Below are 72,089 nucleotides of genomic sequence, written 5' to 3'. Positions count from 1 at the left end.
TTGAAATATTTCAAACGTTATCCGAAAAATCGTAATCCAACAAAAATACGATTGTCACACTTTATTTATTTATTTATTACGATTTTTTGGATAACGTTACAAATTTAAATATTTCAAGTACTAATCGATATGGAAACAAAGAAATCTAGTTTTACTCGACATTTTTTCCGAATTTTTTTTATATTACTAGTAAAACTAGATTTGTTTGTTTTCATTTCGATTAGTACTTGAAATATTTAAAATTGTAACGTTATCCGAAAAATCGTAATCCAACAAAATTACGATTGTCACACTTTATTTATTTATTTATTACGATTTTTTGGATAACGTTACAAATTTAAATATTTCAAGTACTAATCGATATGGAAACAAAGAAATCTAGTTTTACTCGACATTTTTTCCGAATTTTTTTTATATTACTAGTAAAACTAGATTTGTTTGTTTTCATTTCGATTAGTACTTGAAATATTTAAAACGTTATCCGAAAAATCGTAATCCAACAAAATTACGATTGTCACATTTTATTTATTTATTACGATTTTTTTGGATAACGTTACAATTCTAAATATTTCAAGTACTAATCGATATGGAAACAAAGAAATCTAGTTTTACTCGACATTTTTTCGGAATTTTTTTTTATATTACTAGTAAAACTAGATTTTTTTGTTTTCATTTCGATTAGTACTTGAAATATTTAAAACGTTATCCGAAAAATCGTAATCCAACAAAAATACGATTGTCACACTTTATTTATTTATTACAATTTTTTGGATAACGTTACAATTCTAAATATTTCAAGTACTAATCGATATGGAAACAAAGAAATCTAGTTTTACTCGACATTTTTTCGGAATTTTTTTTAATATTATTAGTAAAACTAGATTTTTTTGTTTTCATTTCGATTAGTACTTGAAATATTTAAAACGTTATCCGAAAAATCGTAATCCAACAAAAATACGATTGTCACACTTTATTTATTTATTACGATTGTTTGGATAACGTTACAATTCTAAATATTTCAAGTACTAATCGATATGGAAACAAAGAAATCTAGTTTTACTCGGAATTTTTTTTTTATATTACTAGTAAAACTAGATTTTTTTGTTTTCATTTCGATTAGTACTTGAAATATTTAAAACGTTATCCGAAAAATCGTAATCCAACAAAATTACGATTGTCACACTTTATTTATTTATTACGATTCTTTGGATAACGTTACAATTCTAAATATTTCAAGTACTAATCGATATGGAAACAAAGAAATCTAGTTTTACTCGACATTTTTGCCGAATTTTTTTTATATTACTAGTAAAACTACATTTGTTTGTTTTCATTTCGATTAGTACTTGAAATATTTAAAACGTTATCCGAAAAATCGTAATCCAACAAAAATACGATTGTCACACTTTATTTATTTATTTATTACGATTTTTTGGATAACGTTACAAATTTAAATATTTCAAGTACTAATCGATATGGAAACAAAGAAATCTAGTTTTACTCGACATTTTTTCCGAAATTTTTTTATATTACTAGTAAAACTAGATTTTTTTGTTTTCATTTCGATTAGTACTTGAAATATTTCAAACGTTATCCGAAAAATCGTAATCCAACAAAAATACGATTGTCACACTTTATTTATTTATTTATTACGATTTTTTGGATAACGTTACAAATTTAAATATTTCAAGTACTAATCGATATGGAAACAAAGAAATCTAGTTTTACTCGACATTTTTTCCGAATTTTTTTTATATTACTAGTAAAACTAGATTTGTTTGTTTTCATTTCGATTAGTACTTGAAATATTTAAAATTGTAACGTTATCCGAAAAATCGTAATCCAACAAAATTACGATTGTCACACTTTATTTATTTATTTATTACGATTTTTTGGATAACGTTACAAATTTAAATATTTCAAGTACTAATCGATATGGAAACAAAGAAATCTAGTTTTACTCGACATTTTTTCCGAATTTTTTTTATATTACTAGTAAAACTAGATTTGTTTGTTTTCATTTCGATTAGTACTTGAAATATTTAAAACGTTATCCGAAAAATCGTAATCCAACAAAATTACGATTGTCACATTTTATTTATTTATTACGATTTTTTTGGATAACGTTACAATTCTAAATATTTCAAGTACTAATCGATATGGAAACAAAGAAATCTAGTTTTACTCGACATTTTTTCGGAATTTTTTTTTATATTACTAGTAAAACTAGATTTTTTTGTTTTCATTTCGATTAGTACTTGAAATATTTAAAACGTTATCCGAAAAATCGTAATCCAACAAAAATACGATTGTCACACTTTATTTATTTATTACGATTTTTTGGATAACGTTACAATTCTAAATATTTCAAGTACTAATCGATATGGAAACAAAGAAATCTAGTTTTACTCGACATTTTTTCGGAATTTTTTTTTATATTACTAGTAAAACTAGATTTGTTTGTTTTCATTTCGATTAGCACTTGAAATATTTAAAACGTTATCCGAAAAATCGTAATCCAACAAAAATACGATTGTCACACTTTATTTATTACGATTTTTTTGGATAACGTTACAATTCTAAACATTTCAAGTACTAATCGATATGGAAACAAAGAAATCTAGTTTTACTCGACATTTTTTTGGAATTTTTTTTAATATTACTAGTAAAACTAGATTTTTTTGTTTTCATTTCGATTAGCACTTGAAATATTTAAAACGTTATCCGAAAAATCGTAATCCAACAAAAATACGATTGTCACACTTTATTTATTTATTACGATTTTTTTGGATAACGTTACAATTCTAAACATTTCAAGTACTAATCGATATGGAAACAAAGAAATCTAGTTTTACTCGACATTTTTTTGGAATTTTTTTTTATATTACTAGTAAAACTAGATTTTTTTGTTTTCATTTCGATTAGTACTTGAAATATTTAAAACGTTATCCGAAAAATCGTAATCCAACAAAAATACGATTGTCACACTTTATTTATTTATTACGATTTTTTGGATAACGTTATAATTCTAAATATTTCAAGTACTAATTGATATGGAAACAAAGAAATCTAGTTTTACTCGACATTTTTTCGGAATTTTTTTTTATATTACTAGTAAAACTAGATTTTTTTGTTTTCATTTCGATTAGTACTTGAAATATTTAAAACGTTATCCGAAAAATCGTAATCCAACAAAAATACGATTGTCACACTTTATTTATTTATTTATTACGATTTTTTGGATAACGTTACAAATTTAAATATTTCAAGTACTAATCGATATGGAAACAAAGAAATCTAGTTTTACTCGACATTTTTTCCGAAATTTTTTTATATTACTAGTAAAACTAGATTTGTTTGTTTTCATTTCGATTAGTACTTGAAATATTTAAAACGTTATCCGAAAAATCGTAATCCAACAAAAATACGATTGTCACACTTTATTTATTTATTACGATTCTTTGGATAACGTTACAATTCTAAATATTTCAAGTACTAATCGATATGGAAACAAAGAAATCTAGTTTTACTCGACATTTTTTCCGAAATTTTTTTATATTACTAGTAAAACTAGATTTGTTTGTTTTCATTTCGATTAGTACTTGAAATATTTAAAACGTTATCCGAAAAATCGTAATCCAACAAAATTACGATTGTCACACTTTATTTATTTATTACGATTTTTTGGATAACGTTACAATTCTAAATATTTCAAGTACTAATCGATATGGAAACAAAGAAATCTAGTTTTACTCGACATTTTTTCGGAATTTTTTTTTATATTACTAGTAAAACTAGATTTTTTTGTTTTCATTTCGATTAGTACTTGAAATATTTAAAACGTTATCCGAAAAATCGTAATCCAACAAAAATACGATTGTCACACTTTATTTATTTATTACGATTCTTTGGATAACGTTACAATTCTAAATATTTCAAGTACTAATCGATATGGAAACAAAGAAATCTAGTTTTACTCGACATTTTTTCGGAATTATTTTTTTATATTACTAGTAAAACTAGATTTTTTTGTTTTCATTTCGATTAGTACTTGAAATATTTAAAACGTTATCTGAAAAATCGTAATCCAACAAAATTACGATTGTCACACTTTATTTATTACGATTTTTTGGATAACGTTACAATTCTAAATATTTCAAGTACCGGTACTAATCGATATGGAAACAAAGAAATCTAGTTTTACTCGACATTTTTTCGGAATTTTTTTTAATATTACTAGTAAAACTAGATTTTTTTGTTTTCATTTCGATTAGTACTTGAAATATTTAAAACGTTATCCGAAAAATCGTAATCAACAAAATTACGATTGTCACACTTTATTTATTTATTACGATTTTTTGGATAACGTTACAAATTTAAATATTTCAAGTACTAATCGATATGGAAACAAAGAAATCTAGTTTTACTCGACATTTTTTCCGAAATTTTTTTATATTACTAGTAAAACTGGATTTGTTTGTTTTCATTTCGATTAGTACTTGAAATATTTAAAACGTTACCTGAAAAATCGTAATCCAACAAAATTACGATTGTCACACTTTATTTATTTATTTATTACGATTTTTTGGATAACGTTACAAATTTAAATATTTCAAGTACTAATCAATATGGAAACAAAGAAATCTAGTTTTACTCGACATTTTTTCCGAATTTTTTTTATATTACTAGTAAAACTAGATTTGTTTGTTTTCATTTCGATTAGTACTTGAAATATTTAAAACGTTATCCGAAAAATCGTAATCCAACAAAAATACGATTGTCACACTTTATTTATTTATTACGATTTTTTGGATAACGTTACAATTCTAAATATTTCAAGTACTAATCGATATGGAAACAAAGAAATCTAGTTTTACTCGACATTTTTTCGGATTTTTTTTTTTATATTACTAGTAAAACTAGATTTTTTTGTTTTCATTTCGATTAGTACTTGAAATATTTAAAACGTTATCTGAAAAATCGTAATCCAACAAAAATACGATTGTCACACTTTATTTATTTATTACAATTTTTTGGATAACGTTACAATTCTAAATATTTCAAGTACTAATCGATATGGAAACAAAGAAATCTAGTTTTACTCGACATTTTTGCCGAAATTTTTTTATATTACTAGTAAAACTACATTTGTTTGTTTTCATTTCGATTAGTACTTGAAATATTTAAAACGTTATCCGAAAAATCGTAATCCAACAAAATTACGATTGTCACACTTTATTTATTTATTTATTACGATTTTTTGGATAACGTTACAAATTTAAATATTTCAAGTACTAATCGATATGGAAACAAAGAAATCTAGTTTTACTCGACATTTTTTCCGAATTTTTTTTATATTACTAGTAAAACTGGATTTGTTTGTTTTCATTTCGATTAGTACTTGAAATATTTAAAACGTTATCCGAAAAATCGTAATCCAACAAAATTGCGATTGTCACACTTTATTTATTTATTACGATTTTTTTGGATAACGTTACAATTCTAAATATTTCAAGTACTAATCGATATGGAAACAAAGAAATCTAGTTTTACTCGACATTTTTTCCGAATTTTTTTTTATATTACTAGTAAAACTAGATTTGTTTGTTTTCATTTCGATTAGCACTTGAAATATTTAAAACGTTATCCGAAAAATCGTAATCCAACAAAAATACGATTGTCACACTTTATTTATTTATTACGATTTTTTTGGATAACGTTACAATTCTAAACATTTCAAGTACTAATCGATATGGAAACAAAGAAATCTAGTTTTACTCGACATTTTTTTGGAATTTTTTTTTATATTACTAGTAAAACTAGATTTTTTTTGTTTTCATTTCGATTAGTACTTGAAATATTTAAAACGTTATCCGAAAAATCGTAATCCAACAAAAATACGATTGTCACACTTTATTTATTTATTACGATTTTTTGGATAACGTTATAATTCTAAATATTTCAAGTACTAATTGATATGGAAACAAAGAAATCTAGTTTTACTCGACATTTTTTCGGAATTTTTTTTTATATTACTAGTAAAACTAGATTTTTTTGTTTTCATTTCGATTAGTACTTGAAATATTTAAAACGTTATCCGAAAAATCGTAATCCAACAAAAATACGATTGTCACACTTTATTTATTTATTTATTACGATTTTTTGGATAACGTTACAAATTTAAATATTTCAAGTACTAATCGATATGGAAACAAAGAAATCTAGTTTTACTCGACATTTTTTCCGAAATTTTTTTATATTACTAGTAAAACTAGATTTGTTTGTTTTCATTTCGATTAGTACTTGAAATATTTAAAACGTTATCCGAAAAATCGTAATCCAACAAAAATACGATTGTCACACTTTATTTATTTATTACGATTCTTTGGATAACGTTACAATTCTAAATATTTCAAGTACTAATCGATATGGAAACAAAGAAATCTAGTTTTACTCGACATTTTTTCCGAAATTTTTTTATATTACTAGTAAAACTAGATTTGTTTGTTTTCATTTCGATTAGTACTTGAAATATTTAAAACGTTATCCGAAAAATCGTAATCCAACAAAATTACGATTGTCACACTTTATTTATTTATTACGATTTTTTGGATAACGTTACAATTCTAAATATTTCAAGTACTAATCGATATGGAAACAAAGAAATCTAGTTTTACTCGACATTTTTTCGGAATTTTTTTTTATATTACTAGTAAAACTAGATTTTTTTGTTTTCATTTCGATTAGTACTTGAAATATTTAAAACGTTATCCGAAAAATCGTAATCCAACAAAAATACGATTGTCACACTTTATTTATTTATTACGATTCTTTGGATAACGTTACAATTCTAAATATTTCAAGTACTAATCGATATGGAAACAAAGAAATCTAGTTTTACTCGACATTTTTTCGGAATTGTTTTTTTATATTACTAGTAAAACTAGATTTTTTTGTTTTCATTTCGATTAGTACTTGAAATATTTAAAACGTTATCTGAAAAATCGTAATCCAACAAAATTACGATTGTCACACTTTATTTATTACGATTTTTTGGATAACGTTACAATTCTAAATATTTCAAGTACCGGTACTAATCGATATGGAAACAAAGAAATCTAGTTTTACTCGACATTTTTTCGGAATTTTTTTTAATATTACTAGTAAAACTAGATTTTTTTGTTTTCATTTCGATTAGTACTTGAAATATTTAAAACGTTATCCGAAAAATCGTAATCAACAAAATTACGATTGTCACACTTTATTTATTTATTACGATTTTTTGGATAACGTTACAAATTTAAATATTTCAAGTACTAATCGATATGGAAACAAAGAAATCTAGTTTTACTCGACATTTTTTCCGAAATTTTTTTATATTACTAGTAAAACTGGATTTGTTTGTTTTCATTTCGATTAGTACTTGAAATATTTAAAACGTTACCTGAAAAATCGTAATCCAACAAAATTACGATTGTCACACTTTATTTATTTATTTATTACGATTTTTTGGATAACGTTACAAATTTAAATATTTCAAGTACTAATCAATATGGAAACAAAGAAATCTAGTTTTACTCGACATTTTTTCCGAATTTTTTTTATATTACTAGTAAAACTAGATTTGTTTGTTTTCATTTCGATTAGTACTTGAAATATTTAAAACGTTATCCGAAAAATCGTAATCCAACAAAAATACGATTGTCACACTTTATTTATTTATTACGATTTTTTGGATAACGTTACAATTCTAAATATTTCAAGTACTAATCGATATGGAAACAAAGAAATCTAGTTTTACTCGACATTTTTTCGGATTTTTTTTTTTATATTACTAGTAAAACTAGATTTTTTTGTTTTCATTTCGATTAGTACTTGAAATATTTAAAACGTTATCTGAAAAATCGTAATCCAACAAAAATACGATTGTCACACTTTATTTATTTATTACAATTTTTTGGATAACGTTACAATTCTAAATATTTCAAGTACTAATCGATATGGAAACAAAGAAATCTAGTTTTACTCGACATTTTTGCCGAAATTTTTTTATGTTACTAGTAAAACTACATTTGTTTGTTTTCATTTCGATTAGTACTTGAAATATTTAAAACGTTATCCGAAAAATCGTAATCCAACAAAATTACGATTGTCACACTTTATTTATTTATTTATTACGATTTTTTGGATAACGTTACAAATTTAAATATTTCAAGTACTAATCGATATGGAAACAAAGAAATCTAGTTTTACTCGACATTTTTTCCGAATTTTTTTTATATTACTAGTAAAACTGGATTTGTTTGTTTTCATTTCGATTAGTACTTGAAATATTTAAAACGTTATCCGAAAAATCGTAATCCAACAAAATTGCGATTGTCACACTTTATTTATTTATTACGATTTTTTTGGATAACGTTACAATTCTAAATATTTCAAGTACTAATCGATATGGAAACAAAGAAATCTAGTTTTACTCGACATTTTTTCCGAATTTTTTTTTATATTACTAGTAAAACTAGATTTGTTTGTTTTCATTTCGATTAGCACTTGAAATATTTAAAACGTTATCCGAAAAATCGTAATCCAACAAAAATACGATTGTCACACTTTATTTATTTATTACGATTTTTTTGGATAACGTTACAATTCTAAACATTTCAAGTACTAATCGATATGGAAACAAAGAAATCTAGTTTTACTCGACATTTTTTTGGAATTTTTTTTTATATTACTAGTAAAACTAGATTTTTTTGTTTTCATTTCGATTAGTACTTGAAATATTTAAAACGTTATCCGAAAAATCGTAATCCAACAAAAATACGATTGTCACACTTTATTTATTTATTACGATTTTTTGGATAACGTTATAATTCTAAATATTTCAAGTACTAATTGATATGGAAACAAAGAAATCTAGTTTTACTCGACATTTTTTCGGAATTTTTTTTTATATTACTAGTAAAACTAGATTTTTTTGTTTTCATTTCGATTAGTACTTGAAATATTTAAAACGTTATCCGAAAAATCGTAATCCAACAAAAATACGATTGTCACACTTTATTTATTTATTTATTACGATTTTTTGGATAACGTTACAAATTTAAATATTTCAAGTACTAATCGATATGGAAACAAAGAAATCTAGTTTTACTCGACATTTTTTCCGAAATTTTTTTATATTACTAGTAAAACTAGATTTGTTTGTTTTCATTTCGATTAGTACTTGAAATATTTAAAACGTTATCCGAAAAATCGTAATCCAACAAAAATACGATTGTCACACTTTATTTATTTATTACGATTCTTTGGATAACGTTACAATTCTAAATATTTCAAGTACTAATCGATATGGAAACAAAGAAATCTAGTTTTACTCGACATTTTTTCCGAAATTTTTTTATATTACTAGTAAAACTAGATTTGTTTGTTTTCATTTCGATTAGTACTTGAAATATTTAAAACGTTATCCGAAAAATCGTAATCCAACAAAATTACGATTGTCACACTTTATTTATTTATTACGATTTTTTGGATAACGTTACAATTCTAAATATTTCAAGTACTAATCGATATGGAAACAAAGAAATCTAGTTTTACTCGACATTTTTTCGGAATTTTTTTTTATATTACTAGTAAAACTAGATTTTTTTGTTTTCATTTCGATTAGTACTTGAAATATTTAAAACGTTATCCGAAAAATCGTAATCCAACAAAAATACGATTGTCACACTTTATTTATTTATTACGATTCTTTGGATAACGTTACAATTCTAAATATTTCAAGTACTAATCGATATGGAAACAAAGAAATCTAGTTTTACTCGACATTTTTTCGGAATTGTTTTTTTATATTACTAGTAAAACTAGATTTTTTTGTTTTCATTTCGATTAGTACTTGAAATATTTAAAACGTTATCTGAAAAATCGTAATCCAACAAAATTACGATTGTCACACTTTATTTATTACGATTTTTTGGATAACGTTACAATTCTAAATATTTCAAGTACCGGTACTAATCGATATGGAAACAAAGAAATCTAGTTTTACTCGACATTTTTTCGGAATTTTTTTTAATATTACTAGTAAAACTAGATTTTTTTGTTTTCATTTCGATTAGTACTTGAAATATTTAAAACGTTATCCGAAAAATCGTAATCAACAAAATTACGATTGTCACACTTTATTTATTTATTACGATTTTTTGGATAACGTTACAAATTTAAATATTTCAAGTACTAATCGATATGGAAACAAAGAAATCTAGTTTTACTCGACATTTTTTCCGAAATTTTTTTATATTACTAGTAAAACTGGATTTGTTTGTTTTCATTTCGATTAGTACTTGAAATATTTAAAACGTTACCTGAAAAATCGTAATCCAACAAAATTACGATTGTCACACTTTATTTATTTATTTATTACGATTTTTTGGATAACGTTACAAATTTAAATATTTCAAGTACTAATCAATATGGAAACAAAGAAATCTAGTTTTACTCGACATTTTTTCCGAATTTTTTTTATATTACTAGTAAAACTAGATTTGTTTGTTTTCATTTCGATTAGTACTTGAAATATTTAAAACGTTATCCGAAAAATCGTAATCCAACAAAAATACGATTGTCACACTTTATTTATTTATTACGATTTTTTGGATAACGTTACAATTCTAAATATTTCAAGTACTAATCGATATGGAAACAAAGAAATCTAGTTTTACTCGACATTTTTTCGGATTTTTTTTTTTATATTACTAGTAAAACTAGATTTTTTTGTTTTCATTTCGATTAGTACTTGAAATATTTAAAACGTTATCTGAAAAATCGTAATCCAACAAAAATACGATTGTCACACTTTATTTATTTATTACAATTTTTTGGATAACGTTACAATTCTAAATATTTCAAGTACTAATCGATATGGAAACAAAGAAATCTAGTTTTACTCGACATTTTTGCCGAAATTTTTTTATATTACTAGTAAAACTACATTTGTTTGTTTTCATTTCGATTAGTACTTGAAATATTTAAAACGTTATCCGAAAAATCGTAATCCAACAAAATTACGATTGTCACACTTTATTTATTTATTTATTACGATTTTTTGGATAACGTTACAAATTTAAATATTTCAAGTACTAATCGATATGGAAACAAAGAAATCTAGTTTTACTCGACATTTTTTCCGAATTTTTTTTATATTACTAGTAAAACTGGATTTGTTTGTTTTCATTTCGATTAGTACTTGAAATATTTAAAACGTTATCCGAAAAATCGTAATCCAACAAAATTGCGATTGTCACACTTTATTTATTTATTACGATTTTTTTGGATAACGTTACAATTCTAAATATTTCAAGTACTAATCGATATGGAAACAAAGAAATCTAGTTTTACTCGACATTTTTTCCGAATTTTTTTTTATATTACTAGTAAAACTAGATTTGTTTGTTTTCATTTCGATTAGTACTTGAAATATTTAAAACGTTATCCGAAAAATCGTAATCCAACAAAAATACGATTGTCACACTTTATTTATTTATTACGATTCTTTGGATAACGTTACAATTCTAAATATTTCAAGTACTAATCGATATGGAAACAAAGAAATCTAGTTTTACTCGACATTTTTTCGGAATTTTTTTTTATATTACTAGTAAAACTAGATTTTTTTGTTTTCATTTCGATTAGCACTTGAAATATTTAAAACGTTATCCGAAAAATCGTAATCCAACAAAATTACGATTGTCACACTTTATTTATTTATTACGATTTTTTGGATAACGTTACAATTCTAAATATTTCAAGTACTAATCGATATGGAAACAAAGAAATCTAGTTTTACTCGACATTTTTTCGGAATTTTTTTTATATAACTAGTAAAACTAGATTTGTTTGTTTTCATTTCGATTAGTACTTGAAATATTTAAAACGTTATCGGAAAAATCGTAATCCAACAAAAATACGATTGTCACACTTTATTTATTTATTACGATTCTTTGGATAACGTTACAATTCTAAATATTTCAAGTACTAATCGATATGGAAACAAAAAAATCTAGTTTTACTCGACATTTTTTTGGATTTTTTTTTTATATTACTAGTAAAACTAGATTTTTTTGTTTTCATTTCGATTAGTACTTGAAATATTTAAAACGTTATCCGAAAAATCGTAATCAACAAAATTACGATTGTCACACTTTATTTATTTATTTATTACGATTTTTTGGATAACGTTACAAATTTAAATATTTCAAGTACTAATCGATATGGAAACAAAGAAATCTAGTTTTACTCGACATTTTTTCGGAATTTTTTTTATATTACTAGTAAAACTAGATTTGTTTGTTTTCATTTCGATTAGTACTTGAAATATTTAAAACGTTATCCGAAAAATCGTAATCAACAAAATTACGATTGTCACACTTTATTTATTTATTACGATTCTTTGGATAACGTTACAATTCTAAATATTTCAAGTACTAATCGATATGGAAACAAAGAAATCTAGTTTTACTCGACATTTTTTTGGAATTTTTTTTTATATTAGTAGTAAAACTAGATTTTTTTGTTTTCATTTCGATTAGCACTTGAAATATTTAAAACGCTATCCGAAAATTCGTAATCCAACAAAATTACGATTGTCACACTTTATTTATTACGATTTTTTGGATAACGTTACAAATTTAAATATTTCAAGTACTAATCGAAATGAAAACAAAAAAATCTAGTTTTACTCGACATTTTTTCGGAATTTTAGTAAAACTAGATTTGTTTGTTTTCATTTCGATTAGTACTTGAAATATTTAAAATTGTAACGTTACCCGAAAACTCGTAATGCAACCATAATACAATTGTCACACTTTATTTTACAAATTAATTTTTTGAGAAAAATCTGTTGAAATGTTTTTATATTCTAATATCTACAAAAAACTGACAGATAAGTCATAAACAGATGAAATTTGTTAAATAGCTTCTTTTTTTTTTTTTTTTACAAATTTATTTTTGAGAAAAATGAAGTCATATTATAAAAATGTACTTTTTTATTTGCAGAATATTTCTTACATTTAAAACAGTTAGAATATTTTACAAATATTTGAACAATTCTTGCAAATGTCATTTTCAAGAAAAACTTAATTGATATTTCATGCTTTAATTTAGAGATACATTAAATGTATTATTTTGAGAAAAACTTACTGACAGTCGTAATATTAAACTTTTTGGTTTTCATTTTTAAAAGTTGTAACATCCGAAGTCGTAATCCGACAAAAATAAAAACTTTTTTTTTTTAGAAGTTTATTTCTTGAGAAACACCTGTTGAAAAAGTTGTATTACAAGATTATTTATATTTAAAAATTACAAGAGACGGACAGAAAAAGTAAAAAAAAAAATGCAAATAGTTCAAATATTTTTTTTAGTATTGTTTAAAAAAATACATTTGAGGAAATACTTTTTTATTTTTTATTTACAGAGTGACATTTAAAACAGTTTTACAAAGATGTCATGTCGGAATTAAGTTGGAATTTTGAAGTAATTTTATTTGAAAATTTTTACATGAAAATATGTCATTTTCAGTAAAAAAAACTGTTGAAAAAGTCATATCAAGATTATGAAGTATTAAATTGTAATCTGATTACAAGATATAAGTCAAAGTCGTAATTGACATTTTTAAAATGGTTTTATTTTTCAATTAAGCGTAATATTAAAAGTCGTAACCTTTCAATGTCAAATAAAATAAACATTTGAAAATGTTTTAAGACAAGTGAAATATTAAAAGTTATAAACTGAACTGAACAAAGTTTGTCTTATTTCAGAAAATGGAGTAAAAAGGTGTAAAACAGTTAGTTGATAGTAGTCATACAAACAAAAACAAAGTCAAACATGTTTCCATATTTTGAGTTTAGACTCGCTTATTTTTTGTCTTATTGACTTTCTTCTGTTTTCTTTTTTTTTAAAGTCACAATTTCAAAAACTTTCCAAATTGAAGTGGAAATGTTCACGTGGGCCAAAAATCAAAAATCCTAAAGAAATGTGAGAGCACAAAGAAGATTCACCTTTGGTGACTTTTATTAAGAAAACAAGAGAATCCGACGATAAAAAGCAAACTACTGATGGAATAAATAAGTCACACGTCAAACAAAAATCTGTACAAAGTCAACACAAATGGTCCCGAGGGAGAAAGACGAGTGTGGGAAGGAAGGAAAGATTTCACACTGTGAACACATGAATAAGAAAGTGGGCTGGGCTTAATGAACACATGAATTAGAAAGTGGGCTGGGCTAAAAGAACATGAATTAGAAAGTGGGTTGGGCTTAAAGAACACATGAATTAGAAAGTGGGCTGGGCTCAATGAACACATGAATAAGAAAGTGGGTTAGGCTCAATGAACACATGATTCAAAGTAGGTTGGGCTTATTGAACACATGAATTAGAAAGTGGGTTGGGCTTAATGAATACATGAATAAGAAAGTGGGCTGGGCTAAATGAACACATGAATAAGAAAGTGGGCTGAGCTTGATGGACCCATGAATAAGAAAGTGGGCTGGGCTTAATGAACACATGAATAAGAAAGTGGGTTGGGCTTAATGAACACATGAATTAGAAAGAGGGCTGGGCTAAATGAACACATGAATAAGAAAGTGGGTTGGGCTTAAAGAACACATGAATTAGAAAGTGGGTTGGGCTAAATGAACACATGAATTAGAAAGGGGTTGGGCTTAAAGAACACATGAATTAGAAAGTGGGCTGGGCTCAATGAACACATGAATAAGAAAGTGGGTTAGGCTCAATGAACACATGATTCAAAGTAGGTTGGGCTTAAAGAACACATGAATTAGAAAGTGGGCTGGGCTCAATGAACACATGAATAAGAAAGTGGGTTAGGCTCAATGAACACATGATTCAAAGTAGGTTGGGCTTAATGAACACATGAATTAGAAAGTGGGCTGGGCTAAATGAACACATGAATAAGAAAGTGGGTTGGCTCAATTAAACATGAATAAGAAAGTGGGTTGGGCTTAATGAAGACATCAATAAGAAAGTGGGCTGGGCTTAATGAACACATGAATAAGAAAGTGGGTTGGGCTTAATGAAGACATCAATAAGAAAGTGGGCTGGGCTTAATGAACACATGAATAAGAAAGTGGGTTGGGCTTAATGAACACATGAATTAGAAAGTGGGTTGGGCTAAATGAACACATGAATTAGAAAGGGGTTGGGCTTAAAGAACACATGAATTAGAAAGTGGGCTGGGCTCAATGAACACATGAATAAGAAAGTGGGTTAGGCTCAATGAACACATGATTCAAAGTAGGTTGGGCTTAATGAACACATGAATTAGAAAGTGGGCTGGGCTAAATGAACACATGAATAAGAAAGTGGGTTGGCTCAATTAAACATGAATTAGAAAGTGGGCTGGGCTAAATGAACATGAATTAGAAAGTGGGTTGGGCTTAATGAACACATGAATAAGAAAGTGGGTTAGGCTCAATGAACACATGATTCAAAGTAGGTTGGGCTTATTGAACACATGAATTAGAAAGTGGGTTGGGCTTAATGAATACATGAATAAGAAAGTGGGCTGGGCTAAATGAACACATGAATAAGAAAGTGGGCTGAGCTTGATGGACCCATGAATAAGAAAGTGGGCTGGGCTTAATGAACACATGAATAAGAAAGTGGGTTGGGCTTAATGAACACATGAATTAGAAAGTGGGCTGGGCTCAATGAATACATGAATTAGAAAGTGGGTTGGGCTTAATGAACATGTGAATAAGAGTGGGTTGGACTCAATGAACACATGAATTAGTAAGTGGGCTGGGCTTAATGAACACATGAATAAGAGTGGGTTGGGCTCAATGAACACATGAATAAGAAAGTGGGCTGGGCTTAATGAACACATGAATAAGAAAGTGGGCTGGGCTTAATGAACACATGAATTATAAAGAGGGGCTGGGCTAAATGAACACATGAATTAGAATGGGTTGGGATTAATGAACACATGAATTAGAAAGGGGGTTGGGCTTAATGAACACATGAATTAGAAAGTGGGTTGGGCTTAATGAACACATGAATTAGAAAGTGGGCTGGGCTCAATGAACACATGAATTAGAAAGTGGGTTGGGCTTAAAGAACACATGAATTAGAAAGTGGGCTGGGCTCAATGAACACATGAATTAGAAAGGGGGTTGGGCTCAATGAACACATGAATTAGAAAGTGGGTTGGGCTTAAAGAACATGAATTAGAAAGTGGGCTGGGCTTAACGAACACATGAATTAGAAAGTGGGTTGGGCTCAATGAACACATGAATTAGAAAGTGGGTTGGGCTTAACGAACACATGAATTAGAAAGTGGGCTGGGCTCAATGAACACATGAATTAGAAAGTGGGCTGGGCTCAATGAACACATGAATTAGAAAGTGGGCTGGGCTAAATGAACACATGAATTAGAAAGGGGTTGGGCTCAATGAACACATGAATTAGAAAGTGGGTTGGGCTTAAAGAACACATGAATTAGAAAGTGGGTTTGGCTTAATGAACACATGAATTAGAAAGGGGGCTCATTAGCTTGTGAGCTACAAAGTTGAACAGTGAGAAGAGTGTAACAATGCTAATGCTAAGGTGGAAAGTGAATGAGGTATTTGCTAATCCATCTTGCTGGCCAGCGTGTGTGTGTGTGTGTGTGTGTGTGTGTGTGTGTGTGTGTGTGTGTGTGTGTGTGAGTGCCACACTTGTGCCTCGCCGCCAGTTCACACAACTAACTCCTCCTAGCGTCCACTAGCATCCAGCCTGGAAGACGCTTTTATCCCTCGGTACCTTTCATACAGGACGTAGAAATACACATTGACCGACCATCACTTTGCCGCCGCTGTCCTGGCTTTTTGCTATTCCCTTTCACACAGGCGGCTTCTTGTTTGCGATAAAACCTCAGGTGGAAAATAGCCGGATTTAATTCTTACCCCCCCTTCCTGCATCGGTGCCGTTCATACAGAACAGGGACACAGTAAGTAACAAGCTTTTTGCATCTTTTTTTTTTTCTCATTGTGCAAAGGAGCTTACCATGGCAGAAAATAGCCAGGTCGACGCCGCCCTCTAGTTTGTATCGGTAGCGCTAACCCATTATAGCGACATGGAAAAATTGAGTAATAATGTATTTGCATTTTATCCGGCCGGCTTTTATCCACCTTTGCCTTTCACACAGGACCTAGCAATTGCATAAAATAAATGTTGGTCGACATGTGGTGCAATGGAGAAAACATTTTTCAAACAGCGACAATCACTTTCAACACAACAGTTTGTGATGAATAAATGTTGGGTGTTACACTTGCCGCCCCTGTTCTGGCTTTTTGTCATTCCCTTTCACACAGATTACTTTCTTGCTTCTGATAAAACCTGTGAAACGCGGAAAATAGCCAGGTTGAATTCTTACCACCCTTCCTGCATCGGTGCCATTCATACAGAACAGAGAACCAAAGGAAAAATGATGTGAAAATGCGTTGTGTGAAAGGAGCTCTTCACCCTGGGCCAAAAAATAGCCAGGTCGATTCCCCCCTCCATTTTGTATCAGTGCCGCTTACACAGAAAAATGGAGTAATAATACCAGCTTTTATAAACCGCATAAAGGAAGCTGTCATAGTACCTCAAATAGCAAAATATTGCACGTGGGTGACATTCACACAGAAAAAACACAGCCTCCAAACGACGAAATATTGCTGATGATGTTGTCCTGTCACCCCTAATAAGTGAGCAACATAACTATGTCATGTGTGAAAGGGGCTGATCCATTCTACCTCCATAAAAGTTGGTCAATTGCCAGTTCTTTGTCAGAACATGGAGGCTTGGGTGGGAATTTGCCAGGTGGACTTGTTCTGTGTGAAAGTAGCTACTTGCTCCAGGTGGACTTGCGCTGTGTGAAAGGAGCTACTTGCTCGGGTAAACTTACTGTGTAAAAGGAGCTACTAGCTCCGGTTGGGCTTGTTCTTTGTAAAAGGAGCTACTTGACCTGGGTGGACTTACTGTGTAGAAGGGGCTACTTACTCTGTGTGAAATGAGCTACTTTCTTGGGTGGACTTGTTCTGTGTAAAAGGAGCTACTTGCGCCGGTTGGGCTTGTTCTGTGAAAAAGGAGCTACTTGCTCCGGGTAGACTTGCTCTGTGTAAAAGGAGCTACTTGTTCCGGTTGGACTTGCTCTGTGTAAAAGGAGCTAATTTCTCAGGTGGACTTATTCTGTGTGAAAGGAGCTACTTTCTCGGATGGACTTATTCTGTGTGAAAGGAGCTACTTTCTCGGGTAGACTTATTTTGTTTAAAAGGAGCTATTTTCTCGGGTGGACTTATTCTGTGTGAAAGCAGCTACTTTATCGGGTGGACTTATTCTGTGTGAAAGGAGCTACTTTCTCGGGTGGACTTATTCTGTGTGAAAGGAGCTAATTTCTCAGGTAGACTTATTTTGTTTAAAAGGAGCTACTTTCTCGGGTGGACTTATTCTGTGTGAAAGGAGCTACTTTATTGGGTGGACTTATTCTGTGTGAAAGGAGCTACTTTTTTTAGGTGGACTTATTCTGTGTGAAAGGAGCTACTTTCTCGGGTGGACTTATTCTGTGTGAAAGGAGCTACATTCTCGGGTGGACTTACTTTGTGTGAAAGGAGCTACTTTCTCGGGTAGACTTATTTTGTTTAAAAGGAGCTACTTTCACGGGTCAACTTATTCTGCGTGAAAGGAGCTACTTTCTCGGGTCGACTTATTCTGTGTGAAAGGAGCTACTTTCTCAGGTGGACTTATTCTATGTGAAAGGAGCTACTTTCTCGGGTAGACTTATTCTGTGTGAAAGGAGCTACTCTCGGGTAGACTTATTCTGTTTAAAAGGAGCTACTTTCTCGGGTGGACTTATTCTGTGTGAAAGGAGCTACTTTCTCGGGTAGACTTATTTTGTTTAAAAGGAGCTACTTTCTTGGGTGGACTTATCCTGTGTGAAAGGAGCTACTTTATCGGGTGGACTTATTCTGTGTGAAAGGAGCTACTTTTTTTTAGGTGGACTTATTCTGTGTGAAAGGAGCTCCTTTCTCGGGTGGACTTATTCTGTGTGAAAGGAGCTACTTTCTCGGGTGGACTTATTCTGTGTGAAAGGAGCTACTTTCTCGGGTGGACTTATTCTGTGTGAAAGGAGCTACTTTCTCGGGTGGACTTGTTCTGTGTGAAAGGAGCTACTTTCTCGGGTGGACTTATTCTGTGTAAAAGGAGCTACTTTCTCGGGTGGACTTATTCTGTGTAAAAGGAGCTACTTTCTCGGGTAGACTTATTCTGTGTGAAAGGAGCTACTCTCGGGTAGACTTATTTTGTTTAAAAGGAGCTATTTTCTCGGGTGGACTTATTCTGTGTGAAAGGAGCTACTTTTTTAGGTGGACTTATTCCGTGTGAAAGGAGCTACTTTTTTAGGTGGACTTATTCTGTGTGAAAGGAGCTACTTTCTCGGATAGACTTATTTTGTTTAAAAGGAGCTACTTTCTCGGGTGGACTTATTCTGTGTAAAAGGAGCTACTTTCTCGGGTCGACTTATTCTGTGTGAAAGGAGCTACTTTCTCAGGTGGACTTACTCTGTGTGAAAGGAGCTACTTTCTCAGGTGGACTTATTCTGTGTGAAAGGAGCTACTTTATTGGGTGGACATATTCTGTGTGAAAGGAGCTACTCTTTTTAGGTGGACTTATTTTGTTTAAAAGGAGCTACTTTCTCGGGTGGACTTATTTTGTTTAAAAGGAGCTACTTTATCGGGTCGACTTATTCTGCGTGAAAGGAGCTACTTTCTCGGGTGGACTTATTCTGTGTGAAAGGAGCTACTTTCTCAGGTGGACTTATTCTGTGTAAAAGGAGCCACTTTCTCGGGTGGACTTATTCTGTGTAAAAGGAGCCACTTTCTCGGGTCGACTTATTCTGCGTGAAAGGAGCTACTTTCTCGGGTGGACTTATTCTGTGTGAAAGGAGCTACTTTCTCAGGTGGACTTATTCTGTGTAAAAGGAGCCACTTTCTCGGGTGGACTTATTCTGTGTAAAAGGAGCCACTTTCTCGGGTGGACTTAATCTGTGTGAAAGGAGCTACTTTCTCGGGTGGACTTATTCTGTGTAAAAGGAGCTACTTTCTCGGGTGGACTTATTCTGTGTGAAAGGAGCTACTTTCTCGGGTGGACTTATTCTGTGTGAAAGGAGCTACTTTCTCGGGTGGACTTATTCTGTGTGAAAGGAGCTACTTTCTCGGGTAGACTTATTCTGTGTGAAAGGAGCTACTCTCGGGTAGACTTATTCTGTGTAAAAGGAGCCACTTTCTCGGGTGGACTTGTTCTGTGTGAAAGGAGCTACCTGCTTCCAGGCTCGATGCTAAGCTAAAGGACAGCCGTGCTAAAGCTACGACGACTGACGGCTTTAAGGCAAACACCAAAGCTAAAGGATGGCAGCAAAAAAGCCAGCAAGGCACCTTCTTCGTCCGTGGAAGGAGAGAAGAAGCTTCCGTCTAAAGTGTGATCCATGGTGACAAACATGGTAACAGTGCATCGACCCTCCTGAGAAAAACTTCCTAAACACGTAAAAAAAGAAAGAATATCGGTCTAAGGGGAGCATCGACGCCCCTTCCCTCAAAACAAATTCCTAAAGCGGATACCCGGGCGCCGCCCTTCTGGTCAGACGTGGAAGGAAGCACGTTTGGCGAGGCGGACAATGGAGGATCCATCTTTAGTGGAGGAGTACCGTCCCTTTTGGACAGAAGGGGGCGTGAGTGAGTCCAGAAGCCCGAACTTTAACTCTCGTCAAAGTCCGGACACTCCACTTTGCTCTTCTTGGTGGGCGGGGCCTCTTCATCCACGTCCTGCCACACAGACAACTAACTTGTTTCCCCCCAAAGGACAAATATGCCATGGAAACAGGAGTAGAGAACATTCATTGTTTGTACCTGACTGGCTTTGCTGTCCGAGGCGTCTTTCTCTCCTTCTCGCTTGACGCTTTGCGCTCGATCGGGAACTTCCGACGACGACGCGTTCTTACCTGAGACGCCAAACGCAAAGCAATCAACAACACAATCATCTGGTGTTACCACATTTACCCTTTTTTGTGGAAAAAGTTCAAATTTGAAATAAAATGGCAATGCTAAAAAATTTTTTAGGAAAAGGGTCCTATAGTAATGTTACAATAATGACGTCATTTTTCAGGACAAGTCATGTTACAATAACAAACATTTTCAAGGAAATATCGTTTTTTTGTGTGGAAAACGTTCGCATTTTTGATAAATTCCGATGCTAAGAATTTTTTCTAAAGAAAAAAAGTCCCGAGAGTAACATTACTTTTTAAAATAATATTACTATAATAATGTAATTTTACAAGGCAAGTCATGTTACGAGTATAATGAAATTTTTCAAGAGGGGAATACCGTTTTTTGTGGAAAAAGTAAACGTTTTCGATAAAATGGCTATGCTAAGAATTGATTTCCGGAAAAAGGTCCTATGAGTAACGTGACTTTTTAAAGTAATGTTACAATAATAACGTCATTTGTCAAGGCAAGTCACGTTACGAAAAGAATGAAAATTTTTAAGAGGGGAATACCGTTTTTTTGCGGAAAAAGTTCTAATTTTTGATAAAATGGCAATGCTAAGAATTTTTTTAGGAAAAAGGTCCTATGAGTAACGTGACTTTTTAAAGTAATGTTACAATAATAACGCCATTTTACAAAGTAAGTCATGTTACGAGACTACATTTTTTTTTCAAAAGGGGAATACCATTTTTTTGTAAAAAAGTTAAAATTTTCAATAAAATGCCAATGCTAAGAATTTTTTATTAGAAGAAAGGTCCTATGAGTAACTCGACTTTTTAAAGTAACGTTACAATAATAACGTAATTTTACAAGGCAAGTCATCTTACGAGAAGAATGAACATTTTCAAGAGGGGAATACCGTTTTTTTGTGGGGAAAAGTTAAAATTTTCGATTAAACGGCAATGCTAAGAATTTTTTTAGGAAAAAGGTTCTATAAGTAACGTGACTTTTTAAAGTAATATTACAATAATAACGTAATTTTACAAGGCAAGTCATCTTACGAGAGTAATAAAATTTAAAAAAGGGAAATACTGTTTTTTTTGTGAAAAAGTTAAAATTTTCAATAAAATGGCAATGCTAAGAATTTTTTATTAGAAGAAAGGTCCTATGAGTAACTTGACTTTTTAAAGTAATGTTACGATAATAACGTAATTTTACAAGGCAAGTCATGTAACGAGAATACCATTTTTTTCCAAAAGGGGAATACCGTTTTTTTGTGGAAAAAGTTAAAATTTTTGATAAACTGGCAATGCTAAGAATTATTTTTAGGAAAAAGGTCCTATGAGTAACGTGACTTTTTAAAGTAATGTTACAATAATAACGTAATTTTACAAGGCAAGTCATGTTACGAGAATAATATTTTTTAAAAGAGGAATACCGTTTTTTTGTGAAAAAGTTAAAATTTCCTATAAAATGGCAATGCTAAGAATTTTTTTAAGGAAAAAGGTCCTATGACTAACGTGATTTTTTTTAAGTAATGTTACAATAATAACGTCATTTTTCAGGACAAGTCATGTTACGAGAATAACAAACATTTTCAGGGAAATACCGTTTTTTGTGTGGAAAACGTTCGCATTTTTGATAAATTTCGATGCTAAAAAATTTTTCTAAAGAAAAAAAGTCCCGAGAGTAACATTACTTTTTAAAATAATGTTACTATAATAATGTAATTTTACAAGGCAAGTCATCTTACGAGAAGAATGAAAATTTTCAAGAGGGGAATACCGTTTTTTGTGGAAAAAGTAAACGTTTTCGATAAAATGGCTATGCTAAGAATTGTTTTCCGGAAAAAGGTCCTATGAGTAACGTGACTTTTTAAAGTAATGTTACAATAATAACGTCATTTGTCAAGGCAAGTCACGTTACGAAAAGAATGAAAATTTTTAAGAGGGGAATACCGTTTTTTGTGGAAAAAGTTCACATTTTCGATTAAATGCCAATGCTAAGAATTTTTTTAGGAAAAAGATCCTATGAGTTACGTGACTTTTTAAAGTAATGTTACAATAATAACGCCATTTTACAAAGTAAGTCATGTTACGAGACTACATTTTTTTTTCAAAAGGGGAATACCATTTTTTTGTGAAAAAGTTAAAAGTTTCAATAAAATGCCAATACTAAGAATTTTTTATTAGAAGAAAGGTCCTATGAGTAACTCGACTTTTTAAAGTAACGTTACAATAATAACGTAATTTTACAAGGCAAGTCATCTTACGAGAAGAATGAACATTTTCAAGAGGGGAATACCGTTTTTTGTGGGAAAAGTTCAAATTTTCGATTAAACGGCAATGCTAAGAATTTTTTTAGGAAAAAGGTTCTAAAAGTAACGTGACTTTTTAAAGTAATATTACAATAATAACGTAATTTTACAAGGCAAGTCATCTTACGAGAATAATAAAAATTTTAAAAAGGGAATACTGTTTTTTTTGTGAAAAAGTTAAAATTTTCAATAAAATGGCAATGCTAAGAATTTTTTATTAGAAGAAAGGTCCTATGAGTAACTCGACTTTTTAAAGTAATGTTACGATAATAACGTAATTTTACAAGGCAAGACATGTTACGAGAATAATTAAAAAAATTAAAAGGGGAATACTGTTTTTTGTGAAAAAGTTAAAATTTTCAATAAAATGGTAATGCTAAGAATTTTTTATTAGAAGAAAGGTCCTATGAGTAACTTGACTTTTTAAAGTAATGTTACAATAATAACGTAATTTTACAAGGCAAGTCATGTAACGAGAATACACATTTTTTTCAAAAGGGGAATACCGTTTTTTTGTGGAAAAAGTTACAATTTTTGATAAACTGGCAATGCTAAGAATTATTTTTAGGAAAAAGGTCCTATGAGTAACGTGACTTTTTAAAGTAATGTTACAATAATAACGTAATTTTACAAGGCAAGTCATGTTACGAGAATAATAAAATTTTTTAAAAGAGGAATACCGTTTTTTTGTGAAAAAGTTAAAATTTCCTATAAAATGGCAATGCTAAGAATTTTTTTAGGAAAAAGGTCCTATGACTAACGTGATTTTTTTTTAAGTAATGTTACAATAATAACGTCATTTTTCAGGACAAGTCATGTTACGAGAATAACAAACATTTTCAGGGAAATACCGTTTTTTGTGTGGAAAACGTTCGCATTTTTGATAAATTTCGATGCTAAAAAATTTTTCTAAAGAAAAACAGTCCCGAGAGTAACATTACTTTTTAAAATAATATTACAATAATAATGTAATTTTACAAGGCAAGTCATGTTACGAGTATAATGAAATTTTTCAAGAGGGGAATACCGTTTTTTGTGGAAAAAGTAAACGTTTTCGATAAAATGGCTATGCTAAGAATTGTTTTCCGGAAAAAGGTCCTATGAGTAACGTGACTTTTTAAAGTAATGTTACAATAATAACGTCATTTGTCAAGGCAAGTCACGTTACGAAAAGAATGAACATTTTTAAGAGGGGAATACCGTTTTTTGTGGAAAAAGTTCACATTTTCGATTAAATGCCAATGCTAAGAATTTTTTTAGGAAAAAGATCCTATGAGTTACGTGACTTTTTAAAGTAATGTTACAATAATAACGCCATTTTACAAAGTAAGTCATGTTACGAGACTACATTTTTTTTTCAAAAGGGGAATACCATTTTTTTGTGAAAAAGTTAAAATTTTCAATAAAATGCCAATGCTAAGAATTTTTTATTAGAAGAAAGGTTCTAAAAGTAACGTGACTTTTTAAAGTAATATTACAATAACGTAATTTTACAAGGCAAGTCATCTTACGAGAAGAATGAACATTTTCAAGAGGGGAATACCGTTTTTTGTGGGAAAAGTTCAAATTTTCGATTAAATGGCAATGCTAAGAATTTTTTTAAGAAAAAGGTCCTATGAGTAACGTGACTTTTTAAAGTAATATTACAATAATAATGTAATTTTACAAGGCAAGTCATCTTACGAGAGTAATAAAATTTAAAAAAGGGGAATACTGTTTTTTTTGTGAAAAAGTTAAAATTTTCAATAAAATGGCAATGCTAAGAATTTTTTATTAGAAGAAAGGTCCTATGAGTAACTTGACTTTTTAAAGTAATGTTACAATAATAACGTAATTTTACAAGGCAAGTCATGTAACGAGAATACCATTTTTTTTCAAAAGGGGAATACCGTTTTTTTGTGGAAAAAGTTAAAATTTTTGATAAACTGGCAATGCTAAGAATTATTTTTAGGAAAAAGGTCCTATGAGTAACGTGACTTTTTAAAGTAATGTTACAATAATAACGTAATTTTACAAGGCAAGTCATGTTACGAGAATAATAAAAAATTTTAAAAGAGGAATACTGTTTTTTTGTGAAAAAGTAAAAATTTCCTATAAAATGGCAATGCTAAGCATTTTTTTAAGGAAAAAGGTCCTATGACTAACGTGATTTTTTTTAAGTAATGTTACAATAATAACGTCATTTTTCAGGACAAGTCATGTTACGAGAATAACAAACATTTTCAGGGAAATACCGTTTTTTGTGTGGAAAACGTTCGCATTTTTGATAAATTTCGATGCTAAGAATTTTTTCTAAAGAAAAAAAGTCCCGAGAGTAACATTACTTTTTAAAATAATATTACTATAATAATGTAATTTTACAAGGCAAGTCATGTTACGAGTATAATGAAATTTTTCAAGAGGGGAATACCGTTTTTTGTGGAAAAAGTAAACGTTTTCGATAAAATGGCTATGCTAAGAATTGATTTCCGGAAAAAGGTCCTATCAGTAACGTGACTTTTTAAAGTAATGTTACAATAATAACGTCATTTGTCAAGGCAAGTCACGTTACGAAAAGAATGAACATTTTTAAGAGGGGAATACCGTTTTTTTGCGGAAAAAGTTCTAATTTTTGATAAAATGGCAATGCTAAGAATTTTTGTAGGAAAAAGATCCTATGAGTAACGTGATTTTTTAAAGTAATGTTACAATAATAACGCCATTTTACAAAGTAAGTCATGTTACGAGAATACATTTTTTTTTCAAAAGGGGAATACCATTTTTTTGTGAAAAAGTTAAAAGTTTCAATAAAATGCCAATGCTAAGAATTTTTTATTAGAAGAAAGGTCCTATGAGTAACTCGACTTTTTAAAGTAACGTTACAATAATAACGTAATTTTACAAGGCAAGTCACGTAACGAGAAGAATGAACATTTTCAAGAGAGGAATACCGTTTTTTGCGGAAAAAGTTCACATTTTCGATTAAACGGCAATGCTAAGAATTTTTTTACGAAAAGGTTCTATAAGTAACGTGACTTTTTAAAGTAATATTACAATAATAACGTAATTTTACAAGGCAAGTCATCTTACGAGAATAATAAAAATGTTAAAAAGGGGAATACTGTTTTTTTTTGTGAAAAAGTTAAAATTTTCAATAAAATGGCAATGCTAAGAATTTTTTATTGGAAGAAAGGTCCTATGAGTAACTCGACTTTTTAAAGTAATGTTACAATAATAACGTAATTTTACAAGGCAAGTCATCTTACGAGAAGAATGAACATTTTCAAGAGAGGAATACCGTTTTTTGTGGGAAAAGTTCAAATTTTCGATAAAATGGCAATGCTAAGAATTTTTTTAGGAAAAAGATCCTATGAGTAACGTGATTTTTTAAAGTAATGTTACAATAATAACGCCATTTTACAAAGTAAGTCATGTTACGAGAATAAATTTTTTTTTCAAAAGGGGAATACCATTTTTTGGTGAAAAAGTTAAAAGTTTCAATAAAATGCCAATACTAAGAATTTTTTATTAGAAGAAAGGTCCTATGAGTAACTCGACTTTTTAAAGTAACGTTACAATAATAACGTAATTTTACAAGGCAAGTCATCTTACGAGAAGAATGAACATTTTCAAGAGGGGAATACCGTTTTTTGTGGAAAAAGTAAACGTTTTCGATAAAATGGCTATGCTAAGAATTGTTTTCCGGAAAAAGGTCCTATCAGTAACGTGACTTTTTAAAGTAATGTTACAATAATAACGTCATTTGTCAAGGCAAGTCACGTTACGAAAAGAATGAACATTTTTAAGAGGGGAATACCGTTTTTTTGCGGAAAAAGTTCTAATTTTTGATAAAATGGCAATGCTAAGAATTTTTGTAGGAAAAAGATCCTATGAGTAACGTGATTTTTTAAAGTAATGTTACAATAATAACGCCATTTTACAAAGTAAGTCATGTTACGAGAATACATTTTTTTTTCAAAAGGGGAATACCATTTTTTTGTGAAAAAGTTAAAAGTTTCAATAAAATGCCAATGCTAAGAATTTTTTATTAGAAGAAAGGTCCTATGAGTAACTCGACTTTTTAAAGTAACGTTACAATAATAACGTAATTTTACAAGGCAAGTCACGTAACGAGAAGAATGAACATTTTCAAGAGAGGAATACCGTTTTTTGCGGAAAAAGTTCACATTTTCGATTAAACGGCAATGCTAAGAATTTTTTTACGAAAAGGTTCTATAAGTAACGTGACTTTTTAAAGTAATATTACAATAATAACGTAATTTTACAAGGCAAGTCATCTTACGAGAATAATAAAAATGTTAAAAAGGGGAATACTGTTTTTTTTTGTGAAAAAGTTAAAATTTTCAATAAAATGGCAATGCTAAGAATTTTTTATTGGAAGAAAGGTCCTATGAGTAACTCGACTTTTTAAAGTAATGTTACAATAATAACGTAATTTTACAAGGCAAGTCATCTTACGAGAAGAATGAACATTTTCAAGAGAGGAATACCGTTTTTTGTGGGAAAAGTTCAAATTTTCGATAAAATGGCAATGCTAAGAATTTTTTTAGGAAAAAGATCCTATGAGTAACGTGATTTTTTAAAGTAATGTTACAATAATAACGCCATTTTACAAAGTAAGTCATGTTACGAGAATACATTTTTTTTTCAAAAGGGGAATACCATTTTTTGGTGAAAAAGTTAAAAGTTTCAATAAAATGCCAATACTAAGAATTTTTTATTAGAAGAAAGGTCCTATGAGTAACTCGACTTTTTAAAGTAACGTTACAATAATAACGTAATTTTACAAGGCAAGTCATCTTACGAGAAGAATGAACATTTTCAAGAGGGGAATACCGTTTTTTGTGGAAAAAGTAAACGTTTTCGATAAAATGGCTATGCTAAGAATTGTTTTCCGGAAAAAGGTCCTATCAGTAACGTGACTTTTTAAAGTAATGTTACAATAATAACGTCATTTGTCAAGGCAAGTCACGTTACGAAAAGAATGAACATTTTTAAGAGGGGAATACCGTTTTTTTGCGGAAAAAGTTCTAATTTTTGATAAAATGGCAATGCTAAGAATTTTTTTAGGAAAAAGATCCTATGAGTAACGTGATTTTTTAAAGTAATGTTACAATAATAACGTCATTTTACAAAGTAAGTCATGTTACGAGAATACTTTTTTTTTTCAAAAGGGGAATACCATTTTTTTGTGAAAAAGTTAAAATTTTCAATAAAATGCCAATGCTAAGAATTTTTTATTAGAAGAAAGGTCCTATGAGTAACTCGACTTTTTAAAGTAACGTTACAATAATAACGTAATTTTACAAGGCAAGTCATCTTACGAGAAGAATTAACATTTTCAAGAGGGGAATACCGTTTTTTGTGGGAAAAGTTGAAATTTTCGATTAAATGGCAATGCTAAGAATTTTTTTAAGAAAAAGGTCCTATGAGTAACGTGACTTTTTAAAGTAATATTACAATAATAATGTAATTTTACAAGGCAAGTCATCTTACGAGAGTAATAAAATTTAAAAAAGGGGAATACTGTTTTTTTTGTGAAAAAGTTAAAATTTTCAATAAAATGGCAATGCTAAGAATTTTTTATTAGAAGAAAGGTCCGAAGAGTAACTCGACTTTTTAAAGTAATGTTACGATAATAACGTAATTTTACAAGGCAAGTCATGTAACGAGAATACCATTTTTTTCCAAAAGGGGAATACCGTTTTTTTGTGGAAAAAGTTAAAATTTTTGATAAACTGGCAATGCTAAGAATTATTTTTAGGAAAAAGGTCCTATGAGTAACGTGACTTTTTAAAGTAATGTTACAATAATAACGTAATTTTACAAGGCAAGTCATGTTACGAGAATAATAACATTTTTTAAAAGAGGAATACCGTTTTTTTGTGAAAAAGTTAAAATTTCCTATAAAATGGCAATGCTAAGAATTTTTTTTAGGAAAAAGGTCCTATGACTAACGTGATTTTTTTTAAGTAATGTTACAATAATAACGTCATTTTTCAGGACAAGTCATGTTACGAGAATAACAAACATTTTCAGGGAAATACCGTTTTTTGTCTGGAAAACGTTCGCATTTTTGATGAATGTCAATGCTAAGAATTTTTTTAAAGAAAAAAAGTCCCATGAGTAACATTACTTTTTAAAGTAATATTACTATAATAATGTAATTTTACAAGGCAAGTCATCTTTCGAGAAGAATGAAAATTTTCAAGAGGGGAATACCGTTTTTTGTGGAAAAAGTAAACGTTTTCGATAAAATGGCTATGCTAAGAATTGTTTTCCGGAAAAAGGTCCTATCAGTAACGTGACTTTTTAAAGTAATGTTACAATAATAACGTCATTTGTCAAGGCAAGTCACGTTACGAAAAGAATGAACATTTTTAAGAGGGGAATACCGTTTTTTTGCGGAAAAAGTTCTAATTTTTGATAAAATGGCAATGCTAAGAATTTTTTTAGGAAAAAGATCCTATGAGTTACGTGACTTTTTAAAGTAATGTTACAATAATAACGCCATTTTACAAAGTAAGTCATGTTACGAGAATACATTTTTTTCCAAAAGGGGAATACCATTTTTTTGTGAAAAAGTCAAAAGTTTCAATAAAATGCCAATACTAAGAATTTTTTATTAGAAGAAAGGTCCTATGAGTAACTCGACTTTTTAAAGTAACGTTACAATAATAACGTAATTTTACAAGGCAAGTCATCTTACGAGAAGAATGAACATTTTCAAGAGGGGAATACCGTTTTTTTGTGGGGAAAAGTTCAAATTTTCGATTAAACGGCAATGCTAAGAATTTTTTTAGGAAAAAGGTTCTATAAGTAACGTGACTTTTTAAAGTAATATTACAATAATAACGTAATTTTACAAGGCAAGTCATCTTACGAGAGTAATAAAATTTAAAAAAGGGAAATACTGTTTTTTTTGTGAAAAAGTTAAAAATTTCAATAAAATGGTAATGCTAATAATTTTTTATTAGAAGAAAGGTCCTATGAGTAACTTGACTTTTTAAAGTAATGTTACAAGGCAAGTCATGTAACGAGAATACAAATTTTTTTCAAAAGGGGAATGAATACCGTTTTTTTGTGGAAAAAGTTACAATTTTTGATAAACTGGCAATGCTAAGAATTATTTTTAGGAAAAAGGTCCTATGAGTAACGTGACTTTTTAAAGTAATGTTACAATAATAACGTAATTTTACAAGGCAAGTCATGTTACGAGAATAGTATTTTTTTTTTAAAGGAATACCGTTTTTTTGTGAAAAAATTTTCTATAAAATGGCAATGCTAAGAATTTTTTTAAGGAAAAAGGTCCTATGACTAACGTGATTTTTTTTAAGTAATGTTACAATAATAACGTCATTTTTCAGGACAAGTCATGTTACGAGAATAACAAACATTTTCAGGGAAATACCGTTTTTTTGTCTGGAAAACGTTCGCATTTTTGATAAATTTCAATGCTAAGAATTTTTTTAAAGAAAAAAAGTCCCATGAGTAACATTACTTTTTAAAGTAATATTACAATAATAATGTAAATCTACAAGACACATATTGTTACGAGAATAACGTAATTTTTCAGGGGAATACCCTTTTTTGTGGAACACTTGAACATTTTTGATAAAATGATGAGTAACGTGATTTTTTTTTAAAGTAATGTTACAATAATAACGTCATCTTTTCGAGAATAAAGTCGTAAACTAGCGAGGATCGAAGATATTTTCATGCAAAGACAACGTTCGTAACCATCTTCTGGGGCGGCAAAGCTCAGTTGGAAGAGTGGCCGTGCCAGCAACTTGAGGGTTCCAGGTTCGATCCCCGCTTTTCGCCATTCTAGTCACTGCCGTTGTGTCCTTGGGCAAGACACTTTACCCACCTGCTCCCAGTGCCACCCACACTGCTTTAAATGGAACTTAGATATTGGCTTTCACTATGTAAAGCGCTTTGAGTCACTAGAGAAAAGCGCTATATAAATATAATTCACTTTGAGAATAAAGTCGGAACGTTACATTGACGCTAGTTACAGTTCGCTGTCCAAAAACTAGGACCACAGTTTGTGTCCCACCTCTCTTGGCGTCAGAACTCTGCTCAGTCTTGGCCTCGTTTTCGCGGTGAGACGCCGTAGTGGACTCCGGTGCCGGACTGGTGCTACAGCTGGTTTCCTGTTTGACGGGTGACGAGTCGGCGATGGAGCTCTGGTTGCTGTTGTCATCTGGAAACGCGAACAGAACCGGGATCGGAATTGTTCTAGAGCAAATGTTGTGTTCTGGTTCTCACCGTGCATGTCCATCATCCCGGGGGACGAACTGTTCTCTGGAGTGGTCAACTCAGAGCCGTATTTCTCATCCTTGCCCTTCTTCTTGTTCTTGTTTTTCTTCACAGGACAAAAGTACTTTTTCAACTTAGTTAGCTCATTTCGGCGCCGCACGGAGAACGGTTACTCACGTCGTCCGATTTGGGCTCCGTCACTGGAACCCACTTGTAGATACGAAGGGACGTGTCCCCGACAGTCACCCATTTCTTCTCCCTGGACAGGAAGTGACATTGTTGATATTAAAAGTCAAACAGGAAGTGGCATCATTAGCGTTATTACCGTATTTTCCGCACCATTAGCCGCACCTAAAAACCACAAATTTACTCAAAAGCTGACAGTGCGGCTTTTAACCCGGTGCGCTTTATATATGGATAAATATTAAGATTCATTTTCATAAAGTTTCGTTCTCGCAACTTCGGTAAACAGCCGCCATCTTTTTTCCCGGTAGAGCAGGAAGCGCTTCTTCTTCTACGCAAGCAACCGCCAAGGTAAGCACCCGCCCCCATAGAACAGGAAGCGCTTCTTCTTGTACTGTAAGCAACCACCCGCCCCCGGAAGAAGAAGAGCGCGGTGCATGCTGGGATACGTGACGTTTCATTTCCATTTGTGTGTTTATGTAAAGACCCCAAAATGGCTCCTATTAAGTGTGTTGTCTGTCTAATTATAAATAATGCAGACGAGGCGTGTTAACTGAGTTCTCAACGTTTACTCACAGCGTGCTCATAACCACATTCTAACTGCCAGCATACAACAACGCTTCTCAGGGCTACCGCGCATGCTCGTCACTATCGTTGCATGCTGGGTAGTGTAGTTGTTATATTTGCTAGCTCATAACATCACATTGAGAGACACGCTTACGCGCTTAATTCAATACTCGCCGTCATTCCGGGTGGATTGACAAAAGACCTCCAGCCGCTAGATATTGGTGTCAACAGGGCATTCGAAGCTAGACTGCTAACTGCGTGGGAACAGTGGATGACGAAGCGCGCGGTGCATGCTGGGATATGTGACGTTTCATTTCCATTTGTGTGTTTATGTAAAGACCCCAAAATGGCTCCTATTAAGTGTGTTGTCTGTCTAATTATAAATAATGCAGACGAGGCGTGTTAACTGAGTTCTCAACGTTTACTCACAGCGTGCTCATAACCACATTCTAACTGCCAGCATACAACAACGCTTCTCAGGGCTACCGCGCATGCTCGTAACTATCGTTGCATGCTGGGTAGTGTAGTTGTTATATTTGCTAGCTCATAACATCACATTAAGAGACACGCTTACGCGCTTAATTCAATACTCGCCGTCATTCCGGGTGGATTGACAAAAGACCTCCAGCCGCTAGATATTGGTGTCAACAGGGCATTCGAAGCTAGACTGCTAACTGCGTGGGAACAATGGATGACAGAAGGCGAACACACATTCACTAAGACGGAGGCAGCGCCAGACGACGCCAACATCTGCCAGTGGATCGTAAATGCCTGGGCAGATATTTCGGTCACAACTGTGGTCCGAGCTTTCCGGAAGGCAGGATTCACAGAACTGCTGGATAACAGTGACACTGACTCCGATGACTTCGACGAGACGGAACCGTCCATTTTGGATCTCACATTTGCCCAACTTTTCACTTCGGACACCGAAGACGAAGGATTTACGAATGAAGAATAACTTCAGAAAGTGAGCGCTATGTTTATTTTGTGTGTTGTGACATTAACGTTCGAGCAACATTATGTTGCTATTGCTCTGCACTATTTTGAATTTTACTATGTTTGTGATTGCACATTTGCGTACATTTTGGGAGTGAACAGAGTTGTTAGAACGCTGGTTTTTAATATATTATTAAAGTTTGACTGAACTATCTGACTGTTTTTTTGACATTCCCTTTAGCGCAGCGTAGGCGCGGCTTATAGTCCGGGGCGGCTTATTGGTGGACAAAGTTATGAAATATGCTATTCATTGAAGGTGCGGCTAATAATCCGGTGCGCCTTATAGTGCGGAAAATACGGTAAACGGGAGGTTATATTTAGTTGCATTAACATTTCTGATGGAACATTTTCAGTGGTGTTTGTTTAGAGATCCCTAGTGGCATTGCATAGTGATTTCTCCACATTCTCTGAACCTTTTGATGATATTACGGAGCGTAGATGGTGAAATCCCTAAATTCCTTGCAATAGCTGGAATTGAAATGTTGTTCTTAAACAATTTGCTCAGGCATTTGTTGACAAAGTGGTGACCCTCGCCCCGTCCTTGTTTGGGAATGACTGAGCATTTCATGGAAGCTGCTTTTATACCCAATCACGGCACCCACCTGTTTCCAATGAGCCCGTTCACCTGTGGGATGTTCCAAATAAGTCTTTGATGAGCATTCCTCAACTTTATCAGTCTTTTTTGCCACTTGTGCCAGCTTTTTTGAAAAATGTTACAGGCATCAAACTCCAAATGAGCTAATATTTGCAAAAAATAACAAAAGTTTTCCAGTTTGAACGTTAAATATCTTGTCTTTGCAGTCTATTCAATTGAATATAAGTTGAAATGGGTTAGCAAATCATTGTATTCTGTTTTTATTTACCATTTACATACCTGCCAACTTTTGAAATCAGAAAAACCTAGAAGCCAGGGCAGGCCCGGCCCTAACCAATCTGGCGCCCTAGGCAAGATTTTAGGTGGCGCCCCCCCACATCGGCAGTGAAGTGTATATACTCACAAGAAACCGAATAGCTTTGTCTTTGACCTTTTTTTTACTTAAAGAAAGCAAATTAACAATCAGAATAGTTAACAAGATAAAAAAAATATGAATAAATAAATTAATGCAAAAAATAAAATATGAATATATGAAATACAATATTTTTTACATACATATTGCTTAATTAACATTAATGATGTGCACTTTAACAACTAGGCTTACAACTATACCTAATATATAAAGGGGTGGAAAAGTGACTATTACCTGCAGGGCAAACATTAGCTAACCAGAAGGCAATAACACCTGCTTAAAAGATCTAATACAAATGTCCCTGAGGAATGTAAGGTGGGAGTACTGTAATTACCTAACGTTACATTATTATTTTCCATAACAATTTAGCCCCCTCCACAATATTAACCCGACGTTAAAACAGAACTAGCTACTTATTGATTAGCAATTGCCGAATCATGTAACATTGGCTTAATGCTAAAAAGCCAGGTTACTATCACATTCTGTAACAGACAAATAATTTCATGTAGGCTAACGTTACCTACCTGCTAACTGTCTTTTCTCGTTTCTCCTCTTCTTTTCTCTTTTTTCTTCCCTGGGCACCTGAAAGTTTTGGCCGTTTTGACATCTTGTGTTGATTTTTTGATGTGGTGATGTCCAAAAAGAGTCATGGTACGGGAAGGGAGGGGGCGCACCGTGCGGGGGGGGGGGCGTAATATTGTAACAAATAATATTTCTATTATATAGGCTTTACTTTGCATTTTAATTAACGTGGGATTATTTTTTGTATTTAGAAATAATAGTACCAACTTTTTTTTTTTTTTTCTCCAACATTTGTGGCACTGGCGTGGCGCCCCCTGATGGACGGCGCCCTTAGCATTTGCCTATACGGCCTATGCCACGGGCCGGCCCTGAGCCAGGGTCCAGGGGCCGCAGGCCCCGGTAGGTCCAGGACAAAGTCCTGGTGGGGGGTTCAGGGTTCGACCCCCCGACGCAAAATGATTATTAGCATTCAGACAGGTTAAAATGTTGCTAAAACCATCACTTTTCTATCAGTCACAGTGACTTTTCAAAACAAAAATATTACAGTAAAAATCATATGGGTTGATTGACATGTTTATTCTGTAAGCTAACTTCAATAGTTTGACATTATTTTGACAGTTAATGCCAGTTATCCTGTCAACCTTTCACAAGACTTCAATTTGTTAATTGAAAGTATAAACACTTTTTACAGTAAACAAATGGTAAAACAGTACTAAACAATTCCATTAAAAAAAATAATTGGTGTCATTATTAACTTTCTGTCCAAGCTTGTATAATCTACTGCCTTGTTCAATTGTCAAAAATATTCTGTGCCTAAAATTCACATTTCTATCACAATTATCATACTGTAAACATGGTAAGCTAACTTCATTAAAATTAATAGTCCTGTCAATAGCATGGAATTACAATTCAAATGTAGTTTTCTTGTAAGCCTTTCAAAAGAATTCAAAATATGAAAAATGAATGAAAATTAATTTAAGCCATCAGACACTTGAAAAGTGGCACATCACATCTCTAATGTAATCATTTGAACTTTTCAACAGAAATAGCACTGCAAAAATATTAAGGACATACTTCTGTATTTTGGTAGTTATGCTGTCAACATTTAACAAGATTTCTTCAACTTGGACTTGAAAGCATAAATAGTATAAACACTTTTAACAGTATAACAGTACTAAACAATTCCAATAGATAACATTGGTGTCATTACCTTTTTGTGGCTAAAATCCAAATTTATTCTATCAGATTGATCATACTGCAAAAATGATATGGTAACTTTATGATAAGTTTACTTTATTAAAATGTAATTCAATAGCATCATAGAATTAAGAAGTACCGTATTTTCCGCACTATAAGGCGCACCTAAAAACCACACATTTTCTCAAAAGCTGACAGTGCGCCTTATAACCCGGTGCGCTTTATTACGATTCATTTTCATAAAGTTTCGATCTCGCAACTTCGGTAAACAGCCGCCATCTTTTTTCCCGGTAGAACAGGAAGCGCTTCTTCTTCTACGCAAGCAACCGCCAAGGAAAGCACCCGCCCCCATAGAACAGGAAGCGCTTCTTCTTCTACTGTAAGCAACCACCCGCCCCCGGAAGAAGAAGAAAAAACGCGCGGATATCACCGTACGTTTCATTTCCTGTTTACATCTGTAAAGACCACAAAATGGCTCCTACTAAGCGACAAGGATCCGGTTCATAAAAAGACGCAATCTCTCCATCCGCACACGGATTACTACCGTATTTCACAGCAACTGATATTCCTGTGAACCGCACTGTGGAACGGGAGCACGTACGGTGAATATTCGCACCACAGGGAATGAGAAGTCATCCTTCACTGTGGTTCTAGCTTGCCATGCTAACTTCCACCCATGGTGATATTCAAAAGGAAGACCTTGCCAAAAGAGACCTTTCCAGCCGGCGTCATCATAAAAGCTAACTCGAAGGGATGGATGGATGAAGAAAAGATGAGCGAGTGGTTAAGGGAAGTTTACGCGAAGAGGCCGGGTGGCTTTTTTCACACAGCTCCGAAGGCGAACACACCTTCACTAAGACGGGCAGACAGCGCCGGACGACATACGCCAACATTTGCCAGTGGATCGTAAATGCCTGGGCAGATATTTCGGTCACAACTGTGGTCCGAGCTTTCCGGAAGGCAGGATTCACAGAACTACTGGACAACAACAGCGACACTGACTCCGATGACTTCGACGAGACGGAACCGGCCATTTTGGATCCCACGCTTGCGCAACTTTTCAATTCGGACACCGAAGACGAAGAATTCGAAGGATTTACGAATGAAGAATAACTTCAGAAGGTGAGCGCTATGTTTATTTTGTGTGTTGTGACATTAACGTTCGAGCAACATTATGTTGCTATTGCTCTACACCATTTTGAATTTTACTATGTTTGTGATTGCACATTTGCGTACATTTTGGGACAGAGTTGTTAGAACGCTGGTTTTCAATATATTATTAAAGTTTGACTGAACTATCTGACTGTTTTTTTGACATTCCCTTTAGCGCAGCGTAGGCGCGGCTTATAATCCGGGGCGGCTTATTGGTGGACAAAGTTATGAAATATGTAATTCATTGAAGGTGCGGCTAATAATCCGGTGCGCCTTATAGTGCGGAAAATACGGTAATATAATAGTATGATAGTTATATGTTACTTGTTTTGAACATGTTATCGTTATCACAAATAAAAAGATACTGTACACAGAAATTATTTTTGATTTGATTTATTTTTTATGTAATAAAAGATTTACTTAAAATTGTATGTTTTGTGAGTTTTTTTATGCTACGAACTGGCGATGTAAACCGAAGGAGACATTTCCGTAATGAAAGCTGCAACACCCTTTTTAGATCCCATCATCACTGCAGCGTTATCGGCAGCAAAGCAAACCAAATTCTGCCAAGGAATTTCGTTTGAGTCTATTTCTTCCGCGAGTATTTTGTAAATGTTTTGGCCTGTGGAAGCCGTATTGCATTCCCTCAAAGACAGAAGTACTGACAATACTTTTCCAATGTCGTCATCGAAATATCGAACACAAGGTGCAATTGGTGTAGTTTTCACCCTTTTTGGAACGGATAATTATTCCCGGATAGGCTTTTGAATATTCTTCACGGAATGACTGCAGTTTTCTTTTCGGTTTAAGACTCGTTTGCGATTTTTCTCCGGCTGATTCCATGATCGTTCGCTCGTTTGGAAACAATGGCAACTGGTGCCTCGTGCTTGGCAGCGGTGCTATAAATAGCCTTGCGCATGGCATTCGGAATGGCTCGATAGGAAATTACGGGAAGCAGTGTTGATTGTCATTGTTGTTATGCGATTTCGTGAATAAAACTTAAAAAAAAAAATTTTTTTTAATTAATGAAAACCCGTATTTTTTATCACTGCAACCGTAACTCGGAATAGGTTGATGAAAACCGTACTAATTACGAGAAAACCGGAGTAGTTGGCAGGTATGCATTTACACAACGTGACAACTTCACTGCTTTTGGGTTTTGTACAAACAATCACTTTTGAGCCAACATTTAATACTTACCAACATTTTAATGGTATTTTAGACAATAAATACGAACTATTAGACTTGACGATGGCCAGTAAAACCGGAAGTCCCGTTGTTGACATTTCCACAAGTCATTATGTCACTTGCATATCGAAGAAATTATATTTAAAAACAATCACATTTGAGCTAACAATTAATAATTAACCATATTGTAGCGGTAACTAAACAATAAATACCAACTAATACAAAACGGAAGTCCCGTTGCTGACATGTCGACAACCCGGAAGTGTTATTTACGTAAGGTAAAGTAATATTGTGACTTAGACGAACATAAATGATCCACAAGGGAAATTGTTCCACACAGTAGCTCAGCTACAAAGGATGAAAAGTGTAAGGATGGAAAGGATAATGCATGTTTAAAGTACACTACAAATGTACCGTAGTAGCAATATAAAATATAACTTTTTTGTAATATTTACATATTATATATAAAGTATATGATATATACTGTATATATTATATTTTTATATAATATATACTCGCATATAAAAGTAATTATATTTAAAAACAATCACATTTGAGCTAACATTTAATAATTAACAACATTGTAGCAGTAACTAAACAATAAATACCAACTATTAGAAAAAACGGAAGTCACGTTGTTGACATGTTGACAACCCGGAAGTGTTATTTACGTAAGGTAAAGTAATATTGTGACTTAGACAAACATAAATGATCCACAAGGGAAATTGTTCCACACAGTAGCTCAGCTACAAAGGATGAAAAGTGTAAGGATGGAAAGGATAATGTATGTTTAAAGTACACTACAAATGTACCGTAGTAGCAATATAAAATATAACTTTTTTGTAATATTTACATATTATATATAAAGTATATGATATATACTGTATATATTATATTTTTATATAATATATACTCGCATATAAAAGTAATTATATTTAAAAACAATCACATTTGAGCTAACATTTAATAATTAACAACAACATTGTAGCAGTAACTAAACAATAAATACCAACTATTAGAAAACGGAAGTCACGTTGTTGACATGTTGACAACCCGGAAGTGTTATTTACGTAAGGTAAAGTAATATTGTGACTTAGACAAACATTAATGATACACAAGGGAAATTGTTCCACACAGTAGCTCAGTTACAAAGAATGGAAAGTGTAGGGATGGAAAGGATAATGCATGTTTAAAGTAGACTAAAAATGTACCGTAGTAGCAATGTAAAATATAACTTTTTTGTAATATTTACATATTATATATAAAGTATATGATATATACTGTATATATTATATTTTTTATATAATATATACTCGCATATAAAAGTAATTATATTTAAAAACAATCACATTTGAGCTAACATTTAATAATTAACAACAACATTGTAGCAGTAACTAAACAATAAATACCAACTATTAGAAAACGGAAGTCACGTTGTTGACATGTTGACAACCCGGAAGTGTTATTTACGTAAGGTAAAGTAATATTGTGACTTAGACGAACATAAATGATACACAAGGGAAATTGTTCCACACAGTAGCTCAGTTACAAAGGATGGAAAGTGTAAGGATGGAAAGGATAATGCATGTTTAAAGTAGACTAAAAATGTACCGTAGTAGCAATATAAATATTTTTTTTGTAATATTTAGATATTATATATAAAGTATATGATATATACTGTATATATTATATTTTTATATAATATATACTTGCATATAAAAGTAATTTTTTTTTTTTTTTTAAATCGCATTTGAGCTAACATTTAATATTTAACAATATTGTAGCAGTAACTAAACAATAAATACCAACTATTAGAAAAAACGGAAGTCACGTTGTTGACATGTCGACAACCCGGAAGTGTTATTTACGTAAGGTAAAGTAATATTGTGACTTAGACAAACATTAATGATACACAAGGGAAATTGTTCCACACAGTAGCTCAGTTACAAAGGATGGAAAGTGTAAGGATGGAAAGGATAATGCATGTTTAAAGTAGACTAAAAATGTACCGTAGTAGCAATATAAATATTTTTTTTGTAATATTTACATATTATATATAAAGTATATGATATATACTGTATATATTATATTTTTATATAATATATACTTGCATATAAAAGTAATTATATATTTTTTTTAATCGCATTTGAGCTAACATTTAATATTTAACAATATTGTAGCGGTAACTAAACAATAAATACGAACAATTAGAAACCGGAAGTCACATTGTTGACATGTCGACAACCCGGAAGTGACATTTGTAAAGTAATATTCTGACTTGCATATAAAAGCAATCACTATAAGAAACAATCACATTTGTAACTAACATTTAATATTTACCAACATTGTAGCGGTAGTTAAGAAAATAAATGCTAACTATTAGACTTGACTATGGGCAATAAAACCGGAAGTCACGTCCCTACCAGGTCGACAACCCGGAAGTGACATTTACGTGGAGTAAAGTAATATTTTGACTTGAATATAACAGTAATTATATTTTAAAAAACACTCACATTTTTGCCAACATGTAATATTCACCAGCGGCAGTTTAACGATAAATACAACCTATTAGATTTGATGATGGGCAGTAAAACAACGGAAAGTCACGTTCATTTACGTGGGGTAAAGTAATATTTTGTCTTGCATATGAAAGAAATCAGTATAAGATACAATCACATTCGTAACTAACATTTAATATTTACTAACATTTTAGTGGTAATTTAGAAAATAAATGCAAACTATTCGACCTGATGATAGCCAGTAAAACCGGAAGTCACGTGTTGACATCGCCAACCCTGAAAGGACATTTACGTGGGATAAAGTAACATTTTGACTGGCATATAAAAGTAATCACTATAAGATAAAATCACATGCGTAACTAACAGTTAATATTTACTAACATTCTAGTGGTAGTTTAGAAAATAAATGCAAAATATTCGACCTAAATATAGCCAGTAAAACCGGAAGTCCCGTGTTGACATATCGCCAACCCTGAAGTGTAATTTACGTGGGGCAAAGTAATAGTTTGACTTGTATATAAAAGTAATTATATTTAAAAAACAATCATATTTTAGCTAACATATTTACCAACGTTGTAGTTTAGACAATAAATACAAACTGTTTAGACCGCATGCTGGGCAGTGAAACCGGAAGTCACGTTGTTGACATGTCGACAACCCGGAAGTGACATTTAGTGGGATAAAGTAATAGTTTGACTTGCATATGAAATAAATCACTATAAGATACAATCACATTCAAAACGTATATTTACCAACATTCTAGTGGTAGTTTAGAAAATAAATGCGAACTATTCGACCTGATGATAGCCAGCAAAACCGGAAGTCACGTGTTGACATATCGACAAGCCTGAAGTGACATTTACGTGGGATAAAGTAATATTTTGACTTGCATATGAAATAAATCACTATAATATACAATCACATTCGTAACTAACATTTAATATTTACCAACATTCTAGTGGTAGTTTAGAAAATAAATGCGAAATATTCGACTTAAATATAGCCAGTAAAACCGGAAGTCACGTGTTGACATATCGCCAACCCTGAAGTGTAATTTACGTGGGGCAAAGTAATAGTTTGACTTGTATATAAAAGTAATTATATTTAAAAAACAATCATATTTTAGCTAACATATTTACCAACGTTGTAGTTTAGACAATAAATACAAACTGTTTAGACCGCATGCTGGGCAGTGAAACCGGAAGTCACGTTGTTGACATGTCCACAACACGGGAGTGACATTTAGTGGGATAAAGTAATAGTTTGACTTGCATATGAAATAAATCACTATAAGATACAATCACATTCGAAACGTATATTTACCAACATTCTAGTGGTAGTTTAGAAAATAAATGCGAACTATGCGACCTGATGATAGCCAGCAAAACCGGAAGTCACGTGTTGACATATCGACAAGCCTGAAGTGACATTTAGTGGGATAAAGTAATATTTTGACTTGCATATGAAATAAATCACTATAATATACAATCACATTCGTAAGTAACATTTAATATTTACCAACATTCTAGTGATAGTTTAGAAAATAAATGCGAACTATTCGACCTAAATATAGCCAGTAAAACCGGAAGTCACGTGTTGACATATCGACAAGCCAGAAGTGACATTTAGTGGGATAAAGTAATATTTTGACTTGCATATGAAAGAAATCACTACAAGATACAATCACATTCGTAACTAACATTTAATATTTACCAACATTCTAGTGGTAGTTTAGAAAATAAATGCGAACTATTCGACCTAAATATAGCCAGTAAAACCGGAAGTCACGTGTTGACATATCGCCAACCTTGAGGGACATTTACGTGGGATAAAGTAATATTTTGACTTGCATATTAAAGAAATCACTATAAGATACAATCACATTCGTAACTAACAGTTAATATTTACTAACATTTTAGTGGTAATTTAGAAAATAAATGCAAACTATTCGACCTGATGATAGCCAGTAAAACCGGAAGTCACGTGTTGACATATCGACAAGCCTGAAGTGACATTTACGTGGGATAAAGTAATATTTTGACTTGCATATGAAATAAATCACTATAATATACAATCACATTCGTAACTAACATTTAATATTTACCAACATTCTAGTGGTAGTTTAGAAAATAAATGCGAAATATTCGACTTAAATATAGCCAGTAAAACCGGAAGTCACGTGTTGACATATCGACAAGCCTGAAGTGACATTTAGTGGGATAAAGTAATATTTTGACTTGCATATGAAATAAATCACTATAATATACAATCACATTCGTAACTAACATTTATTATTTACCAACATTCTAGTGGTAGTTTAGAAAATAAATGCGAAATATTCGACTTAAATATAGCCAGTAAAACCGGAAGTCACGTGTTGACATATCGCCAACCCTGAAGTGTAATTTACGTGGGGCAAAGTAATAGTTTGACTTGTATATAAAAGTAATTATATTTAAAAAACAATCATATTTTAGCTAACATATTTACCAACGTTGTAGTTTAGACAATAAATACAAACCGTTTAGACCGTATGCTGGGCAGTGAAACCGGAAGTCACGTTGTTGACATGTCCACAACACGGGAGTGACATTTAGTGGGATAAAGTAATAGTTTGACTTGCATATGAAATAAATCACTATAAGATACAATCACATTCGAAACGTATATTTACCAACATTCTAGTGGTAGTTTAGAAAATAAATGCGAACTATTCGACTTGATGATAGCCAGTAAAACCGGAAGTCACGTGTTGACATATCGACAAGCCTGAAGTGACATTTAATGGGATAAAGTAATATTTTGACTTGCATATGAAAGAAATCACTATAATATACAATCACATTCGTAACTAACATTTAATATTTACCAACATTCTAGTGGTAGTTTAGAAAATAAATGCGAAATATTCGACTTAAGTATAGCCAGTAAAACCGGAAGTCACGTGTTGACATATCGCCAACCCTGAAGTGTAATTTACGTGGGGCAAAGTCATAGTTTGACTTGTATATAAAAGTAATTATATTTAAAAAACAATCATATTTTAGCTAACATATTTACCAACGTTGTAGTTTAGACAATAAATACAAACTGTTTAGACCGCATGCTGGGCAGTGAAACCGGAAGTCACGTTGTTGACATGTCGACAACACGGGAGTGACATTTAGTGGGATAAAGTAATAGTTTGACTTGCATATGAAATAAATCACTATAAGATACAATCACATTCGTAACTAACATTTAATACTTACCAACATTCTAGTGGTAGTTTAGAAAATAAATGCAAACTATTCGACCTGACGATAGCCAGTAAAACCGGAAGTCACGTGTTGACATATCGCCAAGCCCGAAGCGACATTTATGTGTGATAAAGTAATATTTTGACTTGCATATGAAAGTAATCACTATAAGATACAATCACATTCGTAACTAACAGTTAATATTTACTAACATTCTAGTCACAGTTTTGAATGAAAATAAATGCGAAATATTCGACCTAAATATAGCCAGTAAAACCGGAAGTCACATGTTGACATATCGCCAACCCTGAAGTGTAATTTACGTGGGGCAAAGTAATAGTTTGACTTGTATATAAAAGTAATTATATTTAAAAAAACAATCATATTTTAGCTAACATATTTACCAACGTTGTAGTTTAGACAATAAATACAAACCGTTTAGACCGCATGCTGGGCAGTGAAACCGGAAGTCACGTTGTTGACATGTCGACAACACGGGAGTGACATTTAGTGGGATAAAGTAATAGTTTGACTTGCATATGAAATAAATCACTATAAGATACAATCACATTCGAAACATATATTTACCAACATTCTAGTGGTAGTTTAGAAAATAAATGCGAACTATTCGACCTGATGATAGCCAGCAAAACCGGAAGTCACGTGTTGACATATCGACAAGCCTGAAGTGACATTTAGTGGGATAAAGTAATATTTTGACTTGCATATGAAAGAAATCACTATAAGATACAATCACATTCGTAACTAACAGTTAATATTTACTAACATTCTAGTGGTAGTTTAGAAAATAAATGCGAAATATTCGACTTAAATATAGCCAGTAAAACCGGAAGTCACGTGTTGACATATCGCCAACCCTGAAGTGTAATTTACGTGGGGCAAAGTAATAGTTTGACTTGTATATAAAAGTAATTATATTTAAAAAAACAATCATATTTTAGCTAACATATTTACCAACGTTGTAGTTTAGACAATAAATACAAACCGTTTAGACCGCATGCTGGGCAGTGAAACCGGAAGTCACGTTGTTGAAATGTCGACAACACGGGAGTGACATTTAGTGGGATAAAGTAATAGTTTAACTTGCATATGAAATAAATCACTATAAGATACAATCACATTCGAAACGTATATTTACCAACATTCTAGTGGTAGTTTAGAAAATAAATGCGAACTATTCGACCTGATGATAGCCAGCAAAACTGGAAGTCACGTGTTGACATATCGACAAGCCTGAAGTGACATTTAGTGGGATAAAGTAATATTTTGACTTGCATATGAAAGTAATCACTATAAGATACAATCACATTCGTAACTAACAGTTAATATTTACTAACATTCTAGTCACAGCTTTGAATGAAAATAAATGCGAAATATTCGACCTAAATATAGCCAGTAAAACCGGAAGTCACGTGTTGACATATCGCCAACCCTGAAGTGTAATTTACGTGGGGCAAAGTAATAGTTTGACTTGAATATAAAAGTAATTATATTTAAAAAACAATCATATTTTAGCTAACATATTTACCAACGTTGTAGTTTAGACAATAAATACAAACTGTTTAGACCGCATGCTGGGCAGTGAAACCGGAAGTCACGTGTTGACATGTCGACAACACGGGAGTGACATTTAGTGGGATAAAGTAATATTTTTACTTACATATGAAAGAAATCACTATAAGATACAATGACATTCGAAACGTATATTTACCAACATTCTCGTGGTAGTTTAGAAAATAAATGCGAACTATTCGACTTGATGATAGCCAGTAAAACCGGAAGTCACGTGTTGACATATCGACAAGCCTGAAGTGACATTTAGTGGGATAAAGTAATATTTTGACTTGCATATGAAAGTAATCACTATAATATACAATCACATTCGTAACTAACAGTTAATATTTACTAACATTCTAGTCACAGTTTTGAATGAAAATAAATGCGAAATATTAGACCTAAATATAGCCAGTAAAACCGGAAGTCACGTGTTGACATATCGACAAGCCCGAAGGGACATTTATGTGTGATAAAGTAATATTTTGACTTGCATATGAAAGTAATCACTATAATATACAATCACATTCGTAACTAACAGTTAATATTTACCAACATTCTAGTGGTAGTTTAGAAAATAAATGCGAAATATTCGACTTAAATACAGCCAGTAAAACCGGAAGTCACGTGTGGCAAAGTAATAGTTTGACTTGTATATAAAAGTAATTATATTTAAAAAACAATCACATTTTAGCTAACATATTTACCAACGTTGTAGTTTAGACAATAAATACAAACCGTTTAGACCGCATGCTGGGCAGTGAAACCAGAAGTCACGTTGTTGACATGTCGACAACACAAGTGACATTTAGTGGGATAAAGTAATATTTTTACTTACATATGAAAGAAATCACTATAAGATACAATCACATTCGTAACTAACATTTAATACTTACCAACATTCTAGTGGTAGTTTAGAAAATAAATGCAAACTATTCGACCTGATGATAGCCAGTAAAACCGGAAGTCACGTGTTGACATATGACAAGCCCGAAGGGACATTTATGTGTGATAAAGTAATATTTTGACTTGCATATGAAAGTAATCACTATAAGATACAATCACATTCGTAACTAACAGTTAATATTTACTAACATTCTAGTCACAGTTTTGAATGAAAATAAATGCGAAATATTCGACCTAAATATAGCCAGTAAAACCGGAAGTCACGTGTTGACATATCGCCAACCCTGAAGTGTAATTTACGTGGGGCAAAGTAATAGTTTGACTTGTATATAAAAGTAATTATATTTAAAAAACAATCATATTTTAGCTAACATATTTACCAACGTTGTAGTTTAGACAATAAATACAAATTGTTTAGACCGCATGCTGGGCAGTGAAACCGGAAGTCACGTTGTTGACATGTCGACAACACGGGAGTGACATTTAGTGGGATAAAGTAATAGTTTGACTTGCATATGAAAGAAATCACTATAAGATACAATCACATTCGTAACTAACAGTTAATATTTACTAAGATTCTAGTGGTAGTTTAGAAAATAAATGCGAAATATTCGACCTAAATATAGCCAGTAAAATCGCAAGTCACGTGTTGACATATCGCCAACCCTGAAGTGTAATTTACGTGGGGCAAAGTAATAGTTTGACTTGTATATAAAAGTAATTATATTTAAAAAACGATCATATTTTAGCTAACATATTTACCAACGTTGTAGTTTAGACAATAAATACAAACCGTTTAGACCGCATGCTGGGCAGTGAAACCGGAAGTCACGTTGTTGACATGTCCACAACACGGGAGTGACATTTAGTGGGATAAAGTAATAGTTTGACTTGCATATGAAATAAATCACTATAAAATACAATCACATTCGAAACGTATATTTACCAACATTCTAGTGGTAGTTTAGAAAATAAATGCGAACTATGCGACCTGATGATAGCCAGCAAAACCGGAAGTCACGTGTTGACATATCGACAAGCCTGAAGTGACATTTAGTGGGATAAAGTAATATTTTGACTTGCATATGAAATAAATCACTATAATATACAATCACATTCGTAACTAACATTCTAGTGGTAGTTTAGAAAATAAATGCGAAATATTCGACCTAAATATAGCCAGTAAAACCGGAAGTCACGTGTTGACATATCGCCAACCGCGAGGGACATTTACGTGGGATAAAGTAATATTTTGACTTGCATATAAAAGAAATCAGTATAAGATACAATCACATTCGTAACCAACAGTTAATATTTACTAACATTCTGGTGGTAATTTAGAAAATAAATGCAAACTATTCGACCTGATGATAGCCAGTAAAACCGGAAGTCACGTGTTGACATATCGCCAACCCTGAGGGACATTTACGTGGGATAAAGTAAAATTTTGACTTGCATATAAAAGTAATCACATTTAGGAACAATCACATTTCAGCCAACATATTCACCAACGTTGTAGTTTAGACAATAAATACAAACTATTTAGACCGCATGCTGGGCAGTGAAACCGGAAGTCACGTGTTGACATGTCGACAACACGGGAGTGACATTTAGTGGGATAAAGTAATAGTTTGACTTACATATGAAAGAAATCACTATAAGATACAATCACATTCATAACTAACTGTTAATATTTACAAACATTTTAGTGGTAGTTTAGAAAATAAATGCGAACTTTTCGACCTAAATATAGCCAGTAAAACCGGAAGTCACATGTTGACATATCGACAAGCCTGAAGTGACATTTAGTGGGATAAAGTAATATTTTGACTTGCATATGAAATAAATCACTATAATATACAATCACATTCGTAACTAACATTCTAGTGGTAGTTTAGAAAATAAATGCGAAATATTCGACCTAAATATAGCCAGTAAAACCGGAAGTCACGTGTTGACATATCGCCAACCGCGAGGGACATTTACGTGGGATAAAGTAATATTTTGACTTGCATATAAAAGAAATCAGTATAAGATACAATCACATTCGTAACCAACAGTTAATATTTACTAACATTCTGGTGGTAATTTAGAAAATAAATGCAAACTATTCGACCTGATGATAGCCAGTAAAACCGGAAGTCACGTGTTGACATATCGCCAACCCTGAAGTGACATTTACGTGGGATAAAGTAAAATTTTGACTTGCATATAAAAGTAATCACATTTAGGAACAATCACATTTCAGCCAACATATTCACCAACGTTGTAGTTTAGACAATAAATACAAACTATTTAGACCGCATGCTGGGCAGTGAAACCGGAAGTCACGTGTTGACATGTCGACAACACGGGAGTGACATTTAGTGGGATAAAGTAATAGTTTGACTTACATATGAAAGAAATCACTATAAGATACAATCACATTCATAACTAACTGTTAATATTTACAAACATTTTAGTGGTAGTTTAGAAAATAAATGCGAACTTTTCGACCTAAATATAGCCAGTAAAACCGGAAGTCACATGTTGACATATCGCCAACCCCGAAGGGACATTTATGTGTGATAAAGTAATATTTTGACTTGCATATGAAAGTAATCACTATAAGATACAATCACATTCGTAACTAACAGTTAATATTTACTAACATTCTAGTGGTAGTTCAGAAATTAAATGCGAACTATTCGACCTGATGATAGACAGTAAAACCGGAAGTTACGTGTTGACATATCGCCAACCCTGAAGTGACATTTACGTGGGATAAAGTAAAATTTTGACTTACATATCAAAGTAATTACATTTAGGAACAATCACATTTGAGCCAACATATTCACCAACGTTGTAGTTTAGACAATAAATAGAAACTATTTAGACCGCATGCTGGGCAGTGAAACCGGAAGTCACGTTGTTGACATGTCGACAACACGAAAGTGACATTTAGTGGGATAAAGTAATATTTTTACTTACATATGAAAGAAATCACTATAAGATACAATCACATTCGTAATTAACATTTAATACTTACCAACATTCTAGTGGTAGTTTAGAAAATAAATGCAAACTATTCGACCTGACGATAGCCAGTAAAACCGGAAGTCACGTGTTGACATATCGCCAAGCCCGAAGGGACATTTATGTGTGATAAAGTAATATTCTGACTTGCATATAAAAGTAATCACTATAAGATACATCACATTCGTAACTAACAGTTAATATTTACTAACATTCTAGTCACAGTTTTGAATGAAAATAAATGCGAAATATTCGACCTAAATATAGCCAGTAAAACCGGAAGTCACGTGTTGACATATCGCCAACCCTGAAGTGTAATTTACGTGGGGCAAAGTAATAGTTTGACTTGTATGCAAAAGTAATTATATTTAAAAAACAATCACATTTTAGCTAACATATTTACCAACGTTGTAGTTTAGACAATAAATACAAACCGTTTTGACCGCATGCTGGGCAGTGAAACCGGAAGTCACGTTGTTGACATGTCGACAACACGAAAGTGACATTTAGTGGGATAAAGTAATATTTTTACTTACATATGAAAGAAATCACTATAAGATACAATCACATTTGTAACAAACATTTAATACTTACCAACATTCTAGTGGTAGTTTAGAAAATAAATGCAAACTATTCGACCTGACGATAGCCAGTAAAACCGGAAGTCACGTGTTGACATATGACAAGCCCGAAGGGACATTTATGTGTGATAAAGTAATATTTTGACTTGCATATGAAAGTAATCACTATAAGATACAATCACATTCGTAACTAACAGTTAATATTTACTAACATTCTAGTCACAGTTTTGAATGAAAATAAATGCGAAATATTCGACCTAAATATAGCCAGTAAAACCGGAAGTCACGTGTTGACATATCGCCAACCCTGAAGTGTAATTTACGTGGGGCAAAGTAATAGTTTGACTTGTATATAAAAGTAATTATATTTAAAAAAAACAATCATATTTTAGCTAACATATTTACCAACGTTGTAGTTTAGACAATAAATACAAACTATTTAGACCGCATGCTGGGCAGTGAAACCGGAAGTCACGTTGTTGACATGTCGACAACACGGGAGTGACATTTAGTGGGATAAAGTAATAGTTTGACTTGCATATGAAATAAATCACTATAAGATACAATCACACTCGAAACGTATATTTACCAACATTCTCGTGGTAGTTTAGAAAATAAATGGGAACTATTCGACTTGATGATAGCCAGTAAAACCGGAAGTCACGTGTTGACATGTCGACAACACGGGAGTGACATTTAGTGGGATAAAGTAATAGTTTGACTTGCATATGAAATAAATCACTATAAGATACAATCACATTCCAAACGTATATTTACCAACATTCTAGTGGTAGTTTAGAAAATAAATGCGAACTATTCGACCTGATGATAGCCAGTAAAACCGGAAGTCACGTGTTGACATGTCGACAACACGGGAGTGACATTTAGTGGGATAAAGTAATAGTTTGACTTGCATATGAAATAAATCACTATAAGATACAATCACATTCCAAACGTATATTTACCAACATTCTAGTGGTAGTTTAGAAAATAAATGCGAACTATTCGACCTGATGATAGCCAGTAAAACCGGAAGTCACGTGTTGACATATCGACAAGCCTGAAGTGACATTTAGTTGGATAAAGTAATATTTTGACTTGCATATGAAAGTAATCACTATAAGATACAATCACATTCGTAACTAACAGTTAATATTTACTAACATTCTAGTGGTAGTTTAGAAAATAAATGCGAACTATTCGACCTAAATATAGCCAGTAAAACCGGAAGTCACGTGTTGACATATCGCCAACCCTGAAGTGACATTTACGTGGGATAAAGTAAAATTTTGACTTGCATATAAAAGTAATTATATATTTTTTTAAATCACATTTTAGCTAACATATTTACCAACGTTGTAGTTTAGACAATAACTACAAACTATTTAGACCGCATGCCGGGCAGTGAAACCGGAAGTCACGTTGTTGACATGTCGACAACCCGGAAGTGACATTTAGTGGGATAAAGTAATAGTTTGACTTGCATATAAAAAGGTAATAGTTCGACTTTCATATTAAAGCAATCACATTTTAATCGGACATATTTGAAAATAATCGACGTTGTAGTTATAAAAATGAATGAGCGCTAAGCTAATGTTGTTCAACGGCTGTAACTTCTAGCGAGTAGCACATGCTAGCTTGTTTAAAGATGTCGTATTTTTTTCCCAAACAATTGCCAACAAGAACATTAATTGGGAGTATAATAAAGTTTTAAATCAATGCAAGGTTTAACACAAAGTGTATATTTCATTACAAACTTCGGTTTATGTCCAATGGCGAGCTAAACTAGCTAAATGTATTTATGTATACACGGCGTGGTAATAACACACAATATTTGTTGTTTAAATATTATTAAATGTTTAAAAACACGTCTTTTATTTCCAGTGTGGCAGCAATCTTTGTTCCAGCAGGCGACTTCCCGCTCCCCACCCCCACCGAGCCTCGTCCTCCGCCACCCTCAAAAAAGGGAAAGAGAAGAAAAAAAAAAGCGCTCGGTTTAAAAGTCCGCACTGAGAAGTCTAAAGTGCTCCGAGTCGAGGGCGTCGTCGTGGTAACGTTACGTCCCAGTCCCGACAACCGCAGCCCCGCTCGGGGCGTTGGAAAAGTCCTCCACCCCCCGTGTGTGCTCCGCGTCAGGCGGCTTCATGTGACTGCAGAAATGGCTTCTTTCTCGCCCCGACAAAGCAGCGAGGAGCGGCGGCCAGAGGACGCCGGGTGAGGGGCTCCCCATGCACACCCACACCGCATGTCGAGTCAAGCCCGTCAAAGGACGCCGAATATCAGCCTCCAGTTCTTTAATTCACCGCTTTCTCCTCGTTAGATAACCGAGGCAGCTTTTTTTTTTGTCTCCGACCCCCCCTCTCCCTTTTTTCTCGTCGTTTCCGCCACTTACCATTTTCGTACTTTCTCGATAGCGGCCATCACCCGCTTGATGTCATCTTTGGCCCTGCTCCGGGTCTCCGCTCGGACCGACCTGCCCGACATTGCCGCGGTGGGTTGAGACGGTTTTACGGGGGACGACTCGCCGGCTCTTCCAAGACACAATGCAAAACAGCGGGACCAGTGCGCATGCGCGGACCACTAGACGGGGAGGGAGGGGGGGGGGATACTGTAACAACCGGATCGGGCCCGGACGACTCGATCGGTCCACGCATGCGCGAATAACGTCACTTCCTGGACTCGCCTTACGTCGTCGCGTCTGCGGCGTCACGTTTCAATGTTTTGTAATAAAACGAATAGTTATTTATGTAAATAATTAATACAAAATGAACAAGGGGTACATACATTTTTTTTTAAATCAAAACAAGTAGTATTTGTATAAGAATTTTTTTTCTTAAAAAAACGTATTTTTATACGCAGCAAGTTTTTAAATACAAATTAATATTAACCCAATACAATTGCAGTGTCAAAGCCATCCTAATCACTGTACCTGGTATGTTGAAAATAAAAACTTTAAAAATTATATTATTATCATACTTGCCAACCCTCCCGGATTTTCCGGGAGACTCCCAAAATTCAGCGCATCTCCCAAAAACCTCCCGGGACAAATTTTCTCCCGAAAATCTCCCGGAGGCCACGCCCCCTCCAGCTCCATGCGGACCTGAGTCCGCTTTCCCACAATATAAAGAACGTCTACAGTAAAGCAGTCAGTCTGCTGTAAACAGCAATGTTGTGACACTCTTAAACAGGACAATACTGCCATCTAGTGCATTTGATGAAATCACTTTTGTGCGTGCCACACAGCAATGCATCATCAGAGAGGGTGTTCAGCATGGTTAGAAAGATAGTGACAGAGAATAGAACAAGGATGGACAATTCAACCCTTAACTCAACAATGAGTAGATGAGTGTTATGTGGGTGTATATGTGTAAATAAATGAACACTGAAATTCAAGTATTTCTTTTATGTATATATATATATATATATATATAGCTAGAATTCACTGAAAGTCAATTATTTCTTATATATATATATATATATATTTTTTTATATATATATACATATATGTATATATATATATATACATATCCATCCATCCATCCATTTTCTACCGCTTATTCCCTTCGGGGTCGCGGGGATATATATATATATATATATTATATATTATCTTTTAACCTGTTCATTGTACAGCACTTTGGCTACCCCTGTGGTAAATTTTAAATGTGCTCTATAAATAAAGTTGATTTGATTTGATATATATATATATATATATATATATATATATATATGAAATTTGACTTGGTGAATTCTAGCTGTAAATATACTCCTCCCCTCTTAACCACGCCCCCAACCACGCCCCCGCCCCAACCACGCCCCCCGCACCCACCCCCCACCTCCTGAAATTGGAGGTCTCAAGGTTGGCAAGTATGTATTATTATTAGCATGTTAGCATTTAAGATAGTAGTACATACATTTAAGTAGTATTTGTACAAGAATGTTTTTTTCTTTAAAAAAAAACATTTTTATACAAAGCAAGTTTTTAAATACTAATTAATATTGACCCAATACAATTGCAGTGTCAAAGCCATCCTAATCACTGTACCTGGTATGTTGAAAATAAAAACATGAATAATTATATTATTATTAGCATGTTAGCATTTAAGATAGTGGTACATACATTTAAAAAAATAATAAAAATAAGTAGTATTTGTATAAGATTTTTTTTTTTTCTTAAAAAAAAAACATTTTTATACACAGCAAGTTTTTAAATACTAATTAATATTGACCCAATACAATTGCAGTATCAAAGCCATCCTAATCACTGTACCTGGTATGTTGAAAATAAAAACATTAATAATGATATTATTATTAGCATGTTAGCATTTAAGATAGTGGTACATACATTGAAAAAAAAAAGTAGTATTTGTATAAGAATTTTTTTTTTTCTTAAAAAAAACATTTTTATACACAGCAAGTTTTTAAATACTAATTAATATTGACCCAATACAATTGCAGTGTCAAAGCCATCCTAATCACTGTACCTGGTATGTTGAAAATAAAAACATTAATAATTATATTATTATTAGCATGTTAGCATTTAAGATAGTGGTACATACATTTAAAAAAAATAAAAACAAGTAGTATTTGTATAAGAATTTTTTTTTCTTAAAAAAAACATTTTTATACACAGCAAGTTTTTAAATACTAATTAATATTGACCCAATACAATTGCAGTGTCAAAGCCATCCTAATCACTGTACCTGGTATGTTGAAAATAAAAACATTAATAATTATATTATTATTAGCATGTTAGCATTTAAGATAGTGGTACATACATTAAAAAAAAAAAAAAAACAAGTAGTATTTGTATAAGATTTTTTTTTTTCTTAAAAAAAACATTTTTATACACAGCAAGTTTTTAAATACTAATTAATATTGACCCAATACAATTGCAGTGTCAAAGCCATCCTAATCACTGTACCTGGTATGTTGAAAATAAAAACATTAATAATTATATTATTATTAGCATGTTAGCATTTAAGATAGTGGTACATACATTAAAAAAAAAAAAAAAACAAGTAGTATTTGTATAAGATTTTTTTTTTTCTTAAAAAAAACATTTTTATACACAGCAAGTTTTTAAATACTAATTAATATTGACCCAATACAATTGCAGTGTCAAAGCCATCCTAATCACTGTACCTGGTATGTTGAAAATAAAAACATTAATAATTATATTATTATTAGCATGTTAGCATTTAAGATAGCAATTAGCACTGTAATTAGCAGGCAGCTAACGATTAGAGCACGAGTTCTCAGCTTGCAATTATCGCGCTAATTTCCAACGCTATACTGTATTATTTGAATATCTTGGTGTTGAGCAATAACAAGGTGCCTTTAGGACCGGTTAAATATAAAACACAATTGTATACAGGGTATAGGAGTACAGTAGTATTTCCGTAAGTTTGGGGGTACTTGGTTTGGAAAACGTCGAAGACCCCTGATATAAGACATGCCAACAAAATGATCACATTTGTTCCATTTTATTGCATACAACTGTTTAATAAGCAAAAATAAAGTGTAAAAAATAACTCAACAAAAATCAAAAAGTATGACTTTTATACAATGTATAATTTATGTAACAACATGCTTACGGTATAACGATATCAACCCTTTAGTGTCGATACTATGTATAGTAGGATCGACCCGGTACGCAGGCTCCATCTAGTGGTGCGCCAAAGAATCGCTTAAATAAATATCCAAACACAGTGTTACTGTTCAAACTGTGTGTAATGTTACAAGTGGCCAACAATAATAAATATATTTGTCAAAAACAAAACCTCTGCCTTGTTTTTAATGAACACTTAGGGCATACTTGCCAACCCTCCCGGATTTTCCGCGAGACTCCCGGGACAAATTATCTCCCGAAAATCTCCCGAAATTCAGGCCGAGCTGGAGGCCGCGCCCCCTCCAGCTCCATGCGGACCTGAGTCCGCTTTCCAACAATATAAACAACGTCTACAGTAAAGCAGTTCGTCTGCCGTAAACAGCAATGTTGTGACACTCTTAAACAGGACAATACTGCCATCTAGTGCATTTGATGAAATCACTTTTGTGCGTGCCACACAGCAATGCATCATCAGAGAGGGTGTTCAGCATGGATAGAAAGATAGTGACAGAGAATAGAACAAGGATGGACAATTCAACCCTTAACTCAACAATGAGTAGATGAGTGTTATGTGTGTGTATATGTGTAAATAAATGAACACTGAAATTCAAGTATTTCTTTTATATATATATATAATAAAATAAATATATATTTATAGCTAGAATTCACTGAAAGTCAATTATTTCTTATATATATATATATATCTATATATATATATAGACATATATCCATCCATCCATCCATCCATCCATTTTCTACCGCTTATTCCCTTCGGGGTCGCGGGGGGATATATATATATATATATATATATATATATATATATATATATATATATATATATATATATATATATATATATATATATATATATATATTAGAGATGCGCGGTTTGCGGGCACAACCGCGGAGTCCGCGGATTATCCGCGGATCGGGCGGCTGAAATTTAAAAAAATTAGATTTTATCCGCGGGTCGGGTCGGGTCGGGTCGGGCGGTTGAAATTAAAAAAAATTAGATTTTAAATAGATTCAGGCGGGTGGCAGTTAAACCAATTCGGAAATATATATACATAGTTAAATGTTGTTACCCACATACGAAAAACGAGCAGGCACCTGCAGCATATGCCACAACAGAAGAAAAAAAAAGAAAAAGAGATGGACACTTTTACGGAGCGGAGAAGGGATGCCTCGCCGGGGTCCGGGACCGAGGCCCCTTCCCCCGAGAGGGCCCCACCGGGAGCCGTAGCTGAGGCGATCCGCGAGAAGGGCCCGACGCACGTCCAGGGTCACCACCGCGCCCACCGCACCGACACCCCGCCTCGTCCGCCTTCGCCGCGGCCGGCGTCACGCACAGCAGGTAAGCAGCTTACCTGCCCGCCACCCCCGTGGCCGGGGGCTCGTAACAGGGGTCACTCCGCGCGCTCCGCCCGCGCAGCTTACCTGCCCGCCACCCCTGTTGCCGGGGGCGCGTAACAGGGGTCACTCCGCGCGCAGTGCGCTCACGAAAGGGGTGGGGCTCACCCTGGTTGATATAGAGAGCAGGACGGTGGCCATGGAAGTCGGAACCCGCTAAGGAGTGTGTAACAACCCACCTGCCGAATCAACTAGCCCTGAAAATGGATGGCGCTGGAGCGTCGGGCCCATACCCGGCCGTCGCCGGCAGCGAGACGCGCTTGGAGGTGCGCTCAGCGCGGCTCCCATATGATTGCGCACTGGTGTGCGTCTGGGTCGTGACAGCGTGGCACGCGAATGTCTGTGCTGCATTGGATCAGTCTCCTTTCTTTAACAGGCAAAAGCTTTATAACCTCACTTATGCCTTGCATCGTCTATATTAGATATATAACAACGGGCGGGTGCGGGCGGGTGCGGTTCTGATCAAATGTTACATCGGGTGGATGGCGGATGGTTGACGACTTTCTGATGCGGTTGCGGATGAAATAATTGCCTATCCGCGCATCTCTAATATATATATATATATATATATATATATATATGTATATATATATATGAAATACTTGACTTGGTGAATTCTAGCTGTAAATATACTCCTCCCCTCTTAACCACGCCCCCGCCACCAACCACGCCCCCCGACCCCGACCCCACCCCCCACCTCCCGAAATTAGAGGTCTCAAGGTTGGCAAGTATGGACTTAGGCCTACTACGCTACTGTTTTTTAAAGTTGGCTAAGTGTTTTCCGAGGTGGTACTTAGTGAAGAAGTGTTAATGATAATCATGTATGCAATACGGCGTTCACAAGGTGTTTTGAGACCGTTGATTGAAAAAGTTTGTGATATTATTGTCGAAAGCACGACGTCAAAGGTCACGCCAGGGTGAAATTACCACATGACGCCAGCTGAGGTCGCTGCAGCTCAGTAAAACTTGAGTATAATATTAACATCCGGTCTACAATACCCTGCACTTACTCTTGTAGTGTCATTATTAGTTGTTTTTTTTATTGTTTACTTGAGTGGTGTGCCTTAGCTATATTTTAATATCACATCACCGTCTTAAATACTACATATTTCCTTTAAAACGGCACAATGTGGAGCCTTTGCCCATGTCATTACTGATGTGTACAGCAGAGGGTGCTGTTTACACTGCTTAAAAAGCCTCTCCAGCAGTGGTTAGACTTAGACCAGGGGTGGGACACCTTTACCACTCAAAGAGCCATTTTGACCCGTTTCACAAATGAAAGAAAACAATGGGAGCCACAAAACTCTTTTGAAATTTAGAATGAAATAACACTGCATATAAAGTTTTTTTTTTGCTTTGTGATGTGTAAACTAGCCTGAATGATTACCGACCAGTGGCCCTCACTCCGGTAATCATGAAGTGCTTCGAGCGACTTGTTCTCCAGCACATCAAGGACCATATCCCTCCAGACTTCGACCCCCACCAGTTCGCATACCGGGCGAACAGGTCCACAGAGGACGCCATCGCTGTTGCTCTCCACTCTGCTCTGAACCACCTGGAGCAGCAGCAGAGCTACGTCCGGATGCTCTCTGTGGACTATAGCTCTGCCTTCAATACAATAATCCCGGACAGACTCTGCAATAAACTGGACACTCTTGGCCTCCCCCCTCTCACAAACGCCTGGATAAGGGACTTCCTAACGGACCGACCCCAGAATGTGAGACTTGGCCCGCACCTCTCATCCTCCCGCACGCTGAGCATCGGCTCCCCACAGGGCTGTGTGCTGAGCCCCCTCCTCTACTGCCTTTACACCCATGACTGCAGTCCGGCCCACAGTGACAACCTTACCGTCAAGTTCGCCGACGATACCACAGTGGTCGGGCTCATCTCCAGGGGTGACGAGGCTGCCTACAGAGAGGAGGTCCTGAAGCTGACGGCCTGGTCTTCGGAGAACAACCTCGCTCTCAACACCAGCAAGACCAGAGAGATCATCGTCGACTTCAGGAGGAGCAGCACCGACCCTGCCCCCCTCTACATCAACGGCGAGCGTGTAGAGAGGGTCCACACCTTAAGGTACCTTGGAGTCCACATCTCTAATGACTTCTCCTGGACAGTCAACACCACATCAGTGACAACCTTACCGTCAAGTTCGCCGACGATACCACAGTGGTCGGGCTCATCTCCAGGGGTGACGAGGCTGCCTACAGAGAGGAGGTCCTGAAGCTGACGGCCTGGTCTTCGGAGAACAACCTCGCTCTCAACACCAGCAAGACCAGAGAGATCATCGTCGACTTCAGGAGGAGCAGCACCGACCCTGCCCCCCTCTACATCAACGGCGAGCGTGTAGAGAGGGTCCACACCTTCAGGTACCTTGGAGTCCACATCTCTAATGACTTCTCCTGGACAGTCAACACCACATCAATCATCAAGAAGGCTCAGCAGCGGCTACACTTCCTTAGAGTCCTCGGGAAGTACAACCTGAAGCCTGACCTGCTGCTGACCTTCTACCGCTCGTCCATCGAGAGCTTGCTGACCTACTGTATTACGGTATGGTACGGCAGCTGCACTGCAGCAGACAGGGAGAGGCTGCAAAGAGTGGTCAAGACGGCTCAGAAGATCATCGGCCGCCCTCTCCCCTCTCTGACGGACATCTACACCTCCCGCTGCCTCAACAGAGCCAGTGCCATCATCAAGGACAGCACCCACCCTGGCTCTGACCTGTTCCACCTGCTGCCCTCTGGGAAGCGCTACAGGTGCATTAAAACCAAAACAAACAGGCCAAAGAACAGCTTCTTCCCCAGGGCCATAACCATCCTGAACGGACTGCCCCATTGTCCCTCATAACTGCCTTCTCTTCGGTGCAATAACCCATTCCACCAACCACCCTGTTTTGTTTTTTTTTGTTTGTTTTTTGTTGTTTTTTTTCATGTATATATTCATTTTTTTCTAGCATGCACACATCGCACTGTATGGAATGGCCTCAATCTCGTTACCTTGCGTAATGACAATAAAGCTGATTCTGATTCTGATTCTAAACAAACTATTATGGGTTACATTTATGAAATCAATGAACGACTGCAGAGAAAATGAAATAACATTTCTGCATGCAACAAAACGTTTTTATCTCCGAAAAAGACGTAGAGTTGAAGGTTTAGTAAAATATTTAAATCTCTATTTAAGTCCTCCTTGTAGCATACTTGCCAACCTTGAGACCTCCGATTTCGGGACGTGGGGGGCGTGGTCGGGGGCGTGGCTAAGAGGGGAGGAGTATATTTACAGCTAGAATTCACCAAGTGAAGTATTTCATATATATATATATATATATATATATATATATATATATATATATATATATATATATATATTAGAGATGCGCGGTTTGCGGACACAACCGCGGAGTCCGCGGATTATCCGCGGATCGGGCGGATGAAATTAAAAAAAATAAGATTTTATCCGCGCGTGGGTCGGGTCGGGTGGATTAATTAGATATATATATATATTTTTTTTTTTTGTTGTTGTTTTTTTTGTTTTTTTGCGGGTGGCAGTTAAACCAATTGGGAAATATATATACATAGTTAAATGTTGTTACCCACATACGAAAAACGAGCAGGCACCTGCAGCATATGCCACAACAGAAGAAAAAGAAAAGAAAAGAGATGGACACTTTTACAGAGCAGAGAAGGGACGCCTCGCCGGGGTCCGGGACCGAGGCCCCTTCCCCCGAGAGGGCCCCACCGGGAGCCGTAGCTGAGGCGATCCGCGAGAAGGGCCCGACGCACGTCCAGGGTCACTACCGCGCCCACCGCACCGACACCCCGCCTCGTCCGCCTTCGCCGCGGCCGGCGTCACGCGCAGCAGGTAAGCAGCTTACCTGCCCGCCACCCCCGTGGCCGGGGGCTCGTAACAGGGGTCACTCCGCGCGCTCCGCCCGCGCAGCTTACCTGCCCGCCACCCCTGTTGCCGGGGGCGCGTAACAGGGGTCACTCCGCGCGCAGTGCGCTCACGAAAGGGGTGGGGCTCACCCTGGTTGATATAGAGAGCAGGACGGTGGCCATGGAAGTCGGAACCCGCTAAGGAGTGTGTAACAACCCACCTGCCGAATCAACTAGCCCTGAAAATGGATGGCGCTGGAGCGTCGGGCCCATATACCCGGCCGTCGCCGGCAGCGAGACGCGCTCGGAGGTGCGCTCAGCGCGGCTCCCATATGATTGCGCACTGGTGTGCGTCTGGGTCGTGACAGCGTGGCACGCGAAAGTCTGTCCTGCATTGGATCAGTCTCCTTTCTTTAACAGGCAAAAGCTTTATAACCTCAATGAGGTTATAAAGCTTGCGCACCAAACACGAAGCAAGGCCATGGTGCAGGAGAACAAAGGACTGCTTTCATTTAAGGTTTGTGATAAACCATCAAACTCATTCGTTAAAAGGACTCTATAGTAATATAAAGCAAATTTTTCTGGACATTATCATGCAAGAAAAGTTTATTTTTGGGACCGCGATCACCGCGTAATGATTTTTAAAGGTTGCATCACAAACATTTACTGTCCCATGTGATCAGCCAGTGCGATTGGAAGTCCATGCTCAATTATTGCCTCCGTAAATAAAACTTCGGCATTTATCACATCCAAAGAATCTGTTTGGGCGACGAAAAACGTTGAAAGTTTTCCACTTGTATCGCTAGCAACGGCATTAGACTTGTGTTTTTTTGTCCCAACGTGGTCTTTTACATCGCTAATTCCTCCGTGTCCGATCGAAAAATCTTGTCTGCACAAGGTGCAATTTGCGTAGTTTTCACCCTTTTTTTTTTTTTTAATTAATGAAAAACCCGGAATAGGTTGATGAAAACCGTACGAATTACGGGAAAACCGGAGTAGTTGGCAGGCTCACTAATGCCTTGCATCATCTATATTAGATCGGGCGGATGGCGGGCGGGTGCAGTTCTGATCAAACGTTACATCGGGTGGATGGCGGATGGTTGACGACTTTCTGACGCGGTTGCGGATGAAATAAATTGCCTATCCGCGCATCTCTAATATATATATATATATATATATATATATATATATATATATATATATATATATATATATATATATAAGAAATACTTGACTTTCAGTGAATTCTAGCTATATATATATATTTATTTTATTATATATATATATATATATATATATATATATATATATATATATATATATATATATATATATATATATATATATATATATATATAAATAAAATAAATACTTGTATTTCAGTGTTCATTTATTTACACATATACACACACATAACACTCATCTACTCATTGTTGAGTTAAGGGTTGAATTGTCCATCCTTGTTCTATTCTCTGTCACTATTTTTCTAACCATGCTGAACACCCTTTCGCAGGTACCCAGAAAGGTTTCGAGTACCACCAAAAAAACGGAATCTCTGAAGACAGTATAAAAATCTGTGTTAAAGGTGTACAAATACTGTTTGTATAATAAGCATGTTATTGTTTACAAATGAGGGTTAAGAGTTCAGTACTAAAAAAAAAAAAAAAAAAAGAATGTGGCTTAAGTACAGTTTTTTAATTGAGCTGCTGCATTTTTTGGTTGGGTTGTTTATTTATTTTGAGTAACTTCTACATTTCTAAAAGGGGAGGAATGTAATAGAGTGATCTATGTTTGTCTGTTGCCATCTCCTGGTGAATGTTGGCTATAGCGTACTGGGGTTACTTTTTGGTTGGCCAACGATTTACGTGGTGTTGCACACCTGACGTCAAGTGTGTGAGTCCGTTCTGAAGTCTACAGTAAAGAGACGTACTTCATCACCTCACCTGGTTATTGCCTCCAACTCAATATATTACAACAACATTGGTGTTTACGGCAGACAAACTGCTTTACGGTAGAATAAAACATGACTGCTGTTGTTGTGTGTTGTTACCGCGCTGGGAGGACGTTAATAAAACTGCCTAACAATAAACCCACATAAGAAACCAAGAACTCGCCCTCTATCATTCTACAGTTATAACGTGTTTGGGCAGGCACGCTGTTTATATTGTGGGAAAGCGGACGTGAATACAGGCTGTTGACACGTCACTCAGGTCCGCATGGAGCTGGAGGGGGCGTGGCTTCCAGCTTTGCCTGAATTTCGGGAGATTTTCGGGAGAAAATTTGTCCCGGGAGGTTTTCGGGAGAGGCGCTGAATTCCGGGAGTCTCCCGGAAAATCAAGTATGCCTTGTAATAATGAAAAAACAAAACGCCGAACTTAAATTATCCACTGGCAGAGAACCAAAAATGCCGTCCTCTCTCTCTGTGCCGTCATCCTTTCAGTTTGGGCTACAAGGGATTCTGGGTATTTGTTCTGTTGTGTTACGGTGCGGATGTTCTCCCGAAATGTGTTTGTCATTCTTGTTTGGTGTGGATTCACAGTGTGGCGTATATATGTAACATAGTTAAAGTTGTTTATATCACCACCCTCAGTGTAACCTGTATGGCTGTTGACCAAGTATGCCTTGCAGTCAGTAATGCGTGTATGTAGAAGTCGCACACAATTTGAGACTAAACCGGCACACAGTTTATGTGGTGAAAAAGCGGACGGACGACAGGTCGTAAAGGACGCTAAAGACAGAGCCATCACGGCACGCCCTCAATATTGTTGTCCGGGTGAAAGTCGGAGAATGGTTGCCCCGGGAGATTTTCTGGAGGGGTGCTGAAATTCGGGTTACTCCCGGAAAAATCGGGAGGGTTGGCAAGTATGCAGCTGAGCCGCATCAGAGTGAGATTGTGATTATCATTTCTCAACTGTTTGTAAATGTTGCAATTAATGTTAATTGTAAATAATTTATAATATATATATATATATATATATATATATATATATATATATATATATATATATATATATATATATATATATATATATATATATATAAACAAAGTGCAAAGCCATAGGCTCACACAAGTTCAGTAAATAATTTAAATTTGGAAGACAGCATCGTCGTTTTCATGAAACTATTGTTTGTGTTGCAACAGGGACATTATTCAGTGATGCACCGGAAATGGAGACGAGCTTGGTTTTTTTTTGTTTTAATTTTATAAACCTTTATTTATAAATTGCAACATTTACAAACAGTTGAGAAATAATAATCAAAATAAGTACAAAAACAAAACAAAACAGCGCCAGGGGGTTGTAAACTCAAAATAACTAAAATAGAATGCAATATATATACATATATATATATATATATATATATATATATATATATATATATATATATATATATATATATATATATATATATATATATATATATATATATATATATATATATATGTATATAACAAAGTGCAAAGCCATAGGCTCACACAAGTTCAGTAAATAATTTAAATTTGGAATACAGCAACATCGTTTACATGAAACTATTGTTTGTGTTGCAACAGGGACATTATTCAGTGATGCACCGGAAATGGAGACGAGTAATTTTGCATTCTATTTTAGTTACTTTATTGAGTTTACAACCCCCTGGCGCTGTTTTGAACTGTTTTTGGACTTATTTTGATTATTATTTTTCAACTGTTTGTAAATGTTGCAATTTATAAATATGGGTTTATAAAATTCAAAAAAACAAAAAACAAAAAAACAAAACAAAAAACAAGCTCGTCTCCATTTCCGGTGCATCACTGAATAATGTCCCTGTTGCAACACAAACAATAGTTTCATGAAAACGACGATGCTGTGTTCCAAATTTAAATTATTTACTGAACTTGTGTGAGCCTATGGCTTTGCACTTTGTTATATATATGTATATATATATATATATATATATATATATATATATATATATATATATATATATATATATATATATATATATATATATATATATATATATATATATATATATATTGCATTCTATTTTAGTTATTTTGAGTTTACAACCCTCTGGCGCTGTTTTGTACTGTTTTTGTACTTATTTTAATTATTATTTCTCAACTGTTTGTAATTGTTGTAATTTATAAATAAAGGTTTATAAAAAAAAAAAAAAAAAAAAACTCAAGCTCGTCTCCATTTCCGGTGCATCACTGAATAATGTCCCTGTTGCAACACAAACAATAGTTTCATGAAAACGACGATGCTGTCTTCCAAATTTAAATTATTTACTGAACTTGTGTGAGCCTATGGCTTTGCACTTTGTTATATATATATATATATATATATATATATATATATATATATATATATATATATATATATATATATATATATATATATATATATATATATATATATATATATATTGCATTCTATTTTAGTTATTTTGAGTTTACAACCCCCTGGCGCTGTTTTGTTTTGTTTTTTTACTTATTTTGATTATTATTTCTCAACTGTTTGTAAATGTTGTAATTTATAAATAAAGGTTTATAAAAAAAAAAAAAAAAAAAAAACCCAAGCTCGTTTCCATTTTCGGTGCATCACTGAATAATGTCCCTGTTGCAACAAAAAACAATAGTTTCATGAAAACGACGATGCTGTATTCCAAATTTAAATTATTTACTGAACTTGTGTGAGCCTATGGCTTTGCACTTTGTTATATATATATATATATATATATATATATATATATATATATATATATATATATATATATATATATATATATATATATATATTGCATTCTATTTTAGTTACTTTGTTGAGTTTACAACCCCCTGGCGCTGATTTGTACTGTTTTTGTACTGTTTTTGTACTTATTTTGAATATTATTATTTCTCGATTGTTTGTAAATACTTCAGTTTATAAATAAAAGTTTATAAAATAAAATTTAAAAATTGTTCCTAGGCAACACGTGTCTTAACAGTAGCTGCTATTAGCTACATTGTTGTTTTTTGAAAAAAAAAAAAAAAAAAAAAAAGAAAGAAGCTTGTCTCCATTTCCGGTGCATCACTGAATAATGTCCCTGTTGCAACACAAACAATAGTTTCATGAAAACGACGATGCTGTCTTCCAAATTTAAATTATTTACTGAACTTGTGAGAGCCTATGGCTTTGCACTTTGTTATATATATATATATATATATATATATATATATATATATATATATATATAGCATTCTATTAGAGTTACTTTGAGTTTTCAACCCCCTAAAATAAGTACAAAAACAGTACAAAACAGCGCCAGAGGGTTGTAAACTCAAAATAACTCAAATAGAATGCAATATATATATATATATATATATATATATATATATATATATATATATATATATATATATATATATATATATATATATATATATATATATATATATATATATATATATATATATATATAACGCAAATAGAATGCAATATATATATATATATATATATATATATATATATATATTGCATTCTATTTGAGTTATTTTGAGTTTACAACCCTCTAATTAAAATAAGTACAAAAACAGTACAAAACAGCGCCAGAGGGTTGTAAACGCAAAATAACTCAAATAGAATGCAATATATATATATATATATATATATATATATATATATATATATATATATATATATATATATATATATATATATATATATAACGCAAATAGAATGCAATATATATATATATATATATATATATATATATATATATGTCTGTCTATCTGTGTTGGCCCTGCGATGAGGTGGCGACTTGTCCAGGGTGTACCCCGCCTTCCGCCCGATTGTAGCTGAGATAGGCTACAGCGCCCCCCGCGACCCCAAAGGGAATAAGCGGTAGAAAATGGATGGATGGATGGATGGATATATATATATATATATATATATATATATATATATATATATATATATATATATTGCATTCTATTTGAGTTATTTTGAGTTTACAACCCTCTGGCACTGTTTTGTACTGTTTTTGTACTTATTTTAATTATTATTATTTCTCAATTGTTTATAAATGTTGCATTTTATAAATAAAGGTTTATAAAATTAACAAAACAACCAAAGTACAAAAAACAAGCTCGTCTCCATTTCCAGTGCATCACTGAATAATGTCCCTGTTGCAACACAAACAATAGTTTGTAAATGTTGCAGTTTACAAATATAGGTTTATAAAATTACATTTTTTTTTTTTTAAATAGTTCCGAGGCAACGCGTGTCTTAACAGTAGCTGCTATTAGTTACATTGTTGTTTTGGATTAAAAAAAAATAAAAATAAAAATAAAAATACGAAAATACAAAAATACAAAAATACAAAAATACAAAAATACAAAATAAAAAAACATTGTTGTTTTGGTAGGAGCGCTGAAGTTGCTCAACGTGATTGGTCAGCACTCACTTCCTGTGGGCGTGGCTTATATTTGTTTCCCTTCGGTCGCCGCGCTCTGGCTGAGTGACGTCAGTGTCGGCATGGACGCCAAGGACTAAACAGCCAACCCTCGCCGGGCAAGCGTCTTCTGCCGGATGCTGCTCGTCGCCACACGGCGCGGAAACACACTTTTAATCGCTTTTACGGACTTCCGGTGTCGGGCGGGCAGGACTATGCGGCCAGGTGTGCTGCAGGTGCGGTGTGCCCCGCAGGTCAATTAGCGGCTAACTAGGACGCCTTCACCGGGGAGGGGGGTTTGTTTCTCCTCGCCTGGACGCCCGCGGAGCCGCGAAGGTCTCTCGGCCCGCAAGGGAGCGACGAGACATGACGGCCGAGGTGGACGACTCGGACTTCACGAGAGTTCCCGAAGTGGAAGAGGACGCGAATAAAGAGCTCGGAGAGGAGACTCCGGACCAAGGAGACGATGACGACTGCGAAGACGAGAAGGTAAAACAACAACTACTTCAAACAAGTATTTGAAACCTGTTTTTAATCACAAAACACTTTAAAACTCGACATCGAATTTTTAAATCATTAGAAGCGCGTCAGCCAGGGGTGTCAAAAGTGCGGCCCCGGGGGCCACTTTCGGCTCGCGGCTAATTCTTTCAAGTCCCCTGGCACATTTAAAAATGTAATTACCAAAGAAAACAAAAACATTAAAAACAGGGTTTTTAAAGTCATTAAGTTGATTTTACAAAAATTAAGGTCTTAAATGGCATTAAATTCGATGTCTGGCGTAAAAAAAAAGTAATAGGCGAGGGCGGACCTACGTCACTTCCGCCTGCCAATCCCCTAGCAACGCGGTCGCCATATTGAATTCGTTGAAAACAAACCAGCTCACAGCGAACACAGCAACACCGGCCCTAACCAATCTGGCGCCCTAGGCAAGATTTTAGGTGGCGCCCCCCCCCACATCGACAGTGAAGTGTATACACTCACAAGAACCCGAATAGCTTTGTCTTTGACCTTTTTTTTTTTTTACTTACAACTATACCTAATATATAAAGGGGTGGAAAAGTGACTATTACCTGCAGGGCAAACATTAGCTAAACAGAAGGCAATAACATCCATCCATCCATTTTCTACCGCTTATTCCCTTTGGGGTCGCGGGGGGGGGGGGCGCTGGAGCCTATCTCAGCTACAATCGGGCGGAAGGCGGGGTAGACCCTGGACAAGTCGCCACCTCACCGCAGGGCCAACACAGATAGACAGACAACATTCACACTCACATCCACACACTAGGGCCAATTTAGTGTTACCAATCAACTTATCCCCAGGTGCATGTCTTTGGAGGTGGGAGGAAGCCGGAGTACCCGGAGGGAACCCACGCAGTCACGGGGAGAACATGCAAACTCCACACAGAAAGATCCCGAGCCCGGGATTGAACCCAAGATAACAATGTAAACAAAAAACGCCTGCTTAAAAGATCTAATACAAATGTCCCTGAGGAATGTAAGGTGGGAGTACTGTAATTACCTAACGTTACATTATTATTTTCCATAACAATTTAGCCCCCTCCACAATATTAACCCGACGTTAAAACAGAATTAGCAATTGCCGAATCATATAGCATTAGCTTAATGCTAAAAAGCCAGGTTACTATCACATTCTGTAACAGACAAATCATTTAATGTAGGCTAACGTTACCTACCTGCTACTTCTGTCTTTTCTCGTTTCCACCCCTCTTCTTTTCTCTTTTTTCTTCCCTGGGCACCTGACAGTTTTGGCCGTTTTGACATCTTGTGTTGATTTTTTGATGTGGTGACGTCCACAAAGAGTCATGATACGGGAAGGGAGGGGGCGCACCGTGCGGGGGGGGGGGGGGGGGAGGGGGGGCGTAATGTTGTAACAAATAATATTTCTATTAAATAGGCTTTACTTTGCATTTTAATTAACGTGGGATTATTTTTTGTATTTAGAAATAATAGTAGCAACTTTTTTTTTTTTCCTCCAACATTTGTGGCACTGGCGTGGCGCCCCCCTGATGGACGGCGCCCTTAGCATTTGCCTATACGGCCTATGCCACGGGCCGGCCCTGGAACACAGCATTGACAGAAAAGGCATTTAACGAGGTTTCACGGCATTTTTAAACTGTTCTAAATGGCGTATGATTATGTAAATAGTCTTTCCAGTGAGGCTAGGTTAAGATCCATCCATCCATCCATTTTCTACCGCTTATTCCCTTTGGGGTCGCGGGGGGGCGCTGGAGCCTATCTCAGCTACAATCGGGCGGAAGGCGGGGTACGCCCTGGACAAGTCGCCACCTCACCGCAGGGCCAACACAGATAGACAGACAACATTCACACTCACATCCACACACTAGGGCCAATTTAGTGTTACCAATCAACTTATCCCCAGGTGCATGTCTTTGGAGGTGGGAGGAAGCCGGAGTACCCGGAGGGAACCCACGCAGTCACGGGGAGAACATGCAAACTCCACACAGAAAGATCCCGAGCCCGGGATTGAACCCAAGATAACAATGTAAACAAAAAACACCTGCTTAAAAGATCTAATACAAATGTCCCTGAGGAATGTAAGGTGGGAGTACTGTAATTACCTAACGTTACATTATTATTTTCCATAACAATTTAGCCCCCTCCACAATATTAACCCGAACAGAACTAGCTATTTATTGATTAGCAATTGCCGAATCATATAGCATTAGCTTAATGCTTAAAAAGCCAGGTTACTATCACATTCTGTAACAGACAAATCATTTCATGTAGGCTAACGTTACCTACCTGCTACTTCTGTCTTTTCTCGTTTCTACCCCTCTTCTTTTCTCTTTTTTCTTCCCTGGGCACCTGACAGTTTTGGCCGTTTTGACATCTTGTGTTGATTTTTTGATGTGGTGACGTCCACAAAGAGTCATGATACGGGAAGGGAGGGGGCGCACCGTGTAACAAATAATATTTCTATTAAATAGGCTTTACTTTGCATTTTAATTAACGTGGGATTATTTTTTGTATTTAGAAATAATAGTACCAACTTTTTTTTTTTTTTCTCCAACATTTGTGGCACTGGCGTGGCGCCCCCCTGATGGACGGCGCCCTTAGCATTTGCCTATACGGCCTATGCCACGGGCCGGCCCTGGAACACAGCATTGACAGAAAAGGCATTTAACGAGGTTTCACGGCATTTTTAAACTGTTCTAAATGGCGTATGATTATGTAAATAGTCTTTCCAGTGAGGCTAGGTTAAGATCCATCCATCCATCCATTTTCTACCGCTTATTCCCTTTGGGGTCGCGGGGGGGGCGCTGGAGCCTATCTCAGCTACAATCGGGCGGAAGGCGGGGTACACCCTGGACAAGTCGCCACCTCACCGCAGGGCCAACACAGATAGACAGACAACATTCACACTCACATCCACACACTAGGGCCAATTTAGTGTTACCAATCAACTTATCCCCAGGTGCATGTCTTTGGAGGTGGGAGGAAGCCGGAGTACCCGGAGGGAACCCACGCAGTCACGGGGAGAACATGCAAACTCCACACAGAAAGATCCCGAGCCCGGGATTGAACCCAAGATAACAATGTAAACAAAAAACACCTGCTTAAAAGATCTAATACAAATGTCCCTGAGGAATGTAAGGTGGGAGTACTGTAATTACCTAACGTTACATTATTATTTTCCATAACAATTTAGCCCCCTCCACAATATTAACCCGACGTTAAAACAGAATTAGCAATTGCCGAATCATATAGCATTAGCTTAATGCTAAAAAGCCAGGTTACTATCACATTCTGTAACAGACAAATCATTTAATGTAGGCTAACGTTACCTACCTGCTACTTCTGTCTTTTCTCGTTTCTACCCCTCTTCTTTTCTCTTTTTTCTTCCCTGGGCACCTGACAGTTTTGGCCGTTTTGACATCTTGTGTTGATTTTTTGATGTGGTGACGTCCACAAAGAGTCATGATACGGGAAGGGAGGGGGCGCACCGTGTAACAAATAATATTTCTATTAAATAGGCTTTACTTTGCATTTTAATTAACGTGGGATTATTTTTTGTATTTAGAAATAATAGTACCAACTTTTTTTTTTTCTCTCCAACATTTGTGGCACTGGCGTGGCGCCCCCCTGATGGACGGCGCCCTTAGCATTTGCCTATACGGGCCTATGCCACGGGCCGGCCCTGGAACACAGCATTGACAGAAAAGGCATTTAACGAGGTTTCACGGCATTTTTAAACTGTTCTAAATGGCGTATGATTATGTAAATAGTCTTTCCAGTGAGGCTAGGTTAAGATACGAGTTAAAATGTTCTGTCGTTGGATTAAACGACTGCCCTTACCGCCTTCCAGCAGATGCGTGGACTGATAATCCTACACAATGGCCGGACATGGAATTTGGAAATCTTTATGTCTACCTCACAAGCGCACCGGGTCGGTTGTTAGCTTCGGTTGTTATCAGAGGTGGGTAGTAACGCGCTACATTTACTCCGTTACATCTACTTGAGTAACTTTTGGGATAAATTGTACTTCTAAGAGTAGTTTTAATGC

General features: G+C 34.3%; 2 protein-coding genes across 4 annotated transcripts in view; one reads left to right on the top strand and one right to left on the bottom strand.

The window, feature by feature from the left end:
- Positions 1-19,889: 19,889 nt before the first annotated feature.
- bcl7a (BAF chromatin remodeling complex subunit BCL7A) lies at positions 19,890-52,800 on the bottom strand. The gene is made up of 6 exons (XM_072914170.1): positions 52,633-52,800; positions 31,771-31,852; positions 31,603-31,699; positions 31,391-31,537; positions 20,940-21,031; positions 19,890-20,855 (listed from the first exon to the last, which is right to left on the bottom strand). Exons 1-6 carry the CDS (start codon positions 52,722-52,724, stop codon positions 20,787-20,789), a joined length of 579 nt encoding a protein of 192 aa, XP_072770271.1. The 5' UTR covers positions 52,725-52,800; the 3' UTR covers positions 19,890-20,786.
- A 14,830-nt stretch (positions 52,801-67,630) lies between these two features.
- Positions 67,631-72,089, top strand: part of mast4 (microtubule associated serine/threonine kinase family member 4) — a 302,344-nt gene continuing 297,885 nt past the window's right edge. For all 3 annotated transcript variants that reach the window (XM_061966300.1, XM_061966299.1, XM_061966298.1), the window contains exon 1: positions 67,631-68,033. In XM_061966300.1, coding sequence (XP_061822284.1) covers positions 67,911-68,033 — 123 coding nt within the window. In that variant the 5' untranslated portion in view covers positions 67,631-67,910. The remainder of the gene's footprint in view (positions 68,034-72,089) is intronic.

This window comes from Nerophis lumbriciformis, linkage group LG11 (genome assembly GCF_033978685.3).
Source record: "Nerophis lumbriciformis linkage group LG11, RoL_Nlum_v2.1, whole genome shotgun sequence".
Classification (NCBI taxonomy): domain Eukaryota; kingdom Metazoa; phylum Chordata; class Actinopteri; order Syngnathiformes; family Syngnathidae; genus Nerophis; species Nerophis lumbriciformis.
Note: the sequence above shows the minus strand (reverse complement) of the source record. Positions and strands in the feature narration are given on the sequence as shown.

Excerpts from the sequence above, each read along its gene's own strand:
- bcl7a (XM_072914170.1), bottom strand. The coding sequence starts at position 52,724 with ATGTCGGGCAGGTCGGTCCGAGCGGAGACCCGGAGCAGGGCCAAAGAT. Across the intron at positions 31,853-52,632 it reads ATCGAGAAAGTACGAAAATG|GGAGAAGAAATGGGTGACTG; the intron begins GTAAGTGGCGGA and ends CTTCCTGTCCAG. Across the intron at positions 20,856-20,939 it reads CGGACAGCAAAGCCAGTCAG|GACGTGGATGAAGAGGCCCC; the intron begins GTACAAACAATG and ends TCTGTGTGGCAG.